This window comes from Staurois parvus, unplaced genomic scaffold, assembly GCF_062004578.1.
Source record: "Staurois parvus isolate SC_StPar_1 unplaced genomic scaffold, SC_StPar_1.0 ptg001397l, whole genome shotgun sequence".
Classification (NCBI taxonomy): domain Eukaryota; kingdom Metazoa; phylum Chordata; class Amphibia; order Anura; family Ranidae; genus Staurois; species Staurois parvus.
In genome coordinates this window covers 1-72,089 of record NW_028319193.1, presented here as the reverse complement: position 1 = coordinate 72,089, position 72,089 = coordinate 1, and the positions used below count along the sequence as shown (strand labels likewise).

At 45.3% G+C, this 72,089-nt stretch overlaps 1 protein-coding gene across 1 annotated transcript; it reads left to right on the top strand.

Annotated features, from left to right (window-relative positions):
* Positions 1–28,575: 28,575 nt before the first annotated feature.
* LOC149436220 (speckle-type POZ protein-like A) lies at positions 28,576–71,634 on the top strand (the record flags this gene model as incomplete). Its single annotated transcript, XM_089661848.1, has 6 exons — positions 28,576–28,875; positions 42,299–42,420; positions 42,522–42,673; positions 51,857–51,984; positions 71,314–71,491; positions 71,579–71,634. Coding segments are annotated over exons 1-6 (717 nt in total), but the record flags the coding sequence as incomplete, so codon positions are not given.
* Positions 71,635–72,089: the final 455 nt, after the last annotated feature.

Here is a 72,089-nt window from a genome sequence, read left to right as displayed (position 1 = left end):
CCCTGCCCTTGAGGAGCGTACAATCTAAGGTCCCTAACTCACATTTATACATACACATACTAGGGCCAATTTAAACAGGAGCCAATTAACCTACCAGCATCTCTGTGGAGTGTGGATGGAATCCCACTCAGGCACAGGGAGAACATACAAACTCTAGGCAGGTATTGCCATGGTTGGGATTTGAATGAGTGACCCTGGTGCTGCCAGGCGGAAGTGCTAACCACTTATCCACTGTGCTGCCCAGCAACACATATATAACTGTCAGGAATGGACTGGCCAGCAATATTGGGACTCACCTGCCTTATGAGCTGCAGTACCAGGGCTGGCCAGCGGGTGCTCCCAGCAATCAGAGACTCAACCTTGCAGCCAGTCAAACACCTGGAACTAATTATACTGGTGTATTTAAGGGACATTCAGACCTGCAGACTCTGCCTTGGTGTTGTGTTTCTCCTGGGCCCTGTTTCCTGTTCCTGGTCCTGTCTGATTCTCTGCTGACCCTGCTCTGATCCCTGGCTTGTCTGACCATTCTCCTGCTCCTGATCCCTGGCTTGTCTGACCATTCTCCTCTGCCTGACCCTCTGTACCACGCTGCCCGCTACCTGCTGAACCTGGCTTGTGACCCCGACCATTCTCCGCTTGCTCCCCCTGTACCTACCTGCCCGATTGATATTGACCCGGCCTGCCTGACGACGCTTGCATTGTATGTACTGTTATCTGTGGGTGGTTTGGTTTGTTTGCACTGTGTTATGTTTTAGTATTGCACTGCGTTTATGTTTGTATTGTTAGTGTTAATAAATTACATTGTTTATAACATATCTGAAGCCTGCTTTTCCCTGCGTCAGTCACACACCTCTGGTCACACCCGGGAGTCCTGACATTACACCAAGGCCAATACTGACCAGAAGTGGCTGCACAGGGAAGCCATCTTGGTTTGTTGATGGGAAGGATGGATCTGGATGAGGTTGCGTATTTATATCTGCTAGTGTTTGATGACAGAGAGTATGCTTATCAAACTCTGAAGGAGTATACCCGGGATGAACTGCTAGAATGTATACGGATCGCTCATGTTCTAGTAGATCATGGCACAGAGTTCTCTGAGGTGCAGCCATTGATTGAGGTTTGTGCTGAGTTGGTTTCATCTGGTTCCCCCGAATGCAGGGATGAATTTTTGCCACCATTTAGTGCAGACCAGGTAGAGTCCCTGGTGTGGTTATTAGAGGATGATGTGGGTTACTTTCTGGAGCGTTATTCCACATGTTCACCACAGGTACTAAGAGATTGTATAAACGCAGTGCAGTCTTTGGTCAGACAGGCTTTGTGTAAGCTCAGCTTTGTTCAACCCATACTGCAGACATGGACAGATTTGTTGCACCCAGCCTCAGTCAGCTTACAAAAACCCAGTCCTGCTTCTAATCTATTTCCTCAAAACTCTATTCCTGCATTCCCAACAGCTCCTCCTGCCCTGCTATCTACCGCATGTCAGTACCCTGTTCCCACTCGCTGCACCTATCCTGCCTTTAACCCTGTAAAAAAGCCCTCTGTAGCAACTGCTCCCTCTCCTGTTCCATCCTCCAGTTCTTCTCTGTCTCCAGCTGCTCCATTCGTTTGCAGACCTGCGTTTACTTGCAGTGCTCCAGTAATTAAAACCAGAAAAAAGCGAAAATTCTTTCCAACCAATACCATCCTGCCAGTATCCAAACCGGTGAACCTGCCTTCCGTGGTTCAGCCTGAATCCTCTACTCAGCCTGATGCCTGTACTCAGCCTGATGCCTGTACTCAGCCTGATGCCTCTCTTCTGCCTGAAGCCTCTACTCGGCCTGAAGCCTCTCTTCTGCCTGAAGCCTCTACTCGGCCTGAAGCCTCTACTCGGCCTGATGCCTCTACTCGGCCTGAAGCCTCTACTCGGCCTGATGCCTGTACTCGGCCTGATGCCTGTACTCGGCCTGATGCCTGTACGCGGCCTGATGCCTGTACGCGGCCTGATGCCTCTACTCGGCCTGATGCCTCTACTCGGCCTGATGCCTCTACTCGGCCTGAAGCCTCTACTCGGCCTGATGCCTCTACTCGGCCTGATGCCTCTACTCGGCCTGATGCCTCTACTCGGCCTGAAGCCTGCATTCAGCCTGATGCCTCTACCCAGCATGATGAACTGATCCAGCCTGACGATCCTATTAGGCCAGTTGACTCGATGCCCGCTGTTGATCCAGATGATCCGGTACCTGATCCGGTGCCCGCTGTCGTGCCAATTGACTCAGAGCCCGCTGTTGTACCTGGTGACTCGGTGCCCACTGCCTTGCCAGATGACGCGGTGCCCGCTGGCGAGCCAAATGACCTGATGCCTGGTGACCCAGTGCCCGCTGTCATACCTGGTGACCCGATGCCCGCTGTCGAGCCAGACAATCCAGTACCTGATGACCCGGTGCCCGCTGTCGTGCCAATTGAGTCAGAGCCCACTGTCGTGCCTGGTGATTCGGTGCCCGCAGTCTTGCCAGATGACTCGGTGCCCGCAGTCTTGCCAGACGACTCGGTGCCCGCAGTCTTGCCAGACGACTCGAAGCCCGCTGTTCCGCCAGTTGACTCGGTGCCCGCAGTCTTGCCAGACAACTCGGTGCCCGCAGTCTTGCCAGACGACTCGGTGCCCGCAGTCTTGCCAGACGACTTGGTGCCCGCTGTTCCGCCAGTTGACTCGATGCCCGCTGTTCCGCCAGGTGACTCGGTGCCCGCAGTCTTGCCAGACGACTCGGTGCCCGCAGTCTTGCCAGACGACTCGGTGCCCGCTGTCCCGCCAGTTGACTCGGTGCCCGCAGTCTTGCCAGTTGACTCGGAGCCCACTGTCGTGCCTGGTGACTCGGTGCCCACCGCTCCGCCTGGGGGCCCGAGACCTGTCACTCCGCCTGGGGGTCCGGCGCCCGCCGCTCCGCCTGGGGGTCCGGCGCCCGCCGCTCCGCCTGGGGGCCTGAGACCTGTCGCTCTGCCTGGGGGCCTGAGACCTGTCGCTCCGCCTGGGGGCCTGAGACCTGTCGCTCCGCCTGGGGGCCTGAGACCTGTCGCTCCGCCTGGGGGCCTGAGACCTGTCGCTCAGCCTGGGGGTCCGGCGCCCGCCGCTCCGCCTGGGGGCCCGAGACCTGTCGCTCCGCCTGGGGGTCCGGCGCCCGCCGCTCCGGCTGGGGGCCCGAGACCTGTCGCTCTGCCTGGGGGCCCGGCGCCCGCCGCTCCGCCTGGGGGCCCGATGCCTGTCGCCCCTCCTGGGGGCCCGATGCCTGTCGCCCCGCCTGGGGGCCCGATGCCTGTCGCCCCTCCTGGGGGCCCGGCGCCCGCCGCTCCGCTCCGCTTGGGGGCCCGATGCCTGTCGCCCCGCCGGGGGGCCCGATGCCTGTCGCCCCGCCGGGGGGCCCGATGCCTGTCGCCCCGCCTGGGGGCCCGATGCCTGTTGCCCCGCCTGGAGGCCCGATGCCTGTCGCCCCTCCTGGGGGCCCGGCGCCCGCCACTCCGCTTGGGGGCCCGATGCCTGTCGCCCCGCTTGGGGGCCCGATGCCTGTTGCCCCGCCTGGGGGCCCGATGCCTGTCGCCCCGCCTGGGGGCCCGATGCCTGTCGCCCCGCCTGGGCGCCCGATGCCTGTCGCCCCTCCTGGGGGCCCGGTGCCTGCTACTTCACCTGGTAATCTCCCGATGTGCCTCTGCCCGGAGTCCAGCCCGATGTGCCTCTGCCCGGAGTCCAGCCCGATGTGCCTCTGCCCGGAGTCCAGCCCGATGTGCCTCTGCCCGGAGTCCAGCCCGATGTGCCTCTGCCCGAAGTCCAGCCCGATGTGCCTCTGCCCAGTGTGCCTCTGCCCGTGTGCCCCTGCCCGGTGTGCCGCTGCCCGGAGTCCTGCCCGGTGTGCCAGTCTTTGATATCCCGCCAGTTACCAGACCCGGGCGGTGGAACATCTTGCCCAGCTAGGACTGTTTGGAGCGTCCTGAGGCCGCTCCTTGAGGGGGGGGTACTGTCAGGAATGGACTGGCCAGCAATATTGGGACTCACCTGCCTTATGAGCTGCAGTACCAGGGCTGGCCAGCGGGTGCTCCCAGCAATCAGAGACTCAACCTTGCAGCCAGTCAAACACCTGGAACTAATTATACTGGTGTATTTAAGGGACATTCAGACCTGCAGACTCTGCCTTGGTGTTGTGTTTCTCCTGGGCCCTGTTTCCTGTTCCTGTCTGATTCTCTGCTGACCCTGCTCTGATCCCTGGCTTGTCTGACCATTCTCCTGCTCCTGATCCCTGGCTTGTCTGACCATTCTCCTCTGCCTGACCCTCTGTACCACGCTGCCCGCTACCTGCTGAACCTGGCTTGTGACCCCGACCATTCTCCGCTTGCTCCCCCTGTACCTACCTGCCCGATTGATATTGACCCGGCCTGCCTGACGACGCTTGCATTGTATGTACTGTTATCTGTGGGTGGTTGGTTGGTTTGTTTGCACTGTGTTATGTTTTAGTATTGCACTGCGTTTATGTTTGTATTGTTAGTGTTAATAAATTACATTGTTTATAACATATCTGAAGTCTGCGTTTCCCTGAGTCAGTCACACACCTCTGGTCACACCCGGGAGCCCTGACAATAACATAAATGGTCTCTGACTTGCCTTCTGATAGATACCTGAGCTCTGTGATTTAAGGCTAAACTCCAGGCACAGAAATGTTTATTTAAATATTTTCCCCAATAGCCACAAATAATACTAATCCACTTTCTGTGCCCTAAATGCCTTTGTAAACCCATTTATTACATTTTAAAGCTACCAGTGACACCAACACTGCATTGTACAATGTCTTTCCTTTAACACCAGCCCTTCTACTTCTCTCCCATTTGAGCATTCAGTCAGCCCGTTTTTGAATTTAAAATGGTATTAAACCCACAAAGCAAATATTTTTTATATTGCAGCTTACCAATTCTTAGATGTGATGGCTGCATTTGTTTTTCTTTGTTATGCTTTCCTTTATTTTCACCTGTTGATCCAGTCAGTAAGTCTGTTGTTGTTAAACAAAATGAGCTCTCCTACTCATGCCCATGTTGGATAGAGATTCATTCCCCATCTGTATAGCAGACTGGAAGCCAGTCAGGTGTAAACAGACGGGCGGTCTGTTTACATCCGATCACCCTTTGAGGACAGCAGACTGCATTGGCAGAGCGGACATAGACCAGCCATCGTCTTGCTCAGCAGGGATCAAGCAGACACCTGGTGAAGTTCACCTTGTTTGGAAGGGGCCTAAGGGTAGATTTAGACATGCCTCTGAAGCCCAATCCACATTAGGTTCACATTAGGCAATGTGCTGCTTCCACGCTGCCTGGTTTAACCCCATGTTGTCCGACAAATGCAGTGCAACTACATGTATTGCAAGGTGGGACATTTGTGGAATGTGGAATGTTTGATGGCGCAAAGCGAAGTAACTTTGCCGTGGGCACAAAGTGAAGCATTTCAGCCACAGCATGTAAACCCCCCCCCCTTCTGCTGCCTATTTCACTTTAAGGGGAGATGGTTGGCGGGTGGCAGAAATACAGCTCAACAGCACATTTTTGCCACCCTCCAACCGCAAGTCTAAGTCCTAAGACCTTGTTCAGTATAGAGCATACTACAGTGAAGTCCTGTTTAGCTGAACAGGTATGCACAGGTGCTCTGTGCATCCCCCCACAGGCTGTCCCACCGATGTCAATTGGAACACAGCGGCTGCATGGGAATGCACAGGTGTTCTGTGCATGTAGTCACATTCATGTCCATTGGGATGCAACTGCTGCATAGACACAGCCACTGCTCAAAACTTGACATCCGTGTGGGTGCATGTCTCTGAACTCACACTGTCTGCATTTGGGGACATGCACCTATAACCCCAAGGATGTCAGATCTGTCCTTGCAGTCACTGCATTCCAATTGACATTAATGGGACTGCCTGCACAGGGATACACATAATACCTGTGCATTCCCGTGTGGGTAAACACAGTCCTCCCTACAGCCCTCCATGGGCATACGCTTTAGTACACCCCATGTGAATGAGGCCTTAGTAGGATGTTGTAAGTTATGTTGTGTTTATGTGTGGTAATAAGGATTTTAGTGGGCTTTTTTTAGTTAAAATAGTGGATTGATAAACATTTGTGTTGTGCAAATACTGTGGGGCCTGAAAATGTATGGTTTGAGGGGTCTTTTACAAACTCTGAAAGCTGTGAAAAAGGAAAACCTCCAGATTTTTAGAGAAATGTTGTTATTTACAGCTTTGTATATGTTTGAGTTTCATCAATTCGCAAACAGGCGCAATTTAAAATTTACAAATATTTGTTATTTATTAACTTAATACAGATTTAACTTTTATATTTAGTAGGAAGTTAGCGGGGATTTAGTAAAAATTGCTGTGTTTATATCTGCTTATAATGATTTTAGTGTATTTTTAGCAAAAATATTGATTTGATAAACATTTGCACAATTATCTCGGGGCCTTTAAAATCAGTAGCACCGTCTTTTTATTCTACTGGTCAGATAATATAAAGTTTGGGAGGTCTTTTACAAACTCTGAAAGCTGTGAAGGAAAAGCAAAAAAGTAATAGGAAAAATTGCAAAAATGGTCTGGCTACCTGAGTTTAAAAGCGGAGCGCAGGGCCTGGCAGTGAACAGGTTAACTACTTGCCCTCCAGAGGATTTACCCCCCCTTCCTGACCAGGCAATTTTTTGCGATACGGTGCGGCGTTACTTTAACTGACAATTAAGGGCTCATGCAACACTGCACCAAAATGAAATGTACATCCTTTTTTCCCACAAATAGAGCTTTCTTTCGGTGGTATTTGATCGCCTGTGCGTTTTTTATTTTTTATGCTATAAAAAAAACCCCTCCAATTTAAACAAAAAATGATATTTTTGACTTTTTGCTATTAAACATGTCCAGTAAAAAAATCAAATTTTGTCATAAATTTAGGCCAAAATGTATTCTGCGACATGTTTTTGCTAAAAACAAATCCTGATACGTGTAAATTAATTGGTTTAAATGGCGGCAATCAGCGACTTATAGCGGAACTGCGGCGGGCATTCTGACACTGGGGGGAACTGACTTGGTGTCACTGACATCCCAAGTAACACCAATACAGTGATCAGTGCTAATAAAAAGCACTGACACTGTACTAATGACACTGGGCAGGAAGGGGTTAACATGAGGGGTGATCAAAGGGTTAACTGTGTGCTGATTTACTATGGGGGCTGTGTGTGTGCTTCACTGTAAGCACAAAGCAGTGTGTAGGAGCTGACTGGGGAGAGATCTGTGTTTATATACAGGTCTCTCCCCGTCGCTAATTCTCCGGGTGCTGGCGAGTAATCTCCAGCTGGGACCCAGTGATTGACATCCGGAGCTGCGAATGGCCTACCCTACCTGGAAATGCAAAATCACGTATATATATATATATATATATATATATATATGATTTTGCGCACCCGTGCCACCCTATAGCAGTATTTCTGCTATAGGGCGGACAGGAAGCGGCTAAAAATTAATTCCAGGTATGGATCTTATATATATAGTTACATTGGTCCAACTTGGACCAATGTAACTATGTATATATTGTATCTGTAGGAACCTCCTGCAAGCTGGAAACACTGAGGTAGACTCCAGTACTCCATTGATCTCCACTTGCTACCAGTTCTCATGCTGAATTCTGAACACGGGAGGTCACCCACCAGGCACAGGTACCATTCTGAATGAATGCAAAGCATTCTCTGATTGGATGAGGTGGGGGGGCAGGGAGGTGACGTCACACGAGAATGCTTTGCATTCATGCAGAAAAAGGATAAGCATTCTCTGGATGGCGCCTGTGCTGAGTGGCCGACCTACTGTGCTCAGAATGCGTCAGGGTAGCCACTCAGCACAAGACCCGGAAGCTAGTGGAGATCACTGGAGTTTCAGTGATTTCCAGGTTCTATGGGGCATTGGCCAGGCATGGTATATGCATAGTTACAGTACATTGGTCCAAGCTGGACCAATGCAACTATGTATATATTATCCATTCCTGGATTTCTCCATTAAATATGTATATATACAGTATCCACTCGTTGACCAACGACTTACCTGCAGCTGCAGGCATCACCACGGTGCCATTTTTTAGAGATGGCAATCGGCTCTCTTGTACAAGCAATCTGAATAACTTGCCACTCAATTGCTTGTACAAGCTGCGGCAGGGGACATCTCACCCCAGCTGCCTTCTGTGTCTCTCTCTGGATCTCCTGTCCCACCGGAAGACCCAAGCTATTAGCCGGCACGTCTGCCAGCTGGTCGGACAGCCGAACAAAGCCAAGATGACTTTACATCACTTCCATCACTCTAAAAAGCTGAAAGCATTAAAAAACACTGATCTTGGTGTTTTGAATGCTTTTAAGTGCCGTGTAGAGATTTGGGGTCTTATAGACCTCAGACCCCTCCATAAAGAATACCCGTCAGGTGTCTATTGCTGACACAAGGGATGTTTACATTTCTTGTGACAGCAATAAAAATGATCAATAAAGCAATAGTTTAAAAAAAAATGTAATAAGACTCCAGCTCTGCAACATCTCCAAAATACGTCCGTTCCTAACCCCGGAAACTACTAAGCAACTCATTCACTCCCTTATCATATCACGCCTCGATTACTGTAACTCCCTCCTCACTGGCCTACCTCACCACAGGCTATCCCCGCTTCAGTTGACCCTGAATACTGCGGCCAGACTCATCCACCTTACCAACCGCCACGTTTCCCTCACCCCCCTCTGCCAATCCCTCCACTGGCTTCCGATTGCCCAACGGATCAAATTCAAAATGCTAACACTGACGTACAAAGCTGTCCATAACACTGCCCCAAACTACATCACCGACCTGATATCCAAATACCACCCAAAACATACTCTCCACTCCTCACAAGACCTCCTTCTCTCTAGTTCCCTGGTCACCTCCTCCCATGCCCGCCTCCAGGACTTCTCCAGGGCTTCACCCATCCTCTGGAACTCCCTACCCCAATCCATCAGACTATCACCTACTCTCCTCTCCTTTAGGTGCAGCCACTTCTTCAGGGAAGCCTACCCCGCCCTCTGCTAATCACCGATCTCCTCCACTCTTCCTACCACTCCATCCCCTACAGCTATTCCTCCCGTACCACCATCCCCTCCCTCCTAGATTGTAAGCTCCAAGGAGCAGGGCCCTTGAACCCCTTGTGTATCGCATTGTATTGTTATTGTACTGTCTCATGTATTGTCTCCCATTGTAATGTACAGCGCTGAGCGAACTGTTGGTGCTATATAAATACTGTATAATAATAATAAAAAAATGTAAAGTGCCCCGTCCCTTGTGCTCGCGCGCAAAGCAGAGCGCTCGTGGTGGCCACGCACGCACCTAAACACGATCATCCCACACATGTGAGATATTACAGAGAATGTCAGATCATGGGCTGTAATTCTTGCACTAGACCTCCTCTGTAAAGTGGTAACCTGTAGAGGCTTTTAAAGCGTTGCCTATGAGTAGTAAATTTTATGTTATATGTCACCGTTGCATGATGTGTTTGCTATCTATTTATTCATAAAATTAGATATAGGCTCACAAAAGCTTATAACTACGCGCTTGTGTGTTGGTGAATTTACACAAATTGAATTGAATCAAAAAGATTTCAATAAATTTCAATACAAAAAAAATCCACATCAAATTAAATTAGCACTCCATCAAATTGGACACTCAATAGATAATGGTGAATAACCAGCAGTATAAAATCTCCTCCTTATCTGTGTTATTACACTATGTGGTTTATTTCCACTTTTCACCTATGTATTGGATCTGGGTCTTGTGATTGAGTGATGGTTGTTGTGGAGCCCAGAAGGAGAATGGTTTACTGGCCATTCATTTAATTTGATGAGACACCATTGTCCAACAGATAAGGAGGAGATTTTATACTGCTGGTTATTCACCATTATCTGGTGAGTGTCCAATGTGATGGGGTGCTAATCACTGCAAGAGCACAGAGGTGTTGGAGTGGATCTTGTTGGAATTCAGTGATTGTCTTTAAGACTGATAAGGTGGACTGGACTGTGTGCAAACTCACTCTGATACACCCTGGTGGAAGCACTGTCTCCTCTCTACTCTCCATACATATTTTTTAGTAATATTCTTTTTATTATTTGTTCTATACAGATGAGCACTTTTTATGAGGAGGGTTAACTATACTCCTATATTTATTTATTTAATGTTATTTTTTTAATGGCTGCTTTTTTGAGTTCTAATTTAATGTGTATTTTTTTAATTTTAATTTATTGAAATCTTTTTGATTCAATTCAATTTATGTAAATTCACCAACACACAAGCGCGTAGTTATAAGCTCTTGTGAGCCTATATCTAATTTTATGAATAAATAGATAGCAAACACGTCATGCTGTAAAATTGCACACACGGCGACAAACAACAAGAAATTTACTATTCATAGGCAACACTTTATTTATCTATTTACTCAGCCTAACATCATCTTTTACACTTTACAAACAAATTGGTCTATGTATTGTGTTTATTTGTGCTAAACTTAAAAAAAATATTTTTTCCCCAGAAAATTGCGTTTGAAATACAGCTGCAAAAATACCTTATGGTATAAAAAAATGCAAAACCCATCAATTTATTGTCTATCGCCTCTGCTTTAAAAAATATACAATGTTTGGGGGTTCTAAGACATTTTCTAGCAAAAAAATAATGATTTTAACACGTAAACAAAAAGTAGCAGAAATGGCCTGGAGCTGAAGTAGAAGCTGAAGTAGATTTATTTGGAGTTCTCCTGGAACTAGTTCCTCCATATTGTCTGATGATGACTTGTGAGCTAAATTATTTCTGCACATGTAAAAAATGAAGTTTTAGCAATATTTTTTTTTTAAACTATTAACTAGCTATTGAACAGAAAAATGTTGATCATGATGATGAGGATAATGGAGTAATAATTAGATAACAAAATAAAGCGGGTTTCGGTTTATTAAACAATGCATCAGCACATGGCTGCCATTGGCTGCTCCCACTCATTATAATACATCACGTATGCACTTACACAAAACATTTCATTAGCCCTAATTGCTGTAAACAAGCCGCTCCTTACTTTTTCACCAGAAAATCAATAATGGAAAGGTCAATAACTTAATGGAATGTGTTTTAAACACAAGGAATGTAAACGATTGCTGTATTTTAAAGAAAAGTGAGTATAATTTATTCAGATTCAAAGAATTCATGGAGCTCTCGCTAATTAATATTAATGGAACACATTAAAAAGTGAGTGGAGAAAAGAAAAGTCTTACCATTACCTATAGCCATAACCACCAATCAGAGTCCTGTTCTTCTTTCGTTGCTTAAAGCCGAACTCCGGGCAGATAAATAAAATGATCCTTTGCAGTGGGGCTGTGCGTGCACTGCAAGGGTTAATTGCTTGTTTTGTTTTAGTGGACTGGAAAAACAATTATACTTGCCTGATCCTCCACTCCTCAGGCAGACGGCACTCCCCCACGATCCAACAGTGGACTGTCCCTTGGTGTCCTGACGTCCAGTGCAGGCTATGGACCACGCTCTGGTCTTGATGATGTCAGGACCCTAGACCAACAGAACACGGGAGTGCAAAAGCTTCAGGGTCCAGTCTAGCTGTGAGGTGGAATGGAGGATCCGGTAAATAAATCTCCTTTTGTCTCCCCTCTAGACATAAAGAAGCAAAAAAACCCTTGCAGTGCGAGCACAGCCCCATTGCAAGGGATAATGTTTTATAGTTCGGCTCTAGTCCCAGAATATTTTGGTACAGGGGCGGACTGACCATTCGAGCACTCGGGCACTGCCCGAGGGCCCGGGGTCAGTAGGGGGCCCCATGAGATGCCCCTGGTACCTTTTATTGGCTTTTTCATAGGTTTTTTTGGGTGTGGGCGAGGACACAGGGGCCCCATGATCCCTTATTGCCCAGGGGCCCCATGAGTTGTCAGTCCACCCCTGTTTTGGTAGTTACTTAACATGCTTTATTTTGCGATCTAATTAATACTCCATTAGAAACATGTGCATTTCTTTAAGCTTCTTTGTTTGAATGAAAATTTCATGTGGACATAGTGATGAATGTCAAAGAATCCGAAAAAAGTTAGAACAAAATTAAGAAATGCATATGTTTTATTCCGATGACAACATGTGATGCAATGCGGAATTTAATTTAATTTTCAAATTTGTTCAATAATTCCGATTCAGATAACGAAAGGGACTGAATTTGGTTCCATTCGTTAATGCAAATGCAAGACGCCAGCCGATATTGTCCAATTAGCCATCTCTCTTGGTGGGTTGGACTAAAGTCCAAAAATATTGAATCTTTCCAATTAAAATTTGCCCAATTTGATAATATATAGAATATATAGCAATCTTCGGGAAAAACTGCCAAATTTTTCGAATCCACCCAGACCAACGCATATACGAAAAAAATGTTGGAGGTACAAAAAGAGTTCTGAAAATGAAACGGTTCAACAAAATAAATGTAACGAAACAATATTCTTCAATAAAAGAATGCATCCGAAACAAAATGGGCATTTATGGCATGCACATGTCTACTCCAATATCCTCATCATCAAGATGAAGATTTTCTGTTTAATAGATTGTTAATGGCTTTAGAAAAAAACAGCAATGTATTGTTAAAACATCATTTTTATGTTTGCAGAAAAAAATTCACAACTGGCTCAAAACGAGTCATCAACAGGCAAAATGTAGAAATTAGTCCTAGGAGACCTCCGAATATATATACATATTTAAAGAAGGATTCCAGGTATGGAAATTTTATCCATAGTTACATTGGTTCAGCTTTCTCTCAGTCCTCCAAATTTGGAAGGGAGTCCAGAGGTTTAAAGGCATTCCTTTTTTTTTTGAGCCTGGAAAGCATTGCATCAGCAGATCGCTGGTGCCATGCAGGACTCCTGCACACTGTCAGTGTATCTGTGCTCCTGTACATCCCGTACGGGCAAGGAAATACAGTCTGACAAGAAGACTCAAGAACTACCCCAGCTCTTGACAGTGCCATGGTAGTTTATTGAGGACTACAAGCTGACAGCTGCAGCGGCTATTGGGACTTGTAGTTCAGTCATTCACAGAACTCTGTGAATGAATGACTTGGCCGTGTGGGAGCCCCATATTGCCACACTGTTTTCAAAAACTGACAGCTAGTACAGGGAACATCTCCCTGTACTGCTGTCGGGGGGGGGGGGGGGTTACAGGCAGTGCTTCCACTAGGCAAACTAGGCGGCTGTCTAGGGTGCACTGCCACCCAGGGGCACCTGGGCTAGCCCAGGCTGGCACTCTCTCCGTGTGGGATGCCGCCACGTCAGGAATGATCCTTCAGCTGAGGGAAGGGGCAGCAGAGGTGAGAAAGAAAGGACAGAGGAAGATGCCGGTTCTCTGGGGCCAGTGTAGCAGCTGAGCTGCCGCTCCTTCCAGTGTTCCTCTCAGACTCAGTTCCTTACTGCAAGCCGGGTGGCAGGTGCTGATCACTATGGAGTTTGAGCCCTTCTATTCCCATTCATCAGCGGAGGCGTAGCTGCTCCTGCAGAGGAAGGTAATGTCTGATTCTGATGTCTCCTGTCTGTGTGAGTGTGACCATCCATCACATGTGCAATGTGTCAGTGATTGATGATATCATCACGATCTCACAGCCTGCTCTTCTAGTGCCTGCTGGGCCTGCTGATCTGTGTCAGTGTTGGAGCTGGTGTGTTGTATCGGATCTGTTACTGTGTGGGATCACTCAGTTCAGCTGCATGCTGTCACAGTGTTTTTTCTCCCCCAGATCCAGCCTGGGATCTGTCAGAGTGTGGATCCATCATCCTCCACTTGCTGCAACTGTCACCCTGCCACTGCTAGCCACAGATACAGTCCATCCGTGACACTGATTTTGTCTTTAATATTGGTGCTGGTGGCATCTTATGGCACTTATTTTTGCAAATTAAAAGAAATTAAAAAGTTTTGTTGATTTAATATTTTCTACTTTTTTTTTTTAATTTTTCTGTTTCTTTTTTTTTGGGGGGGGGGGGTGTGCAAGTAGCTGGTCTTGTCTAGGGCGCAAAATAGTCTAGCACCAGCCCCGCCTTCCGGAAATGTCTTTTTCTGTATTTATCCTTGACTTTTGATAAGAATTTAGAGATCCCTGACTCTCCTTTTCATGACCAAGAGATGTTTTTGACAGACGTCAGTCAACTTTATGCCCCAGACTCCTATTTGTATTTATTTATTTCGTTCGCTCTTTTGTACATACTGGTAGCACGATTTGTTTTGTAAAGGTAAAATAAACTAGTGCACTACAATAAAACATCATATATGTAAAAGCATGTAATGATCCCATATTTGAAATCCATCTCATTCATTAAAGATCAATCAAACCAGGTCTATCATGAGAACATCAGCATGTCTGACAGTTTCATGTTTCAGGTATTGGTGAAAAAAAGAGAAGTTGCTTAGATTCCTTACAGACTTAAGCTGGCCATTGATGTATGTTATTTTTTTTTTTTGATCAGCTATCATAAAAATGAACCGATTCTCCCATCCACACATTTGTGATGGATGGGGGAATCCCCGGCTGTGGTATTGTATTCTGGTAGAGGGACTCCTCCGAAGCTAGAATACACTGATCAGCGCTGCAGCTGACTGGATGAAAACTCTAAATGAGTGAAAATATATCAACGGTTCTGTTCAGGTGGAATCAATCACTAGATCAACTCTTGAATGGGAATGGCTATAAATGGATTGAAATTCAGTCAGTTTCTGCTCAGCCTATCGAATTTCGATCCATGTATGGCCAGCTTTAGGCTCTGTTCTTGTAGGATGTTGGTTTGTGACTCCATGCAGAAAGAAATACAGAAAATGGATTGACCGTGTAACATTTGAGACACTGACTAATCCAAGCATTGACTGCACAGAAATAGAATAATAGAGAAAGGAGGTAGGCAGTGATCACTTAGAAGGCTCACGGGTCACATTGCCCTTTTCTGTGAAAGAAAATATTTTACATGTTATCTAGCAGTTCAACAGCCATGACATGGAAGGATAGATAAATGGTGCCTTCTGAAAGGTCCTCTCCTCTGCATTTGGCCAGTAGACCAGTTTCAGACGTAGAACTGTGACAAGGTCGATGAATGTTAGAAAGGATACGGTTGGAAGGAGAAGCAAGTTAAAGGTCTCCATGAAAGGTTGTCCTAAAAGCTTCTATGAAAGTTCCAGAATTCACAGTGAGATCATTTTTCCATGTATCTACTTCACCTAGAAAAGACTGTATAAATGTGGAACTCTCTATTGCTCAAAGCAAATGTCCATCAGCACTAACTATTCCCATATCAACATAGGTACATTTTTCTGTGTCTGGCTATTTCTAGTTCTAATATACTGAACATTTCAAAGCTTTTCTAGGCATACATAGCATTCTCAGAGTTCTCAGCATTGCTACTTAAAATATTCCATAGAGGTATAGGTTTTCATTTATCCAGGTTGTGATATAGCCAGGGCTGGTGGAAGGAACAGCTGCCCTGGGCACAATAGTTTACTGTATTATTATTACATGTACTTATATCAATTTACGCAGCACTTTCCATATATAGTGTACATTCACATCAGTGCCTAACCCTCAAGGGGTGTACATTCTAATGCCCCTAATGCACATTCATATACTAGGGCCAATTTAGACAGGAGCCAGTTAACCTACCAGCATATCTTTGGAGTGTGGGAGGAAACTGGAGTACCCGGAGGAAACCTACAAAGGCACAGTGAGAACATGCAAACTCCAGGCAGGTAGTGCCGTGGTTGGGATTTAAACTGATGACCCTAGTACTGCCAGGCGGAAGTGCTAACCATTTAGCCACTGTGCTGTCCTGTAGAGATGGGGGGGCATCTTCCTTCTCTTACAAGGCTGACAGGAGTAGTGACAGTGGCAGTGACGGGGAAGGGGGGGTGACTGCTGGGGATAGGATCCCCTAAGCTTGCACATCATGAACTGGGGAAGGTGGGGGGGGGGCGCAGTTTGGCATCTTTGCCCAGGGTGCTGGATAACCTTTTCCCGGCACTGGGTTTAGTAGTTAGCTAATAGTAATAAATCAAATGTAACTGGACTTTTTAGTTTTTCACCACTCATCCAAGAGGCTTCGGTTTGTCCCCAATTTTAAGTTCCTTGGTTCAAACTGACTTTTCACACCTCCGTCATGTTCTTGGACAATTACCATTTGTATCAGAAACATCATGTCAGCTACCAGAGAGATCATGCCAGCTGTAAGGTTGCATGTTTTCAGGCATAGGAGCCTAAGATTGCGAAAGCGCTCATGCAGAACGTCTTGCTAATGAAAGGATGGGGACATCCACCATACATGCTGGTCAATTTAAACCTGGGCCCTGCATGGGATTATTGCTAGATGGTTTTTCCAATTGTATCACTGTTATCCTTGGTCCTGAATCTACTTGACTCTGTTAGTAGGCAGGTGCCTACAAGAAATTGTATGTAGTGTCTAGTTAGCTGGTTCTTAGACTGGGGAAGGGGTTAACTTGTGGAACCTTTGTTCCCGGTCTTTTCTAGGGTCTGCCCTCTACACTGTGATACATACTGTATAAACAGGGGGAAGGTGTGGTCCAAGAGAGCTCGCTTGCTAGTTTGGAGCCTTGCATGTAGCCCCACAAGACACCGGTAAGTCTGGAGGAAACTACTAGCATTGGAGATTGTCATTTATAGACCCACACTTGTTAAAGGAATGCTTGGGCAGCCTTCTCTGTTAATTAACTTGGGGTATTTTTCCTATTATTTATTATGCCACAAAGAAGTACGGTAAAGTTTGGTAAACCGTTTCAAAGCCTGGTCTGAAGTTACTCTAAAGCTGTGCATGATGGTGTTGGTGTATGAAAGAACAGGGCCAGTAAAGCACATATGGGGTATGAAGCAAGTTCACTACAAAGGGTTAACTCTGCAGAATGTACAGAAAGTAGTTGCCACAGGTAACCAAGGACTGGTGGTAAGCAAATAGCAGCCTATCATGAGGGGTTGGTGCTTTGACTCCCTCCCCAGCAGCTGGTTCCCCAAAAGCTCAGGACTGAACCTGTGTTACAGAGACCCACGGCCTAGCTCGATGATACAGAAGCGCAGTAGGGGTTAATGAAGTGCACGCATGGGGGACCCCATTCTGTCATTGGGAGTGAGGTAAAAGAGGTTCGCTGAATGGATGGAAAGGGCATAGGCTCAGCTGTGTCCTTCCTAAATGCAACCACTCACAGACAAGGTATGTAGTGACATGGGACAGAATATTTCACAGAGAGACTCTGTACATTTAATAACTGTAGGGATACCACCATAATGTTGATTTTACATAACGTGACCCCGTCTGGTCCCAAGTATTGATGAGCGAGCACACAGGCTAAAGGTAACCCTATGTGCTCGGACGAGGTGGTACGCCCACATATTATAGACCCGGCTTCAATCTGACCTGCCTCTGGATTACCCCGCCTGTTTATATTTGCTGTCTATCTCTGTTACTGAGCTCGGCCTTGACTCTTGCCAAAGATTTTGCCTACCATTTCTGTACCTCGGTGCCAGCACGTTGCCAAGTTATGCTGGTCTCCAATCTTGATCCTTCTCATGATTTGGTACCTTCTTGCTTGGCTGTACTGCTTGTATCCCAGCCCTCCTTGCCCTCCTTACTACTGGTCTGGGTGCCCTCATCTTTGTGCTTCTGCATACGTGACACCAGCGCTCCCCAGTTCAAATCTTCAGTTCCAGCTTTCTGGAACCTGTCCCCTTCCATTGCCTGGAAGTCTCTGTCTCAACCTCCAGGGGTGCTCAGATGGCAATTGTGCAAGAGGCCGCCTTCATCATCTCAAGCTCCTCATACAGGTACATAACAATCTGCATTGACACAATTCATGTTCGTGGTACGTATGTATTCAAAGTGTTAACTAAAAAGTTAATCAGATGACAATGTCCATTTTAGTGATCATGGATAAAATCAGGGCTCACAAATACTTCCTGTTGTTTTGTAGACAAAAACTTTTGCTGCAATGAATTCTGTGATGGGGCAATGGGAACCTTCAAAGTATTTATGGTTGGAAACCTTGTATTGTGGATGAGTGTGCAGTTTTAACAGTTTAAGTGGCCAGTATTAGCCCAACTACATTCCTGCTATCTCCCCCACCACAGAAATTATTTAAGCTCAACCCACAAGATTACAGTAGTCAAGTAGTTAAAATCCTGAAAACACAAAAGGTTTGTTTTCTCCACATCAATCACAAACCCTGGAGCTCTTCACCATGTGTATGTATGAGAAACCCAGGTGAAAATCCTGTCAGCCATGTCCTCACACCACGATTACGAAGGTTCAAGGGGATAAATCCAAGAGGCGCTGGGACTTCAATAATTATTGATACAGAGTAATAAAGGGAAGGACAATAATTATTCAAAAAGCTCACTGGCACTAGTTAGAAAGCAACATCTAAATGTAGACACCTAAAGCAGAACTAAAGCTTCCTATCATTTTCAGCCAAGCAAGTCATCTTAGCCTCTGTTTGATTAGCAAATGCCTTGATGCTGCACATGTGATCCGTTACAACACCAACCATTTGATGGTTGGACAGTTTGGTTGATAGCACAAGCAACTGTGACAGTTAGCATTCCTGACATGCCAGGAAAGTAACTGTTTTTTAAAACCATTAACTTTAAAAGGTTACTTCACCTTTGTGACGGAGGAGTGGGTGGAACAGAACACACACGGAGAGCAGGAGTACACACAAGACTTTTAGTGAAAGGCAAGGAAAGCAGAGTTCTGGTAGGCAAAGGGCTAAATCTGTAACACAGGGCTGAACACACTAGAGGGATGGCAGGATTCCAGCAGACAAAGGGTTAAGTCCAGCACACTAGGCAAAGGGTTCCAGGCAGAGCAGGGTTAAGTCCAGCACACAGTGAAAAGGGTTCAACGCAGAGCAGGGTTAAGTCCAACACACTGGGCAAAGGGTTCTTTGCAGAGTAGGGTTAAGTCCAGCACACAGGGCAAAGGATTCCAGGCAGAGCAGAGTTAAGTCCAGCATACAGGGAAAAGGGTTCCAGGCAGAGCAGGGTTAAGTCCAACACACAGGGCAAAGGGTTCTTGGCAGAGAAGGGTTAAGTCCAGCATACAGGGCAAAGGATTCCAGGCAGCACAGGGTTAAGTCGAGCACACGGGGCAAAGGGTTCTGGGCAGAGCAGGGTTAAGTCCAACATACAGGGAAAAGGGTTCTGGGCAGTGTAGCTGTCAGGGATCGCGGCTCCAGGGTCAGGGATAGCGGCTTCTCCCCCTGCGCATGCGCACTGGCGGCATATCACGCCGGGACACAGGCACTAGGTCCCGGCGAGCCGCAGCTGACAGGACGCCGCGCATGCGCAGTAGGAGCCACGGGCGTGCCTCAGGCGTCCAATGACAGCCGGGGGCGCATCCTGGCCGGCCAATGACAGTGCAGGGCGCACTATTTAAAGATGCCCTGCACTGTCACAGATTGCCGCAAGGTCTATCTGTGATCCTGAGTTCCTGTATTCGTTCTAGTGACCCTGATTGCCCTGACTACGCTGCCTTCTCCTGTGATTTGACCTGGATTGCCCTGACTACGCTGCCTTCTCCTGTGATTGACCCGGATTGCCCTGACTACTCTGCCTTCTCCTATTCTGACCCCCGGCTTGTCTGACCATTCTACGGACTGACTTACCCTGCTGATCCTGCGTGTGACCTGACTACTCTTTGCCCGCCGATTCGGTACCCCGCTTACCCCCACGGGACTACGGTCCGTTACCACCCTGCTAGGGCCGCCATCCTCTTCACATCTGGCTCTCCCGGTACCTGCATACATCCCCGGAGGCTTCCTCAGCCACTGGTGGGCCTGCTCGGAGGTCGTGACCTGGCCCGGGTCTGTTACAAGTCCATCCCCACCATCAGGGGCCCTGGTGAAAGCACAGCCCGGGCTTAGACCCCACGCTCTGGGTAGGTCTGTCAGTTGGCAGCCTGAGGCCCCACCTGGCGGATCATAACAGTAGCAATTGTACGTACAGATATGGACACGGACATCCATTTTGCTAAAGATCCACCATCTTGTGTCATTCTCACTCCAAATCAGTCCCCCTCCCTTCTTGTTGAATGGCATGTGGTCTGTGTGTGTGCTGAGTTCAGGAGTGCACAGGGCACAGCTGGATACCCTTCATGGCTGTAAACCCAATTAGCTGGTTCCAGGGTTTCGGTCAGCCTTTTGCTCTTGCCAGATCATAAAGCTATAAACCCGTCAGTCACTGGACTTGAAAGCATTCCAAAATAGCAGTAAAACATACATCTCACTTGGAACCACTTTTTCATACAATTTCATAACTCCCGGCAAGAAAAAGGTACAATAGAACAAAGCGTATATTCAGATAGGTCAGTTTAATGCGAGTCACCTGGTACCTTACATCCCTAGATTACGTCTACCCGAGAGCAGAAAGTGATATCTCTTTAACCGTCACAGGCAGATATGTCATATCTGCTGTCTGGACGTTCAGCAGACGATTCTGCATATTATTCTACCAGTGGATAGGATGCTACACGTACCTATGGAAGGTTATTGACCATGGTATAAACTGGGAGGGATTTGGGTTACAGCCGGGGTCTCAGCTAAACCCTCTCCCCAAATGAGGCGATTGGCCCTTGGTTTCAGTAGACACCCCCTGCTGGGGGACTAGAAAATAGCCTGTCAGGCCTGGAGAAGTAAGATGAAGAGATTCTCCCTTTTTAACATGAGGAACCAACTTTGGGAGAAACAGTACCCTTTTGTTCAGGACACTTGAATCTGCTTAAACCAAGGACTCTGGCAAGTATTCTACCTCACTAAACTTCTTTCTGTTATCTCTCTGTTGTGTTATTGCTCTCTGTATTTATATATATATATTGGCTACATCTTTTTCTGTAAATATTTTTATTGCACCATTTTGACCTTTTTAGTAATAAATCCTATTTTCTGAAAAGTGTTGAACTGTTTCTAAAGCTCTTTAATGCAAACTAAGAATCCCTGTCTCTAAAGCAGTGTTTCTCAACTCCAGTCCTCATGGACCCCCAACAGGTCATGTTTTCAGGATTTCCCTCAGATGAAACAGCTGTGGTAATTACTAAGGCAGTAAAACTGATCAAATCACCTGTGCAAAATAATGGAAATCCTGAAAACATGACCTGTTGGGGGTCCATGAGGACTGGAGTTGAGAAACACTGCTCTAAAGAGTGCTACTGTGTGTTTTAAACTTCTGTATACATCTGCCTGCGGTGACAGTGTGTATACAGACGCCTATTCAAACATCATAGTGTTACTGCTAAGATTTGTGAGTTTCCTCCTTCTCTGTAACAAAAGGCGGTGGTGGCAGTGTTAAGGGTTAAGTGCGTAATTAACCTGACCCACTAACAATCGCTCTCAGGCTGCGGGCACATAGATTGTGGTCCAGTGAGCTGGAAAAGTGCAGGGTGCAGCTGAGTGTGGCATTGTTACGCAAGTGGCAGCGTGGTTTTAGATTGGCTAATCCTTTGGTTACAAGTCGGTGAGAAGGGCTGGGGGTCTGACGCCGCGCCCATCACAGGCACAGAAGGGTTAAGTCCAGCACACAGGGCAAAGGGTTCCAGGCAGAGTAGGGTTAAGTGCAGCACACAGGGCAAAGGGATCTGGGCAGAGCAGGGTTAAGTCCAGCACACAGGGCAAAAGGTTCTGGGCAGAATAGGGTTAAGTCCAGAGTCAAAAGCAACAATCCATCCAGGCCCAGTGAATTGCAGACCACAGACTGGTACAGCAAAGTCCAGGGGCACAGGGCAGTAATTCAGAGATTTCACCTACTCATCACGGGTCCTCGGGGGGCTGTGGTGTCCTCGCTGCAGCTTCAGGACCACACAGGTAACCGTTGCAGGCCGAGCAGAGAGGAGAGCAGTGTCCAGGAAGCCACATAGACAATATGAAACTACAAGTCCCAGCCATTCAGAAAGCGAAGCACAGCCCATACAAGAATCAGCAGTTCTACTTATCTTCTAACTTCCTTCTAGGAAGACATGCAGCCCTGAGCTCCTGTGTGTCTATCACAGGAGTAAACTCAGAAAAGGGTTTGAGACTTTCTGCCAGCATAGGGAAAATATATTGTCCCTTCAATTCAACCAAACCTTAGGCACCCAGTGCGCACACATCTGGCTTTTTTCCAGCTGCAGGACACTGTGCTGTCTGTGCCTCCTGCTGAGATCAACCTCATCTTCCACCCCCTGCAGGGCACAGGAACTCATAGATTTATTAAGCAGACAATCTGACTGTTTGATACACTTTTGAGTTCAATAAACAACACAAAAATAAAATATTTCTAATCTCCATCACAACCTTTAGGGCTCATTTACACTTCGACGTAACACACATTAAAGAGCCTACTGCTTCAACATGCTTTTTTTAATATGTTTTTGATGCTTCAGTGATGTTTTGATGATGCTTGGGTGATACTTTGATGATGCTTTTTTGAAAATGGCCTGTGTATCTTGATTTTCTTCCAGCAGAATGGAATCCCCAGCTCATTGGTACCATCGTTCATCAGATCATCTGCTCAGTAGTACCCCTAACTCTGCTGATGCCCCACTCAGTAGTATCCTTAGCTCTGCTGATCCCTTGCTCTGTAGTACCCAGCAGCTCTACTGATGCTCCGGTTTACTGATCCTCCTCTCTCTCCGGTCCCCACTCACCTCCCGCTATATTCTCCCACGGTGCGCACCATGTGTGACATTGCTCACTTCTCCAGCTCAGCTGATCTTCTGCTGCTCACTCCTCTCTCTCCGGTCCCTGCTCACCTTCCGCTATACTGTTCCTATGTTGCACACCATGTATGCTGTCTGCTAGTTACTCCAATCAGGACCCTGGTCACCTTCCTGCTGTTCCTCACTGCACACCAGATGTGACATCTGCAGAATATATACAGTTGTGACCAAAATTATTCAACCCCCACTGAAATTGAGTGTTTTGGCCAGTTTGACATTGCTTTTGATCATTCAGTCATCTTGCTTACATTTACATTAAAGAGGCACTTGTAGGTCAGACAAATATAACATAACAGTTATAATGAAATAACCACAAATGTCTTTTCTGTGCTCACAGCATTATCAGTTTTATTCAACCCCCAAGTGACATTCAATCTTAGTACTTAGTACAGCATCCTTTTACAGTTATAACAGCTTTTAAACGTGAAGCATAGCTTGACACAAGTGTCTTGCAGCGATCTACGGGTATCTTCGCCCATTCTTCATGGGCAAAGGCCTCCAGTTCAGTCACATTCTTAGGCTTGCGCACTGCAACTGCTTTCTTTAAGTCCCACCAGAGGTTCTCAATCGGATTTAAGTCTGGTGACTGCGATGGCCACTCCAAAATGTTCCAGCCTTTCCTCTGCAACCATGCTCTAGTGGACTTGGAGGTATGCTTGGGATCATTGTCCTGTTGAAAGGTCCAACGTCTCCCAAGCCTCAGGTGTGTGACGGACTGCATCACGTTTCCATCCAATATCTCCTGGTACTGAAGAGAATTCATGGTACCTTGCACACGCTGAAGCTTCCCTGTACCTGCAGAAGCAAAACAGCCCCAAAGCATGATTGACCCTCCACCATGCTTCACAGTAGGCAAGGTGTTCTTTTCATCATAGGCCTTGTTCTTCCTCCTCCAAACATAGCGTTGATCCATGGGCCCAAACAGTTCTAATTTTGTTTCATCAGTCCACAGAACACTATCCCACAACTTTTGTGGTTTGTCCACATGGCTTTTGGCATACTGCAGTCGACTCTTCTTATTCTTTGGAGACAGCAAGGGGGTACGCCTGGGAGTTCTGGCACGGAGGCCTTCATTACGCAGTGTGCGTCTTATTGTCTGGGCTGAAACTTCTGTACCCACATCTGACAAATCTTTTCTCAGTTCCTCAGCAGTCACACGGGGACTTCTCTCCACTCTACGCTTCAGGTAGCGCACAGCAGTCGAAGTCAGCATCTTCTTTCTGCCACGACCAGGTAGCGTTTCAACAGTGCCCTTTGCCTTGAATTTGCGAATGATGCTTCCTAAGGTGTCTCTTGGTATGTTTAACATCTTTGCAATCTTCTTATAGCCATTGCCCTTCCTGTGAAGAGAAATCACCTCTTCTCTTGTCTTCCTGGACCATTCTCTTGCCTTCACCATGTTTGTAACCACACCAGTAAATGTCTAGAAGGAGCTGAGTATCACAGTCATTTTAAAGCTGCCTAATTGGTGCTTATTATGCTTGATTGCTGCTCGGTGACATCCACAGGTGTTTTCAATACCTGATGGAAAGCACCTGTATGAACCTCTGTTCTTCAGAGTGGTAGTCTTTAAGGGGTTGAATAATTGTGGCAATGAAGAAACCACATAAGAACCATTTACTACTGTATTACATAAACAATTGATGTCATTTTAGTTGCATTTGGGTAGTTACAACGTCCTTGTAGGATTTGATTCTGAATACAATTCCAAATGTACACTATAGTCCCTAAACCCCTTTACAGCATTGGGGGTTGAATAATTTTGGTCACAACTGTACACATGGACTGGAAGTGACTGCTCATTACACCTTTCCAGTTCACTTGTTGGTCTCCCAGGGCATCCTGGGATATCTCATACCTGAAAAACAACTGCAGGTGCTGCTAGCAAACTTTGCCATGGACTTCTATGGAGGCTTCGGATATGCTTTGAAGCACCAAGAAAGCAACGCAAGGGGTAATTTTTGAAGTGAAGCAAAACAAACTCAACTTGTAAACAGGACTGTAAGCTAACCATTTTATTTAGTGACAGGAGCTTTAATTGGCATTCAGAGCACTTAAACATTTTTTGAAGCATGTGTAATCGAACCCTTACCCAAAAACTGCCTATGTTAAGGGGTGGCTGTAGATTAAAAAAAAAAACTGTGCAGTTTTGACCAAATGATGGGAGAGGGTGAATTGGGGTGGTGGTGAGCGGCGGCGGTGGCGGCAGAGGGTGGTGGCGATGGGGGAGGGTGGATTGGGGTGGCAGTGGAGGGTGGTGGTGATGGGAGAGGGTGGATTGGGGTGGTGGTGAGCGGCGGCAGAGGGTGGTGGCAATGGGGGAGGGTGGATTGGGGTGGCGGTGAAGGGTAGTGGTGATGGGAGAGGGTGGATTGGGGTGGTGGTGAGTGGCGGCGGTGGCGGCAGAGGGTGGTGGCGATGGGGGAGGGTGGATTGGGGTGGCGGTGATGGGAGAAGGTGGATTGGGGTGGTGGTGAGCGGCGGCGGCAGAGGGTGGTGGCGATGAGGGAGGGTGGATTGGGGTGGCAGTGGAGGGTGGTGGTGAACTAATTTCAGATTATGTATTCTGGGATTTCCTGTGCTTGTGTCACCAACCTGCTGTGTACCTTCCCCAGGATGCCAATCCTCTAATCATTAGCTTCTATTGTCAGTATCTTCTCCCCTACTCTGCACCCACTCTTTAAGGCACTGCCATCTGCTGGATATTACAGAGCAGTACATGCTTAAAGCATGCCCCTGCCATCACCAAGGGGTACAGTATATTCATACAGCAGCTAAAGGGACTTTCTCCAAACATTCATTGTGTTAGTCTAGGTTCACACCTATGCATTTTACGCTGCGTTTTGAAGAAACACACAGCAGTTCATTCAACATGATTTCCTATAGGACAGGTTCACATCTCTGCGTTTTCACCCGGTGCATTTTTTGGAAAGGGTCAGGGACTTTTTTAAACGCAAAACATTGTTTTTTAAGCGTTTTGTGTTTTATTTTGCCCAGCAACAAGTTGAAAAAAATGCATAAAAAATGTGGCAAAAACGCATCAAAAATGCATGTGCAAAAACGCACCGGAAAAAGCACTGCAGAAACGGATCAAGCACAAACTACATAGGTGTGAACCTAGCCTTAGTGTGGATTCACACATGTGCGGTGCGGATTGAAACTCAAGTTTCACAGCGAATTGACACAGTTGTTGTTCAGCGGTTCAGAACAGGTTTAGATCAGGTTCAGGATAGGATTTTATCTTGTTCACAACTGATGACATGTGCCGTTTAGAACGGTTCCCATAGAAGTCAATAGCCTGTCATCTGCACCTGAAGCGAACCGCACTGCTCAGAAATCAGACAGGACTCTTTTTCAATCTGCACTGCCAGTGCACCGGACATATGTGAACAGGCACCATAGGAAGCAATGGTATTTCACATGTCATGCAGATTGGATGCGGTTCAAACCGCATCCAATCGCATATATGTGAACCGGCACTTAAACATCACTGTGTATCTCCTTGGTGTGTGTGTGGTTTAAATTAAAGTGATCTGCAATGAATTTTTGGGGAATTTCACAATCACTGCTTTACAAATATGCCATCAAATTAATTTTCTGGTCCATTCATTAATGTTTACACTGAGTAGACAACTTTGGACCAAGCCTTACTGTGGGAGAACCATAGTGGCTGTTAATAAAAATCTGTTCCATGTGACCCACATTTTCCTACAAATGCAATCAGCCAGGAGGTGTCAAAAAAGGTTGTGCCTGCAATGGGGTGGCAACTGGGGGTGCTGGTGGGGGGGTCGCCCAATTCTTGTGTTGCCTAGGGCAGCACAAGAAGTGAGTACACCACTGGCTTCAGCCAATCACGGATCACTAGTATTCAGAGCTCTCATGAACCTAACCCATTCATGACACTTCAAAGCATTGCTTGAATAATGATCTTCATTCTACCAACAAAGAGTGAAAAAAGATGAAAAAAAAATCCCTGATCACTATGTGGTATGGTAACATTGAATTACTCTGATGAAAGTATTTAAAAAAAATAGTTTAAAAATGTAAAAAAATATTTAAAATATTGAATAAACAATATTTAAAAAATGTTTTTTTTATTTTTTTTTTAACATGCTGTCACCAGTCAGTGTCCCTGATCATTGACACACCTGTTAGATGATGATGCTGTACTGTGTTGGTGACACTATGTAAAAAAAAAAAAATTGTGAAAAAAATGTTTAGCTTCAAAAAACTTGCCATGCCTCTTACTAAATATCTCAGACTGTCTACTTTCCAAAAAAAAGGGTCATTTTCAGGATATTTGTACTGTCCAGGGGCGGACTGACCATTTGGAAACTCGGGCACTGCCCGAGGGCCCGGGGTCAGTAGAGGGCCCCATGAGATGCCCCTGGTACCTTTTTCATAGGCTTTTTTGAGTTTGGGCAAGGACACAGGGGCCCCATGATCCCCTATTGCCCGGGGGCCCCATGAGTTGTCAGTCTGCCCCTGGTACTGTCCTCACATTTTAAGGGTCTCAAGAAATGAGATCAGCCATCAGTACATCAGCATTGATCAATTTTGTGGATGCTATAACTTTCCTACAGACTGAACAATAGACACCTATTGGGATTTTTTCTTTTTTAACCAAGGAAATGTAGCAGAATACATTTTGGCCTAAATTTATGAAGAATTCAGATTTTTTTAAAATTTTTATTAGATTAAAAAAAAAACATTGGTGATAAAATACCAACAAAAGAAATCTATTTCTATGAAAAAAAAATATATACATTTTATTCTGTTACAGTGTTGCATGACCGTGCAATTTCCAGTTAAAGTAGCGCAGTGGTAAGTAACAAAAAATGACCTGGTTATGAAGGGGGTAAAATCTTCCGGAGCTGAAGTGGTTAATGATTTATTTCTGTTTTTTTAACGGTATTGACCTCACATTTCATAATTTACTATATTGAATTGACTCTTCATTATCTTGTGTGATATTTCCAAAAAACGAGTCATGAGACCTTCATATCACATGCGGTAACCTTGCGTGAATTGACCCCCCCGAGTTGTATGAAGTTGAGGTCATCCACAATGATGAGGATGTAGCAAGGGCGGACTCACAACTCATGGGGCCCCCGGGCAATAGGGGATCATGGGGCCCCTGTGCCCTTGCCCAAACTCAAAAAAGCTTATGAAAAAGGTACCAGGGGCATCTCATGGGGCCCCCTACTGACCCCGGGCCCTCGGGCAGTGCCCGAGTTTCCAAATGGTCAGTCCGCCCCTGGGATGTAGTCAGCTGCTTTGGATTTTTTGTAAAATATAATCTTTATTCGTAGTTTTCTAGACCTACGCTGATTATTAGGATGTATGATTATTATGAATGATGTTTATCCAACTGAAGATGAAGGATGCCTGTGGGAAGCAACACTCCTCTATGACCAAGGCCACCAACTGGCCATTACACACAATGCAGCACTCTACCTCAGTACCAACCTGCCTGAAGTTGCAAAAAAAAGCTTACATTTTTCAGTACAGGTGATTCTGAACACAAAAAAGAGCACATAAAATAGGCATGTCAGTTTTACATGTTGCACTTGACCAGCCCATACAACACAACCTGCTGCAGCCTTAGCATAGACAGCAGCTGCGAGGCATGCGCACAGTGTTCACTCTCTGACAGCGGCTTCAGCTCACTGCGCATGCTCCGTGTACCTGCCTGACTCTTCCCTCTGCACTTCTAGGGCGCTTGCGCTCTGACATCTCGCGTCATCAGGGAGACCCGGCGGACGAGAGTTGGTCGGCGCGTGCGCGGAGTGCACCGAGGAGCCTGTGAGGTGCCGGTACTTGGCTGTGTAGGAGTAGCGGAGGAGAAGCCGGAAAGTAGCCGGTGACCTCCCGGCTGCATTATGTGACCTTCCCGGGGCCCGCGTGTGCCGAGGGTCGCCCATGGCGCCATGCAGTGCCGGGACTGAGAGCCCCCCGGCACAGAGAGCCAGGACTGTGTGTGCTGAGCCTGATCTCCGATAGGAGGCGCCATGTCTGCCGGGTCCACAGCGCCCCCCTCCACTCAGATGGCGGCCGGAGGACCTGTGGCTGAAAGCTGGTGTTACACCCAGGTAACCTGGGGGGGGGGGGGGGGGAGCTCTCATAACACACCCCCATATAACACCCAGGTAATGGGAGACCCCCATATCATACTCCCCTACTACTACACCCAGGTATTGGGACCCCCATATTAAACTCCCCTACTACACCCAGGTATTGGGGGACCCCCATATATAGTACTACACCCAGGTATTGGACCCCCATATTATATACTTCTACACCCAGGTATTGGGGGACCCCCATATTATATACTTCTACACCCAGGTATTGGGGGACCCCCATATTATATACTTCTACACAAAGGTATTGGGGGACCCCCATATTATATACTTCTACACCCAGGTATTGGGGGGACCCCCCATATTATATACTACTACACCCAGGTATTGGGGGACCCCTATTTCATACCCCCTACTACACCCAGGTATTGGGGGACCCCTGTATCATACCCCCATGCTACTACAATACTCAGGTATTAGGGGGACCCCATATCATACTCCCATACTAATACTATACCCAGGTATTGGGGTCCCCCATATTATACTCTACTACACCCAGGTATTTGGGGACCCCTTATACCCTCATATCACTGCTGTACCCAGGTATTGGGGGGACCCCCATATACTCCCATACTACTACTACACCAAGGTATTGGGAGGACCTCCATATCATACTCCCATACTACTACACTCAGGTATTGGGGGATCCCCATATTATACACTACTACACCTAGGTATTGGGGTAACATCATATGCCGCCATATTGCTACTATACCCAAGTTTTGAGGGGAACCCCCATACTTCTACACCCAGGAATTGGGGGAACCCCCATATTATACTCCAGTGCTACTACACCCAGGTATTGAGGGACCCCCATAATATACTCTACTACTACACCCAGGTATGGGGGGGAGCCGTATCCTACCCCCTTACTACACCCAGGTATTTGGGGACCCCCGTATCATACCCCCATGCTACTATTATACACAGGTATTAGTGGGACCCCATATCATACTCCCATACTAATGCTATACCCAGGTATTAGGGGACCCCCATATTATACTCTACTACTACAGCCAGGTATTGGGGCATGCCCATATACCCCCATACTACTACTATACCCAGGTATTGGGGGGGGGCATATGCTCCCATACTACAGCACAAAGGTTTTGGGGGACCCCCATATAAAACCACTACTACTACACCCAGGTATTGGGGGACCCCCCTGTCATACTGCCATATTACTACTATACTCAGGATTTGGGGCACTCCCATACTACTACACGCAGGAATTGGGGGACCCCTATATTATACTCCACTACTACTACACCCAGGTATGGGGGGAAGCCATATCCTACCCCCTTACTACATCCAGGTATTTGGTGACCCCCGTATTATACCCCCATGCTACTACTACACCCAGGTATTTGGGGGGACCCCCATATACTGCCATACTACTACTACTACTACAACACCAACGTATTGGGGACCTCCATATCATACTTCATACTACTACACCCAGGTATTGGGGACCCTCATATCATACTGCCATATTACTACTATACCCAGGTATTGGGGGGGACTTCCATACGACTACTACACCCAGGAATTATACTCCCCATATTATACTCCACTACTACTACACCCAAGTATTGGGGGGGGGGGAGGGAGCCATATCATTCCTACTACTATACCCAGGTATTGGGGAGGCATATGCCCCCATACTTCTACTATACCCAGGTATTGGGGAGACCCCCCATATCACTACTATAACCAGGTATTGGGGGACCCCCATATTATACACTACTACTACTCAGATATAGGGGGACCCCCATATCATACCCCCGTACTACTACTATACCGAGGTATTGGAGGGACCCCATATTATACTCCAATACTACTATAGCCAGGTATTGAGTGACTTCCATATACCCTCATACTAATACCCAGGTATTAGGGGGACCCCCCATATCATACTCCCCTACTACTACACCCAGGTAATGGAGAGATCCTCATATCAAGCCTCCCATATTGTACTGCACTACTACTTCATGTATTGGGGAGAGGCATATACCCCCCTAATACTACTATACTAAGGCATTAGGGAGAACCCCCATATCATACTCCCTTACTACAACTACATCCAGGTATTGGGGGGGCCCCTGATTATACTCCACTACTACGTGCAAGCATTGGGGACCCCCATATATCCACATACTACTACTATACCCAGGTATTGGACCCCCCATATTATATTCCCATACTAATACTACACCCAGGAATTGGGACCCCCTTATTACACTCTACTACTACTATGCCCAGGTATTGGGGATGCCCACATTATACTCCAATACTTCTACACCCAGGTATGGGGGAGGGGGGGTGGAGCCGTATACCCCTTCCCCCACTACTTCACCCAGATATTGGGAGATCACCATATACTCCCCTTCTACACCCAGGTATTGGGGGACCCCCATATTATACTCTACTACTGCACCCAGGTATTTGGGCACCCCCATATTATCCTCCCCTACTACTCCTGCATCCAGGTTTTGGGGGGGGTGTCCCATATCAAAACCTCTTACTGCTGCTCCACCCAGGTATCAGGGGGAACGCATATCATACCCCCATGTATTCACTTATTACACCCAGGTATTGGGGGGGACCTTATATCACACCCCCAGCTCATATCCCCCATATTATATTCCCGCATTACACAGTAACTATAGGGAGGGACCCCCATAGGCACCCTCCCCCATCATGTCCCCCCACCACTATTACACCCAGGTATTGTGGGGACCCTATATCATACCCCCAATATATCATAACCACCCCTCCAATTTGACATCCATGTGGGTGCGTGTCCCTGAAAGCAGTGTGAGTTCGGGGACATGAACCTGCCCGGCTGTCAATTTGGGATCACTGGCTGTCTGTGCCCCAATACACATGAATAGGGCTGCTTGTATGGGGATGCATGGGACACCTGTGTATCCTCTGTAGATCCTTCCCATCGGGGTACACTTCAGTACGCCCGTGTGAATGAGGCCTGTAAAGTGCTGTGCAAGCTGTTGGCACTATACAATTCCTGTATAAAAATAATACCCCACTGCTTCTAATAGAACATTGCTTACTATTCGTATATACTAATCTAATAACTACAACTAACTACTACAAACATATCACACACACACACACACACACACACACACACACTTCAATCAAATTTTGTTGCTTTGCAGTTTGAAATGAAGACAGACACGGTTTTTGTTTTATCCAGCTGTATTTACTCAGTGCAGTTTATAACATCCAAGTGACCAGGGTGGATTTGATTTAAATCACTAGTCAGTAAGGCTTGATTTAAATCAGTTTTCTACATAAAGACTAATTCTTGCCGGTATAACTTTAATATGCAAGTAGATGAAGATTTTTACAATAACAACTTTTCATATTAGTTTTTTTATCCCCAGTTTAATAGGTTAATCATTCATATTTGGACAACTTTTCTGTTGTACTTAGGAAGGAGAAAAATAATCATTACCTTAATAATAACAATTTAAATAGATTTATTCAACTGAAACAATAACATTCCAGCATATGTGATTTGCTTAAACATCCATGTTTGGTAACTAATTTGGCTAAACAAAATATACAAATTTAAAAAACTTAGACTGTCAGCCCCTTCCTCCTCACACTTAGTTTCACTTTCTTCTTGTGCAGATCTATTCCACTCCAAACAATCAGAAAAATATTGTTTCTATTCTATTCACTGAACTTCTTGAAACTTAGCAGTGAAGGGGTTGATTCTGTATTCATAGGTTTGTAGAAGTTAGGATGAAGGTCTTTTTCTTAACTCTGTTCATGTTATAACATTTTTGCTGTGAAGAAGAGGCATGTGATCTCCGCTGAGTCAAATTCAGTTTTGAGAACTGCAAAAGTAAACCAACATCTGTGATAATATCTTGTAGGCAGAGAAACTGCCCAATAATCTTACAAAAACCTCTGGAAGAGCATGACATTGTGAATGGATTCATGGAATTTATTTACCAAAAAAATTAAACATATACAGCCTTATTCTACATAATTAAAAAACGAATCTTTATTTCATGATGGAATAACCTTTGGATGGTAATATATTTTCCTCAAAAAGCATTTTATTTAAAAAAATCCAATTTAAATCAAAAAAATCCAATTTTTTTTTTTTTTTTTTTTTTTTTTTTTTTTTTTAAATCATTGATTTTTATCCACCCTGCAAGTGACAGATATCACACCAACATGCCAGAAAAAAAATTCAAAAACAGAATCACTAAGTTGAAACAAGCATCACTCCCTTGTGTCATTATTTTGTGGAGCCTCCTTTTTCTTTCATTCCAGCCTTTAGCCTGTTGGGATTTGTCTCTACTATCTTGGCACCTCTAGACAATATTTGCCCGCTCTTCTTTGCAGAACTGCTCAAGTTCAGTTAAATTTGATGGTGACCATTTGTGGGCTGCAGTCTTCGAGTCGTTCCACAGATTTTCAATGGGGTTTAGGTCTGGGCTCTGACTAGGCCATGCAAGGACGTTCACTTTTTTTTTTTCCTTCAACCACGGTGTGTTCATTTACACTGTGTGCTTTGGGTCATTGTCATGTTGGAAAGTAAACCTTCATCCCATTGACATCTTTCTGGCAGATGGAAGCAGAGTTTCCTCAGGAATTTGACGGTAATTTGTCCCGTCCATTTTTCCTTCTATCCTGACAAGTGCTCCAGTCCTTGTTGCAGAGAAACCCCCCATAACAGGGTATTCCCACCTCCATGCTTTACTGTAGGAATGGTGGTATTTGAATGGTAAGTTGTGTTGGATTTCCGCCAGGCATTTCGTTTAGTGTTGAGGCCAAATTAGTCTCATCTGAAAACAAAACCTTTCTCCATGCGGCCTCAGAATCTTCAAGGTGTGTTTTGGCAAAGTTGAGTGGTGACTGCATGTGGCCTTTCCTGAGGAGTGTTTTTTTTCTTGCAGCCCTCCCATATAGGCCACATTTGTGGAGAATTTGGGATATTGTTGTCACATGCACACAATGCCTACTCTTTGTCAGGTGCTTCAGAGTTGCTGTAGGCCCCTTGGTAGCCTCTCTGACCAGTTTCTTCCTGGCTCTTTCATCCAGTTTGGAGCTACGTCCTGATCCAGGGAGGGTCTGTGTTGTACCAAATACCTTCCACTTCTTAAAGCGGAGTTCCACTCACCCTGTAAAAAAATAAGTCAGCAGCTACAAAAACTGTAGCTGCTGACTTTTAAAAAACAGCCACTCACCTGTCCCTCAGTCCCGTGGCGTGATCCCCGCAGCCTGTTTCACTGGCCGTCCTATATTCCAGGAGGCCGGCATCTTCAGTGTGGGCACCGGGCTGTGACTGCTTGCGGCTTCACAGCCGGGTACCCACTGCGCATGCGCGAGTAGCGCTGTGCTTCATGAATGGTCCTGTAGTCTTCTGGGACCTGTCACATGTCCCAAAAGACTAAAGGGAGGGAGGATACCTTTCGTTTCCGATCGCCTAGGCAATTGGACCGGAAGTGGGAGCGGATACCTGTCAAATTCGGGTACCCGCTCCCCCCGCCCCCCAAAGGTGCCAATCCTTAATGGGGAGCGGGGGAGCAGTCCTTAAAGCGGAACTTCCCCTTTTGGGTGGCGCTCCGCTTTAATAATAGCCTTCACTGTGCATTGATAAATCCTTTGAAATGTTTTTGGATCCATTTCTGCTTCAGTTGCACTACCAAGGACTGACATGCTCCAGGAAAGCTATTTTCATGCAGAGCTAATGAAAATGAACACAGCTGATCACAGTTGAATGTCAAATGGCTTTGTGTGCCATTGAGAAGGTAACTAGCTAGACCTGACTGAGTTTACAAGTCATTTTTAGGAGAGGGTGATCTTTTTTCCAACTCATTGATTCTATTTTTGAATTTTTTAAATTTATTTTCTAACATGTTGGTGTTCTATCTTTCACTCGGATGTTATAAGTTGCAATACAGCTAGATAAAACAAAAACGGTGTCTGTCTTCATTTCAGGCGGCAAAGCAACAAAATGTGATTGTTTTAAGGGGGGGGGGTGATTCTTTTCTATAGTGTGTCTGTCTGTCTGTCTGTCTGTCTGTCTGTCTGTCTGTCTGATGAGCAGGGTCCTCTCATTCCTACTGTATGGAATTGTATTGTTGTATTGTCTGCCCTCATGTTGTAAAGCAGACTGTTGGCACTATATATAAATCCTGTATTATAATAATAATACACCCAATTGTCTAAGAAAAAAAATTAATTTATGATTTGAAAGAATTCCTTAGAAAATGTTGGTGTGTTTTCAGTGGAATTGTAAAGTGTGTGGTGTTGTCACGTTTTGGTTGTATGTGCAGCTGATTCTGTATTGGTTGAATTAAAACAAAAAATTTGATGAAGCTACTTTTTTCCACTTTCTGATTTTTGTCCCCTGAAGCGCCCCTCAGACCTTTTTGTACTTCTCCATTTACCTATATACCTTTTTTTTAATTTTTATGTTTTTTTTTTTTTCCTCTGCAGTGGCAGTTGGTAAGCTGCCTTCTCAGTGTGGTGGTTGCATTAGTTTCCTTTTTTAGACTTTCTTTCTTCTACTTTGCATCTGGTGATCCAGCCAGCAACTCTGTGATTTTTTTTTTTTCCAGGAGTTGAAGCTCTCCAGCCGAATGTATCAGTTTACATGGATGAGACAGTCCACTTACAGGGCTGATTAAAATGATCAGCTTTTATTTATTCATCCCTTATCCCGAAAATAATTTTTTTTTCCTGTAACTGATGGTAAAATGTTAGCTGGAGTTTGGCTTCAATTTGTTAGTGTATTTAAATCTGCCACTACATTTTTACTCTCCCATCCCCCTCCCCAGATTGGCAATTCTGCTGTGTCCTGTGCTCATTCATCCAGAGTGTTGTTTCACTAATACAGGAGGTGTGTTACTGGCCAGATGACCAGGTGAGAACAGGGGAAAAAAGAAAACTAATGCAGCCACCACATCTAATGATTGGTATGTTGCAATATAATACATTTTTGGTTTTGAGGTTAAAGTGTTACTAAACCCACAACAGTAAAATCAGTCTGTATATGTAGTAAAGCATGCTTGTTATACTCACTGTGGAACCTAAGGGGTTAATCCTCTGCATTGTGTAAAAAGGCCGTTTGATTCTTTCTTCTCTGTTCCTCCCCTTTTCAAAGTGACCACCTCTTATCTCCTGATAAGACATACTGAACTGTAGGCATTTTGCACATGCTCAGTTTGGTGTGTATTGCTAGAGGTTTTTTTTTTTTTCTTGGGAGAGTGCATGTGATTAGCATTGGTCAGACACAGGTCAGGGGTTTTGCATCCTCCTAGAGCAGAACGAAAACTCCCCTAAACTTTAGCTAGTGCTTGGCTGAGCACTGATAGAAGCCACAAGACTGCTCTAACTTCTGATGAGAAAAAGTACTTAGCAGTTTATATTTACTAAAATAAATGCATTCCCATGTATTGCGTACTGTGGGAGACCAGATATAGTGAATGCAGGGTCCGGGGAGACCAGATATAGTGGATGCAGGGTCCGGGGAGACCAGATATAGTGGATGCAGGGTCCGGGGAGACCAGATATAGTGGATGCAGAGTCCGGGGAGACCAGATATAGTGGATGCAGGGTCCGGGGAGACCGGATATAGTGGATTCAGGGTCCGGGGAGACCGGATATAGTGGATTCAGGGTCCGGGGAGACCGGATATAGTGGATTCGGGGTCCGGGGAGAGCGGATATAGTGAATTCGGGGTCCGGGGAGAGCGGATATAGTAAATTCGGGGTCCGGGGAGAGCGGATATAGTGAATGCGGGGTATGGGGAGACCAAATATAGTGAATGCGGGGTCCGGGGAGACCAGATATAGTGGATGCGGGGTCCGGGGAGACCAGGTGTAGTGGATGCGGGGTCCGGGGAGACCAGGTGTAGTGGATGCGGGGTCCGGGGAGACCAGATATAGTGAATGCGGGGTATGGGGAGACCGGATGTAGTGGATGCGGGGTCCGGGGAGACCAGATGTAGTGGATGCGGGGTCCGGGGAGACCAGATGTAGTGGATGCGGGGTCCGGGGAGACCAGGTGTAGTGGATGCGGGGTCCGGGGAGACCAGGTGTAGTGGATGCGGGGTCCGGGGAGACCAGGTGTAGTGGATGCGGGGTCCGGGGAGACCAGGTGTAGTGGATGCGGGGTCCGGGGAGACCAGGTGTAGTGGATGCGGGGTCCGGGGAGACCAGGTGTAGTGGATGCGGGGTCCGGGGAGACCAGGTGTAGTGGATGCGGGGTCCGGGGAGACCAGGTGTAGTGGATGCGGGGTCCGGGGAGACCAGGTGTAGTGGATGCGGGGTCCGGGGAGACCAGGTGTAGTGGATGCGGGGTCCGGGGAGACCAGGTGTAGTGGATGCGGGGTCCGGGGAGACCAGGTGTAGTGGATGCGGGGTCCGGGGAGACCAGGTGTAGTGGATGCGGGGTCCGGGGAGACCAGGTGTAGTGGATGCGGGGTCCGGGGAGACCAGGTGTAGTGGATGCGGGGTCCGGGGAGACCAGGTGTAGTGGATGCGGGGTCCGGGGAGACCAGGTGTAGTGGATGCGGGGTCCGGGGAGACCAGGTGTAGTGGATGCGGGGTCCGGGGAGACCAGGTGTAGTGGATGCGGGGTCCGGGGAGACCAGGTGTAGTGGATGCGGGGTCCGGGGAGACCAGGTGTAGTGGATGCGGGGTCCGGGGAGACCAGGTGTAGTGGATGCGGGGTCCGGGGAGACCAGGTGTAGTGGATGCGGGGTCCGGGGAGACCAGGTGTAGTGGATGCGGGGTCCGGGGAGACCAGGTGTAGTGGTTGCGGGGTCCTGGGAGACCAGGTGTAGTGGATGCGGGGTCCTGGGAGACCAGGTGTAGTGGATGCGGGGTCCGGGGAGACCAGGTGTAGTGGATGCGGGGTCCTGGGAGACCAGGTGTAGTGGATGCGGGGTCCGGGGAGACCAGGTGTAGTGGATGCGGGGTCCGGGGAGACCAGGTGTAGTGGATGCGGGGTCCGGGGAGACCAGGTGTAGTGGATGCGGGGTCCGGGGAGACCAGGTGTAGTGGATGCGGGGTCCGGGAGACCAGGTGTAGTGGATGCGGGGTCCTGGGAGACCAGGTGTAGTGGATGCGGGGTCCGGGGAGACCAGGTGTAGTGGATGCGGGTTCCGGGGAGACCAGGTGTAGTGGATGCGGGGTCCGGGGAGACCAGGTGTAGTGGATGCGGGGTCCGGGGAGACCAGGTGTAGTGGATGCGGGGTCCGGGGAGACCAGGTGTAGTGGATGCGGGGTCCGGGGAGACCAGGTGTAGTGGATGCGGGGTCCGGGGAGACCAGGTGTAGTGGATGCGGGGTCCGGGGAGACCAGGTGTAGTGGATGCGGGGTCCGGGGAGACCAGGTGTAGTGGATGCGGGGTCCGGGGAGACCAGGTGTAGTGGATGCGGGGTCCGGGGAGACCAGGTGTAGTGGATGCGGGGTCCGGGGAGACCAGGTGTAGTGGATGCGGGGTCCGGGGAGACCAGGTGTAGTGGATGCGGGGTCCGGGGAGACCAGGTGTAGTGGATGCGGGGTCCGGGGAGACCAGGTGTAGTGGATGCGGGGTCCGGGGAGACCAGGTGTAGTGGATGCGGGGTCCGGGGAGACCAGGTGTAGTGGATGCGGGGTCCGGGGAGACCAGGTGTAGTGGATGCGGGGTCCGGGGAGACCAGGTGTAGTGGATGCGGGGTCCGGGGAGACCAGGTGTAGTGGATGCGGGGTCCTGGGAGACCAGGTGTAGTGGATGCGGGGTCCTGGGAGACCAGGTGTAGTGGATGCGGGGTCCGGGGAGACCAGGTGTAGTGGATGCGGGGTCCGGGGAGACCAGGTGTAGTGGATGCGGGGTCCGGGAGACCAGGTGTAGTGGATGCGGGGTCCTGGGAGACCAGGTGTAGTGGATGCGGGGTCCGGGGAGACCAGGTGTAGTGGATGCGGGGTCCTGGGAGACCAGGTGTAGTGGATGCGGGGTCCGGGGAGACCAGGTGTAGTGGATGCGGGGTCCGGGGAGACCAGGTGTAGTGGATGCGGGGTCCGGGGAGACCAGGTGTAGTGGATGCGGGGTCCGGGGAGACCAGGTGTAGTGGATGCGGGGTCCGGGGAGACCAGGTGTAGTGGATGCGGGGTCCGGGGAGACCAGGTGTAGTGGATGCGGGGTCCGGGGAGACCAGGTGTAGTGGATGCGGGGTCCGGGGAGACCAGGTGTAGTGGATGCGGGGTCCGGGGAGACCAGGTGTAGTGGATGCGGGGTCCGGGGAGACCAGGTGTAGTGGATGCGGGGTCCGGGGAGACCAGGTGTAGTGGATGCGGGGTCCGGGGAGACCAGGTGTAGTGGATGCGGGGTCCGGGGAGACCAGGTCTAGTGGATGCGGGGTCCGGGGAGACCAGGTGTAGTGGATGCGGGGTCCGGGGAGACCAGGTGTAGTGGAGGCTTAACACACGGGTTTTAGAGGCTGGAAAAAAAAGAAAAGCCAAGTGCCCTTTAGAGTGTCATTTTTTACACCCAGTGTGCATAAGGCTTTATAGTTGAGCTCTGGGAAAAGCATTCCACCTTTGCAATGAGGAGGGCAGCCCTACTAAAAGGGTAACTTAGTTTTCCCCAGAGTTCAGTTCTAAAGTAAACCTGACACAACCCTTGGCAGTTATAATACGACGAGAAAATGATCGATTGTGATTTAAAGGCAACAGGAAGGGTTTTCAAATCCCAAGTTTTAATTTAAAGTAAAGACAAAATTGTTTAGAGAGGTGCTCTGATCCATTCGGTTTTATTGCTGTCTTTGCTCCTGTTGGGGAGATTCACCCACTTTATGTCTCCTGTTTACTAGTATCGTTTGAAAGTGAAAGTAAAAGAAAATCTCAAATGTTTGGTTGTCCCCAGAAAAGCAATAGAAGGAAAATCTTAAAATGGGGACACTAGTTCTGGTGACTTGGGGGTCCCCAGGAGATTGAGATGAGTCACATTGTGTGTCAGTGGAAACACACTTCAAATGGGGACACTAGTTCTGGTGACTTGGGGGTCCCCAGGAGATTGAAATGAGTCACATTGTGTGTCAGTGGAAACACACAGTGAAGCTCGGGATCGAGTCTGTACGAGTTACCCCCATAGCAAGTGGCTTGTTCTGGGGGCAGTCGGCGGAGGGGAGGAGCCAGGAGGCAGAGAACCTCAGAAGAGGGTTCCAGGGCCAGACATTGTGTACAGCATGCAGTGTTCCCAGGTTTCCTCTGAAAAGTACCTACCTTTGGCCTGTACTTGTAGTGTAATGGCTTTTTCCATACTTTTAGTATCTGTGAAAGCATGTTGACTAAATAATACGTTCAGACCAAAAATATTATACCTATCCCTCAAGATCAATAGGGTTGGTGAAATAGCACACGTTAGTATTTTTCCGTAGTTGTATTTTGCTGTCATGTGACTGCAAAGCCTTCTGTAGGCGTGTCATCTTTCAACGCAAGCTCTCCCTGTTGTGTACACTGCGTTCCATAGGGGTCATAGCGCTCCAAAAGGTGCTTCAGGGAGTTGCTGTACTCAAGAAGGCAGAGCTGGTCAGAGAGCATGGACACTAATCTGAAAACGGGAGGTACAAGATGCTGTGCCATCGGCATGACATCCTGGATCTCAAAAAGAAATGGGTAAGCACAGTGATCTTGCCGGCATGCATCTGTTTCAATGCTTAGCTTGGTCAGAGGAGAATTAAGCTGGCCATAGATTACTACTTCTTCTTTTTTTTTTTTTTTTCCCGATCCCGTGGGCTGATGGAAAAAAATAATGAACGGATTCCTCCAGTCAGAGGAATGCTTCCCACTGAGACATTGTATTCTGACAGCGGGACTGTCTGTTGCAGCTGCTGACTGAGAAAAAATTTTCCAACATTCTCATCTGACAGAAATTGATCCCTAGCAGCCATGAATGGATTGACTTTCAGCTGGTCTGTGTTGAAATGGCTGAAGTTCCATCCAGCTTTACCACTACTTTCTGGTATGGAAGGATGTGCGTCATCCATGACAGTACTGGTGCTAGGCTGCTTAGGCACCTTACCCCCTTTCTTCCTCAGCAGTCCCCTTTAGGGTGGCATGACCCTGTCATCACTGACGTTTCCTCTAAGCATAGCCTGTCATTTCCTTGCCTACGTAGGAGGGGGCAGAATAACACAGACAGATTACACTTCACTATATGAGTGCCACTCAGTCCAGAAAGAATTCCTGCCGTTGTCAGAAAAAGCAGCAGTGATGTCACCAGACTGGCAAGAAGATTTGAGGGTGGGGGTTCAGGAGGTGTTGGGTGGGGGGGGGGGGGTGTGTATAACAGTTAAAAAGAAAAAAAAATACTGGAAGGGCACATGCTTGGAGTTCTACTTTAGGTTGTTGGACTACTTTTCTGTATAGCACAGCTCAACCTCCGAAACCTATTTCTTTGCATCAGCTCACAGATGGTGGTGTATTCAACTCTCTTGCTGAAAGGGGAAATCGGCTTTTATTTTATTTTTCTTATTCCATGTGTATTTCTACAGTTTTCTTTTCCTTACAGATCACTTTTTTCCTTAACTAGCTGCAGACTTCGGGCGTGCCACACATGCCCCAAAAAAAGGTCATCATTGTACACAGGGCAGGTGTAGCACATCCAGTCCTTCTGCCCTGCTGCCGGGACCCTGACCCAGTACACAGCAATTCAGCTCTGAATAATCAAAGCTGCATTGCTGAGAAAGTTGGGACAGCTGGAGCAGTCAAAAAAAAGCAGTCTCACAATCTTTACCATCAAAATTGTACAGGAAGATATAAAGTCACATATTCTTAGGCCCCTTTCAGACGAGGCGGACCTGTCAGCGGATCCCTGCTGAGCAGGTGGATGACAGGTCTCTGTCCGCTCTGCTGTAGCAGAGCAGACACAGACTTGTCTGTTGATTTCAGTAGGACAGTCAGATGGATCCGATCCGCTGGACAGATGGGGAACGGATCCCAAATCGTTTGTTTTTGGTGTACAGGATTGAATGCCAGCAGGTGTCGGGGGACTATTGTCCGCTGACATACGCCGGTTCATAGAAGTCTTTGGATGGACCGATCGAGTCTGCCTGAAAAACAGACAGGTGGACTCCATCGGTTCGCTCATGTGAAAGGGGCCTTACATTTGTATCTCTGTTCATTCATCTTCAGATCAAAGGGATGAACTTTCTCCTGCAGATGTCAGTTAAAGCAACCTGACATATGAAAAAAGTGTTGTGTGTGTTGTGCTTTTTTAACCCCTAGCTGATTCTGATCAGTCCTAATGAACTCCTTAGTCTCAGTCAATCAGTGCCGCATCAGTGTGAAAGCAGCTTTAATGTTAGATTGTTGGTGAGGTAAATGTCTTTTTGTTCCATCAGGTCAAGGTAGTGAAGTTTTCCTATATGTGGACCATAAATAACTTTAGTTTTTGCCGAGAAGAAATGGGAGAAGTTTTAAAAAGTTCCACTTTCTCTTCGGGGCCAAATGATAAAATGAAATGGTAAGACGCTTTCCTCTGCTCTATTATGGAAAGTCCATGTATTCATTCTCTTTGTGAAACATATGTACTCATGCATTTTCAAAACATATCTCCTCTCCTAGGTGTTTGCGCGTTAACCCCAAAGGGTTAGATGATGAGAGCAAGGATTATTTATCGTTATACTTGCTACTGGTTAGCTGTCCAAAAAGTGAAGTTCGAGCAAAGTTTAAATTTTCTCTATTAAATGCTAAAAGGGAAGAAACAAAAGCCATGGGTGAGTTGTTGACGTCGAAAAGATTGTATGATGTTGTACCATTGGGGCCTCATCATTTGCAAACAGAAGAATAGAATGGAGTTGCCATTTTTAGTATAGATTGTACATGTAAAATCCATTTTTTTTTTTTTTTTATAGATTTAAAAATATTTTTGGGAGATTTCCCTTTACTTCCAGTCCCGGAAACACAACAGGAAGTAAGAGAAGATCTTTACAAATTGAAATTAAAACCCCTGTGTAGAAGTTGTCACCAGAACAGACATTACAATTGATTTTCACTCGCTTTCTCTTCCTGTAACAACTCATGGATTTCAGATTTTGTTTCCATCATTTTGTGTACAGGGGACATAAGCAGATAGTAAGGGTGTCCCCACAGGGACACAGACAACAGTAACCATTTCACAGAGGTTTTAACTAGTGATGCATATATCTGCCACAAATAGGGTTATCAGCATTTTGCCAATTTAAAAAAAAAAAAAAAAAAAAGTGCCAATAATGTCATCAACTCCGATGCAAAAACGCTTCTATTTAAAGTGGTTCTAAAGGCTCAAGGTTTTTTACCTTCATGCATTCTAACTTAACTAACATACCTAGGTTCTGGAAATCGGTAAAACATCTTCCTTAAAGACCTGGTATACTTTGGCTGACTACTATAGATTATTGGAAGAGCTAGATCTATAGGACACCACACAAATTTTCCGAGACATGGGAGTGTTGAAATGAGTTAAACTCAAAATTGTGCCTTTTGAATTAAGTCATATCCATAATTATATATGCTGAATATAAACCAATAGCTGTTGAGGTATTCTGATGATACCTTAAGATATTTTTACCGCTCTTTACTTTGCTTACATACCCACTCGACATTGTATGGTTCTCCTGATTTGCCATCCCTTTCTTTTCCCACTTCCTTATCTGTTCTGTTCACCTCTTTTCCCAAATTTAGTTCTGTGTACATCTGGTGGATACTTGTAGAACGGCCCAGGTTGAGATCTTAACCACTTGTTGACCGCACTATAGCCAAATGATGGCTACAGCGCTGTCATCCAGTTCCGGGAGGGCGTCATATGACGTCCTCCCAGAATTGCACGCCCACAGTATGCTCTGTGATCGCTGTATCCTTTGGACACAGCTGATCACATAACACGGTAAAGGGCCAATCACAGCAGCCTTTTACCACATGATCGGCTGTGTCCAGTCACAGCTGATCACCATGTAAACACACTTGCTGGTTATCAGCAGTATTTCCTCACGCTGTGACAGTGTGAGAAAAGTACTGCAGATAACAGGTAAGTGTGAAAGGAGACCTCTACGCTGGTAATCAGGGCTCTGATTATCAGTGCATCCCCAAAAGTGCCCATCAGTGCTGCCAATCTGTGGCGCCTATCAGTGCAGGCTATCAGTGCCTTTCAGTACAGCCTCATCAATACCCAATCATCAGTAGTGCCCACCAGTGCTGCCTGTCCATGCCCATCAGTGCAGCCTCATCAATGCACATCAGTGAAGGGGAAAAATTACCTGTTTGCAAAATTTTATAATAGAAACCAAGAAAAAACATTTTTTTTGATGGGGTGTGTGTTTTTTTTTTTTTTTCCAAAATTTGTGGTTATTTTTTGTTTAGCAAAAAATAAAATACCCAGTGGTGACTAAATACCACCAAAATAAATTTCTATTTGTGTGATAAAAATTATAAAAATTTCATGTGTTGCATGACCACGCAACTGTCATTCAAAGTGTGGCAGCGCTGCAAGCAGAAAATTGGCTTGGGCAGGAAGGGGGTAAAAGTGCCCGGTAGGCAAGTGGTCAATAACCTGACTAATTCAGAGAACCTCTTTAGGGCCATTAAGGCTCTGAGGATGGGCAATATCTGACGTGTTTGAACATATGTAGTGATTAGCCATAACTTTATGACAACTTCAAGTCCGGACACTTTAACCCCCTTCTAGTCCAGTTACATTTTCAGCTTTCAGCACTGCTGCACTTTGACTATTGCGTGGTCATGTAATACCGTACCCATATGAAATTATTAGCATTTTTTTAAAACACAAAGCTTTTTTTTTTTTTGTGGTATTTATTCACCACTGGGATTTTTATTTTTTGCTATATAAATGAAAGACCAAAAATTTGGAAAAGTTTTTCTTATAACATTTTGCAAATAAAGAATCTTTCTTCATAAATCTTGGCCAAAATGTATTCAGCTATCTTTTTGGTAAAAAAAAAACCCAAATCGGTTAACAAAAAAAAAAAATAAATATAGAAAAACATATTTTTTTTTTTTGTAAACCATTTTATTTTAATATTTGGTTTTTTTTACATACTGTCACCCTAGCAGTACAGTGTCACCATACTGACACTGCACTACTTGTGGGGGGTGATGAAGATTTTTTTTTTTCCTTTGCACTGGTTGCTTTTACACTCATAAAGGCATTTCTCCTTCTCTCTGGCTGCATTTCTGCAGCCATTGAGAAATACTGTGAGAGCTGTAATTGGTTGTAGCTTGTCATATGGTACAAAGTTGTTGTGAATAGCCTTGTACCATGTGACCTCTGTGATCATTCACAGAATTCACAAGTAGTAAAGAATGATGTCAGGAAGTGACATCTTGTTTCTATTCATGTGATCACTGATTGGCTAATCACTGATCACATGAATTGGGACCTCACACAGCGTTCCGTACATTGATCTGTGTCTGGTGGACACAGCGGGTACAGATCGTGGCGCTGAGCACTTCCAGGGAGCAAGCACAGGCAATGGATGCAGGGGGACATTTAGAAACGTGGGATATATTAGGCAGCAAGTATATTTTATATGTTGATGTGCTGAAAGGAGAAAGTTTGTTGTGTATGTAGCTGTGCAGTCATGCACTGGTCAGGGTGCCCATGTCCACGGTCAAAAGTGCCTACAGTGGGCCTTCATGAGCATCAGAACTGGACCGTGGAGCAATGGAAGAAGGTGGCCTGGTATGATTAACATTTTCTTTTACATCATGTAGATGGCTGGGTGTGTGAGCGTCACTTATCTAGAAAAGGGATGGCACCAGGATGCACTATGGGAAGAAGGCAAGCAAGCGGAGGCAATGTGATGCTTTTGGGAAATGTTCATCTGGGAAACCTTGGGTCCTGTCATTCATGTAGATGTTACTTGACACCACCTACCTGAACATTGTTGCTGAACAAGTACTCCCCTTCATGGTGTCCGTATTAACTGATGGCAGTGGCCTCTTTCAGCAGGATAATGTGCCCTGCTACACTGCAAATTATTTGAGGATCACAATGAGTGAAGTATTGACTTGGCCTCCAAATTCTCCAGATCTCAATATAATCGAGAATCTGTGGGATGTGTTGGAAAAACAAGTCTGATCCATGGCGGCCTCATGTCATAACATACAGGATGTAAAGGATCTGCTACTGATGGCGTGGTGCAAGATACTACAGCATACCTTCAGACGTCTAGTGGAGTCCATGTCTGAATGAGTCAGGGCTGTTTTGGCACCAAATGTGGGATCTACTCAATATTAGATGGATGGTCATAAAGTTATGACTGATCAATGTACTCTGTGTCTTGCACATGCGTATCTGTACTTGATATGTTTGTTATATTCCTCAAACGTTATCCTGATTCCTGTTTAAAGACAAACAATAAATATTTAATATACAAAACAGCTGGTATATCCTGATGGTTGAATGGCTTCAGTCCCTTTTATAGTCACTGACCTCAAATAAGTATGCAGATCAGAAGTTCTTCACTTGCTGCATAATTGTTCCAGCAGGGATTTAAGAGGATCGGCATGACAGCCAGACAACTGGCACTTTCAGAAGAATGTCTAAAATTGCAGCACTTATGTTTTTTAGCTTATATAGTGGGAAGGGTTTAGAATCTGTCAGGATGGAATATGCCCAGAGCCTCTGCCTGTGAGCCTGTTGTTAAGCTGCCTGAATTCACAGTCAGGATCAACCTGCTGCAGAAGAAGAGGACCCGTGACATCACATAATGGCTGCAGGATTTATTATATGCTTTGGTGTGTATGCTTTGGGGGTCGGGAATAACAAAAGCTAGATTTGATCCCCTATGACAAGGGATAAGAGAACAGCCTAAGAAACAGTGAAGCAGTAGTGGCCTAGTCTTTCTCTTGCAATAAATTGCAACTTGTGCTAGGTAGCCTGTAAACAAAATGCTTTTTTCAGCAAGCTGTATATAGGTATACAAATATAAAAAGGTGCTGTTGGGATACGCTGTATCCCAGTCCCAACTGGCTAACTGTGGAGGAAGTTTACTTTTAAATGTTGTGTTTTTATTTTTTGTTCTTTTATGAGTGTGTTTGTTGTGTGGTGTTTTTTTTTTTTTTTTTGTAAAGGAAACATTTTGCAATAATCTATTTAGGGCTCATTCAGACAGCCGAATATTGCTATCCTCCATGCAGAGACGCTGACAGATGTTTATATTCACCTTGGTGCATGGTTCTGAAAGCAGAGACTCTGCATTGGGATGTGTGCATCCACTTCTATGGGTTGCCTGCATGCAGCTCAGAGGTGTATACACATGCATCTGCCAGTGGCTCTGCACTAATCAGCCATTTGAATTAGCCCTTGTGTCTAATCAATAATAAATGCCAAATTGTGCTGCGCTCCACTATTACCAATAGTGACAAATCATATATATATCCCATACGACCTTTCTCCTTTTCCTAACCTCTGGGGATATATCCCCGAACCCTGGTCCTCCACTACCTCTCCCACACACAAGACATCCTCTCTTCCATGAACTGCCACAACCCCCTCAATCGTATATCTGTCCCCGTGCTCCCCAAAACCACCCTCCCGTTCTCATGCGCACTCTGGAACGCCCGCTCGGTCTGCGACAAGCTCACCTCCATGCATGACCTCTTTGTCTCCCGCTCCCTTAACCTCCTAGCGATCACCAAAACCTGGATCCAAGCAACAGACTCTGCCTCCCCTGCAGCACTCTCCTATGGAGGTTTCATCTGGACCCATTCGCCCAGCTTCCATCTCACCGACAACAACCTTCTCGACCCTTTACAGTCCGGCTTCCGCCCCCTACACTCCACCGAAACTGCCCTGCTCAAACTCGCCAATGACCTACTAACCGCCAAAACCAATGGCGACTATATTATACTCCTACTACTTGATCTCTCTGCGGCTTTTGACACGGTTGACCACCCCCCCCCCTCCTCAAAAAACTGCACTTTCTTGGCCTCAGAGATTCCGCTCTCTCCTGGTTCTCCTATCTATCGCAGCGCTCCTTCATCGTTACCTATAACGCTGCCACCTCCCCTTCACTTCCTCTCTCTGTTGGGGTCCCTCAAGGTTCTGTCCTCGGACCCCTCCTCTTCTCCATCTACACCTCCTCCCTTGGCCAATTGATCAACTCCCACGGCTTCAACTACCATCTCTATGCCGACGACACACAAATCTATCTCTCTACCCCTCACCTCACCCACTCAGTCTCTAATTGCATCACCAGTATACTAAGTGACATATCGGACTGGATGTCACTCCACTTCCTGAAACTCAACCTTTCCAAAAATGAGCTCCTAGTATTCCACCCAGCCCATGCCCCCCCCCGACTTCTCCATCAAGATCAACAACACTATCATCAGTCCCACCCCTCATGCCCATTACTAGGCGTAATCCCAGACTCCAATCTGTCCTTTCAGCCCCAGGTCCAATCGCTGACAAACTCATGTAGACTTCACCTCCGCAACATCTCTAAGATATGACCGTTCCTAACCTTAGAAACCACTAAGCAACTCATTCACTCCTTGTTATATCTCGCCTTGACTACTGTAACTCCCTCCTCATTGGCCTATCTCATCGCAGGCTATCCCCACTCCAGTCCATCATGAATGCTGCTGCCAGACTCATTCACCTTACTAACCGCTCTGTATCTGCCATCCCTCTCTGCCAATCCCTCCACTATCTTCCAATTGCCCAACGGATAAAATTCAAACCGCTAACACTGACGTATAAAGCCCTTCATAACACTGCCCCTAATTACATCACCGATCTTGTCTCTAAATACCACCCAAACCATACTCTCTGCTCCTCGCAAGACCTCCTACTCTCTAGCTCCCTTGTCTCTTCCTCCCATGCTCGTCTCCAGGATTTCTCAAGGGCTTCACCCATCCTCTGGAACTCCCTACCCCAATCTATCAGGCTATCGCCTACTCTGCTCACTTTTAGGCGCACTCTGAAAACCCATCTCTTCAGGGAAGCCTACCCCGACCCCAGCTAATACTGGAATCTTCTACTCTTCCTACCACTCCATCCCCCCCACAGCTAATTACCTCTTGTACCACTATCCCCTCCCTCCTAGATTGTAAGCTCCAAGGAACAGGGCCCTCTAATCCCTCTTGTATTGTTACTGTACTGTCTCCCTCCACAATGTAAAGCGCTGAGCAAACTGTCGGCGCTATAGAAGTCCTGTCTAATAATAATTATTATATATATAAAATGCTCCAATAAACAATTAGTGCAGTAATTGAGTAAATCCACTATAAAAAAACAGTGTCCATATACATAGCAAACAGAAATGTCCATATGATTCTTCAAAAATTTGTCTTGAAATGTATAAATTCAGTGCTTCTTAATTCACCTCTTATGTGAAATAACTTTTAAATACGTGCCCCCCCCGTCAGTTGTGCTCTCACCTCAAATATATGACCAAACCGTTAAGTGAGGCCATATAGCGCTTGTGTCCCTTTAACTGGACCAAATGTGGATGGGATGGTATCCTACTGAATGGGATCCCCTTCACTTCATCAATTGGTTCTCCTCCCACGGTGGATTATATTAAAAGAATAACCAGATCATAGTGTTTATCCTTAGACAACATTTTATTAATATAAAGTAGTACACTCACATGATGTCTGTATAAAAAACGCTTTGTGCAAAATTTCCTCCTGAGTTTTGGCAGTGGTGAAAATCCTATGTGTACCAGCTGGTGTCAGTGTGGAACCATTGAGCATTGTGACATCAAAGCCCCTCCCCTACGCATTATGTCACCGGTAACGGGGCTTCATCAGGGGGAATAATCTCCCTTTCTCTCACTTTAACTCTCTCTCGTTAATCACAACCAGTGATGAGAGAGTGGGGGCGGGGCCAAGCTGCATTCTTTGACTTAATAGACACACAACGCTGGTGGGACTGAGCAGCTTGCTATGGGGGCACTCAGCGGTGAGGGGGCCGGCTGTGTACCCATGAAGTGGAGGATAGGGGTAAGTATGACATGCTTGTTATTTTTTAAAAGGAAAAAAAAAATTCCTATTACAATCACTTTAATCTTTACACTCTTCCTGTGAAGCCTGTGCCCTTTCTCATTATGGTAGTTACCTTAAAGAAAATACATTCTATACAAAACCACAACGTATGTCCTTTAAGACTGAACCAGGAAACAGTATTGTCGCTTGACTGGTTATGTGAAGTGTCAAAAACTTGTGAATCACAAGACAAGCTGTGCAGAATTTTTTTTTTTGACAGGTAAAACATGTATTTTAGCATTGTTAGAAGCAAGTTGTCATTTTTTTAATGTGAAATCAACTTCCCAAAGCAGTTTACTAGAAGTTCAACTTTTAATGGAAAAATATGTTCCTGTAGGGCAGGGGTCAGCAACCTTTTTGGTGTTGTGTGTCATGTTCACAAGCATTAGACAACCGCTTTGCCAGTATACAATAGTGCGTTGCAGTCTTCGTTTGTTTCCAATTTGTACACTTGTGTTTATTCAGCTAATGGCAAGTTAAGCTCGTTAATTACACTGTTCAACAGGTAAAAAGTTTTGGGCATAAAATTAGCTAATCTTACATAATTTTGGGGTGCTGAAAACGAAAATGACCCTAAAAAATGTTGATTGGCTTTAGTTTCCATGATATATTCACCCATCTAATGACGTAAGCCATTCAAAATTATGATGCAACTTCAGCTGCATATTGCGCAATTGATACTGGTGACCAATAGAAAAATGCATGTATACTGAGATGATGCAATATTAGCCTTTAATTGCATCACTTCACTGCATAAAAGCTGCAGTATCTGTAGCTGATTGTAGTTCGACAGCGTCTTTACATTTCGTTTTATGCTTATATAGGCTACTCAGTAATGCCTCGAACTTGTGTGAATAAAGCAGATAATTTCTGCTATATCTGCGGTGAAATAACTTTTATCTCACAAAAAAGGAGGATAACAGGAATGATTAAGAAAGCCTACAACTTGTATTTTGGCTGCAAGATAGGAGACCAGGACAAGAGCTGGGCACCACATATATGCTGCAATTCTTGTGGGACGGCACTGGAGCAATGGTTGAATGGAAAAAAAGGCATCTATGCCTTTCGCTGTGCCAATGATTTGGAGAGAGCCAACAGATCATGTTAGTAATTGTTACTTTTGTATGGTGCCTCCAATTGTAAAAGGGCTAAATAAGAAGAAAAAGTTATCTGTGCACTATCCAAATATTCCATCGGCAATACGTCCAGTTCCTCATGGAGAGGGGCTACCAATTCCTAAAGCACCAGAATCCTTCGTGGTTGAGTCAAGTGAGGAAGAACCTGAAGCGTGTAGTCACGTGCAGTTGTAAGAGATAGCCCTTTCCTCGAATACAAGAGAAAAGCCAAGAGAAGCAAAACCGACACAAACTGAAGACAAAACTAGTGAGAATCCTAAGTATTAAAATGATTCAACTTCGCTTATGGCTATAATTTTTCTTGGTAATCCTATGCAATATATTATGCCATTTAGGCTTTGTTATGTAGTCAATATCACTTGCTTTATATTTGTGGAAAGACATCTATCTATATAATTATTGTGCATTATGTAGTCATTACGCCTATAGTAGAAAACTTTCCGTTTACAGAAAAACTAGAGCCAATTGACAAATTTCATTGTTATATTTGAACTCAGAATGTGAAATTCATTAAGAAATGGATCCTTTTGTTTCCAAAACTGGCAAAAAGTAAAAATTTGTTGAACAGTGTTATTAGAAATGGAGTTGAACTTGCCATTGGCAGTACAACTATGAGAGCTAAAATGAACTGGTCTGCACACAAAACCCTTTCAGCAGACCATCCCAAAGACACCAGGTTATTTTTTAATTTTTCTTGATCTAATGCTTTTTTGCAGACCTTTCCACTTTCAAAAGCTTTAATATTCATCTTTATTTTGCTATTTTATTCAGAAAGTCAAAGAGCTTATCGGTTTGTTCAAGGCAAAGACTGGGGCTTTAAGAAATTTATTCGGCGAGATTTTTTACTTGACGAAGCCAATGGTCTCTTACCGGACGATAAACTTACCTTGTTCTGTGAGGTAGGTGGAATTCTTGCTTTCCCCAATGAATTTATTGCTTGCAGTTGTATTATATGAAATGGTTTTGTGGTTCATGGAATTCAGTAGATCTTATAGTAAAACGGTGGCCTGGCTCTAGAACCAGCCTTCCGACAGAAAGGAAGCATGTGGAACTGTAGAGTGAGGTACTCTATGCACTCTGAGAGCCGCCCTAAGCTAAAAATGTAAGGGGTGGGGCATTTTCCACTATTACTGGTTAAAGTTCCACTTTAACCTTAGCGACTGAAAGGCTGTCAAGTGGGAGGAGGAGCATGAATACCTGACATTATAGAACTTGAAAGTATTGTCTGCTATAAATATATGGATGAATTACTCCTCAGTAGCTGCAGCTACAGAGGTGAGATGGAGCTTGTAAAGTAAACCTTTTTTTTTTTTTCTCCCCCTTTCCACCAGAAAATCCTCTGTACGGATGTGATGACAGAATTGGACATCCCACCTTTTACACATTTTGCCACACACCACACAGATTCCCAAAGATGCCTGGTGTTGACAAAATGTGTAGAGGCAGGACTTCTGGTTCTGACATCACATCCATACAGTGGAATGCACACTGGTTTCTGGGAAGTAGCAGAGCAGTGACGCTTACTGAAAATACATTCGGTTGGCTGGTTTCTTCTGGTGGCCGACGGGCACAATATATTGTGAGTCCAATTCTTTCTTTTTATGGGCTATTTTTAATGAAGAGGAATGTGATTGTATTTCTGGTCTGTGTCCTCTACATCATTTGAGCATATGAGGTGACGAAGAGGGAATGCTTGTTTCCATACTCACACTATCCCAGGGGGCTGATGGTGGAAGAGAGCCAAGGATTCCATTCTGAATCTGAACACATTTTAAGCCTACTTATTTAATAAGAGGTTGATCAATTTTAGTTAGTGAGCACTTTGAAGGGGTACTCATGGAACATGGATATGTGATCTAGAAGATTTGGCATGCTTTTTATGATCACTCATAGTGAAGCACAGTGTGCCACATCAGTTTGGACACAATCTATATCTTTTATGTTTTGTGCATGGGACACTATTGACTTTTTCTTTGGCAATTGGATTGGACTTTAAAATTGAACACGTCAATTTTTATTATTGTATGTTTTGTAAAAACATTTTTTGTAAGTTTAGTGAAAGAGCACATTAGCCCTGTTCACGTTGTAGTTTAAAGTGATTGTAAACCCTTACATGTACCCAGTGAAGTGATTGGCCTCAGGTGATACACAGAGATGAAACAAATCCTCCTACATAAGTTGTATCCATCTATCTGCAGTCTTCTCTTCTCTACACCTGTACAAAATGCTGAATTTATAAAGCTTGCCTGGGAGTTCATAAAAAAGGGGGCAGAGAGCTGAAATGACACACTGCAGAGCTCAGTGAAGAGAGCTCTGTGAGCTGATTGGATGATTGGAAGGAAGAGACCCCCCCTCCATACAGCACACAGGAACAGAGCTGAGACTGTAAATCTGCTGGAGGTTTCTCCCCTGTCATCATTTTTCTCTTGATTTCAGGGAACTTGTCAGAAGTGATTCATGATGATAGCAGAGGAATGAAGCAGTAAACAGAAATGACACTTAGTGCTCTGGACTGGGAAAAATACTCACTATAGAGGGATATGCTTTGTTTACATTTCATGTCTGAGGCTTACAAACACTTCATAGTAGTGGGGAAGTTTCCTCTTCTCCTTCTACATGTGTGTGCATGTGTAAACTTATTTTATTCTTGCTGAGGTCCTTACATGGTGATGTGTATGTGTGTTTATGTATGTATATATGTCACTGGCTAGTGAATTATTATTTATTTATTATTTCAGGTACTTATATAGCGCTGTCAATTTACGCAGCGCTTTACATATATATATTATGCATTCACATCAGTCCCTAACCCTCAAGGGGCGTACAATCTAAGGTCCCTAACTCACATTCATACATACACATACTAGGGCCAATTTAGACAGGAGCCAATTAACCTACCAGCATGTCTTTGGGGTGTGGAAGGAAACTGGAATACCCGGAGGAAACCCACGCAGGCACAGGGAGAACATGCAAACTCCAGGCAGGTGGTGCCGTGGCTGGGATTCGAACAAACGACCCTAGTACTGCCAGGCTGAAGTGCCCCATAAGTAAACTTGTGTGAAAATACTGCGGTCCAGTTCCTTCCAGGGTTTTAGATGGCAGTGAAGTAGGGTTGAACTATGCTCACTCCATCTGAAATGGAGAAATCTATTTGACTTTTACTTTTTGATTCCTGTTGATTGTACAAACTTACCTACTTATTTTTAGGGGTTTGGCTTTCAAGCTGCCCAGAGATTCCTGTCCCATAGCATTGCTGTGACCTAATGTTTGTTGTCTTCATCTATTCTGCTAATGTTGTATTTTGTCTGCATTGTTTGTTGAAATTGGAAAGTGTATGTGCAGCATTGGTGGAGGTTTTTGTGCCATTCCTATGAATAAAGGATCTGTTGTAACACTCTCCAGCTGTAGAGTATATGTATGAATGCCAATACCTAGCGCATTAAAGCTACCGTAATGGTTAATCTGCTTATATTAAGCCTTTTTCTGGTTCCCCTGTTTACCCCCATCAGCAACATTCTAATGGCATTTTAAATAAAATCTCTGTTTTCATTACATACCTTTTTTAGACCCAGTAATGTCATCACTGGGGCTGTACACTTCTCTCATAGCTGGTGAGAGTGGCCATCAGGATGTGATACAAAGCTGCCCAAAAACATCATAGCACTCTGCCACAGTACGCCTCTCAAGAGCCCTCCGTCCTCAGGCAAGCAGTCAGCTGGCTCTTGGGAAGAGTGGAGATCAAAATGCCTTGACTAGTGACGTCATTCTGAAGTAGGGAGTTTTTCTAAGCAGGCTGCTTTTATATACTTACCATTTTGGGTAACACTCACATGTGATGCTGAGGTTCCTTGACTGAAAAAAAATGAAATCCAGTGAATGTAATAGAAGGGCTTGGGGCAGTCAGGCTGTGGAGGAAAGAGCTAGATGATGTGCACATCCTCAGCCAGGAAATGAGGTGGGCTTTGTCTGATTTGCAGCAGCTTCTAGTTCATATTGTGAGACGTTCAGTGTGCAGTGAGATCTGAGCACGCAGTTTCAGTTCAGGAGAGGAGCCCTGTACAACTGTGCAATTCCAGAGGTAAGGCTAGGGTCCATATTTAATATTAAAGCCAGGGTGGATTTGATTTAAATCAAACTGATTTAAATCACTAGTCAGTAAGGCTTGATTTAAATCCTAGTTTTCTACATAGACTAATTCTTGCTGGTATAACTTTAATATGCAAGTAGATGAAGATTTTTACAATAACAACTTTTCATATTAGTTTTTTTATCCCCAGTTTAATAGGTTAATCATTCATATTTGGACAACTTTTCTGTTGTACTTAGGAAGGAGAAAAATAATCATTACCTTAATAATAACAATGTAAATAGATTTATTCAACTGAAACAATAACATTCCAGCATATGTGATTTGCTTAAACATGCATGTTTAACTAATTTGGCTAAACAAAATATATATATTTTAAGAAACGTAGACTGTCAGCCCCTTCCTCCCCACACTTAGTTTCACTTTCTTCTTGTGCAGATCTATTCCACTCCAAACAATCAGAAAAATATTGTTTCTATTCTATTCACTGAACTTCTTGAAACTTAGCAGTGAAGGGGTTGATTCTGTATTCATAGGTTTGTAGAGGTTAGGATGAAGGTCTTTTTCTTAACTCTGTTCATGTTATAACATTTTTGCTGTGAAGAAGAGGCATGTGATCTCCGCTGAGTCAAATTCAGTTTTGAGAACTGCAAAAGTAAACCAACATCTGTGATAATATCTTGTAGGCAGAGAAACTGCCCAATAATCTTACAAAAACCTCTGGAAGAGCATGACATTGTGAATGGATTCATGGAATTTATTTACCAAACAAATTTAAACATATACAGCCTTATTCTACATAATTAAAAAAAACTAATCTTTATTTCATGATGGAATAACCTTTGGATGGTAATATATTTTCCTCAAAAAGCATTTTATTTAAAAAAATCTGATTTAAATAAAAAAAATCTGATTTGTTTTTTTTTTTACATTTTTTTAAAAAAAATCATAGATTTTTATCCACCCTGATTAGAGCTGAAAAATGGTGTTGTAGTTTTGGGATCTTTTTCTGGATGGTGACGTAATCTGCCACTCCTCTTCACCTTGTCAAATTATAGAACACTTTGGGGTGGATTTACTAAAGGCAAATAGGCTGCGCACTTTGCAACTGCAGTTGCACTAATTTTCTCCAGAGTTTAGTTAGTGTTACTGTACCCAGGACCCTCCATTCACTATATCTGGTCTCCCGGGACCCTCCATTCACTATATCTGGTCTCCCGGGACCCTCCATTCACTATATCTGGTCTCCCGGGACCCTCCATTCACTATATCTGGTCTCCCCGGACCCTGCATTCACTATATCTGGTCTCCCCGGACCCTGCATTCACTATATCTGGTCTCCCCGGACCCTGCATTCACTATATCTGGTCTCCCCGGACCCTGCATTCACTATATCTGGTCTCCCCGGACCCTGCATTCACTATATCTGGTCTCCCCGGACCCTGCATTCACTATATCTGGTCTCCCCGGACCCTGCATTCACTATATCTGGTCTCCCCGGACCCTGCATTCACTGTATCTGTTCTCCCCGGACCCTGCATTCACTATATCTGTTCTCCCCGGACCCTGCATTCACAATATCTGGTCTCACAGTACACAACATGGAAGTGCAATTATTTTAGTAAATATAAACTGCTAAATACCTTTTCTCATCAGCAGTTAGAGCAGTCTTGTGACTTCTATCAGTGTCCAGCCAAGCACTGGTTAAAGCTTGTAGGAGGAGTTTTCTCTAAGAGGATGTAGAACCCCTGAGCTCTGTCTGGACAGTGCTGATTGGCCCTGTGCTGATCACATGTACTCTCCCAAGAGAAAAAATAAAAAAAGCCTCTTTAGCAATACACACCAAATTGAGCATGTGCAGTGTCTCCACACGATGTCTTATCAGGAGATGAGAGGTAGACACTGGAAAAGGGAGGATCAGAGAAGTCAGGATCAAACAGCGTTTTACACAATGCAGAGCATTAACCCCTTAGGTTCTACAGTGAGTATAACAAGTATGCTTTACTGCATATACAGGCTGATTTTACTGTTGTGGGTTTTGTACACTTTAATATGGTTATGCTTTACAATTTAAAGAATACTCAATTGGGTGTAAAGGAATTAAAGAAACATCAATTTTGCGTTTACAGGATTGGATGCTGGAAAAAGCCAAGTTTTACCGCATTCACTAAGCTCTGGGAAAATGAGTGCAGCTGCACTTGCAAAGTTTCTTTAGTAAATCCAGCCCCTTGTATTCATTCAAATTCATTCATTAAAAAAACAAATAGCAAGTCTGAAATAATTTTCAGTGTCCACAGTGGCCCTCCAGATATCACATATGAATACTTACATCAAGCCAAGCTGGACCAATGTAACTGGAAATAGATCTCAAGTTCTGCTTTAACATAACTCACCGTAAAGTGGTGGTAAACCCTTACATATACCCAGTAAAGTGACTGGCCGCAGATGATACACAGAGATGAAACCAATCCCCCACATAGGTTGTACTTGTTTATCTGCCTTGATCTCTTCACTACAGCTTTCTAAAGCACACAATTTACACAGCATCTTTGAGCTCCAGAAGGCAGGGATCTGACATCCCACACAGCACAGCTCAGAAAGGATCGCTGAATGTAATCTGAGATCTGAGTGAAGAAATTAAACACCCTCCTCTAAACAGTCTTGTAGGGGAGCATGCACAGCTGAGGCTATCAGTCACAGGCTGTGTGCTAGAGGCCCCGACCCCCTCCTTCTATGTTCCCTTGAATGACTCCTGCAGATAGCAGAGGAGCAAGACCGCAAACAAAAATCACACTTTTGGATTGAAGCATGTACACCCTACAGAAGTGTAAATGCTTTGTTTTTCATGTCAGACATTTACAACCACTTTAAAATTTCGATCCTAATGTACTTCCTAAAAAAACATACCGAAGTTTCCCTATAACACTAGTTGATAGCTTTGACGTTACAGAGAATACAATGTATACAGGATAAGGTGGTTGTAATTGCCTTGTTGTGTGCGCTGTGTTCCGATAGGACAAGCTCAGCATTACTCCTCCATGGCCGTGGCTTGCAGAATGATTGGTAAGTTTTGTAGCTCCATCGTAGCTGGAAGGTCAGAATCTGAAGTCGGCTGCTAAAGACTTCTTCACACCCCCCCCCCCCATCTTCCAGCTCTGCTTGATTAGTAGCGTGGCTTGTGAATGCGTTAATGGTTAATACACTTCCTTGTGGTCTGCGTCTCATGAAAATGTGTAAAATTGGCAAGATTGCAACTTAATTATATGATATTATTTTGTGCAAGGGAATAATTGATATACAGCCCCTGAGACCACATGGTGCAAATATAGCACATCCGATTTCCATTTAGACAAGTGAAATGAGCTGTACAATGAATTTGTTATGAATACAATTAAGGGGCTGACAAAGAGGATGTAGCGTCTGTCTGTCTCGGAATGAGCACAATCTGAGCTGACTGCCGCTCTTTCCCCTTAATGGCCTAACCGTTTGGTAATTTTGGTAATCTTTAGGATGTCATTAGCAGATACAGAGGGAAATGGGCATTTGTGGATTTTATGTAGTCCATTGTTGCATGTTTCAAAATAGGAAGACAAACGTGACGTGTATGTTAATAGGTATGTTATATTGCCAGAAGTATTAGTAATTTTACCCACTTATATAGACGGGGATTGATGGCAGTGGAAAAGACACCAGGCATACCTGTACATTCATCTGCTGGCTTTAAAGTGTTACTAAACCCACGACAGTAAAATCAGTCTGTATATGTAGTAAGGCATGCTTGTTATACTCGCTGTGGAACCTAAGGGGTTAATCCTCTGCATTGTGTAAACATGCTGTTTGATCCTGTCTTCTCTGATCCACCCCTTCTTCCTGTGTCCCCTCTTATCACCTGATAAGACATATTGTGTGGAGTCACTCTGCACATGCTCAGTTTCCTGTGTATTGCTGGAGAGGTTTTTTTTTTTTCTTTGGAGAGTGCATGTGATCAGCACAGGGCCAATCAACACTGTCCATACAGAGCTCAGTGGTTCTACATCCTCCTAGAGAAAACTCCTCCTCCAAGCTTTAACCAGTGCTCTGCTGGACACTGATAGAAGTCACAAGACTGCTCTAACTGCTGATAAAAAAAGGTATTTAGCAGTTTAGATTTACTAAAATAATTGCACTTCCATGTTTTGTGTACTGTGGGAGAACAGATATCGTAAATGCAGGATCCTGGGTTTAGTAACACTTTAAGTAAAATATACAGTGTATTGGTAGCTATTGGCAGCTTTGACAATATTGTCACCTTGACTCTTGAGTCCATCTTTTAGTTCTTAAATCAATTACAACATGCCAAAACACAATCTATTAACCACTTGCCTACCAGGCACTTATACCCCCTTATTTACCAGGCCAGTTTTCAGCTTTCAGCGCTGCCGCACTTTGATTGACAATTGCGCGGTCATGCAACATTGTACCCGTATGAAATTTTGATCATTTTTTTCTCACAAATAGAGCTTTCTTTTGGTGGTATTTAATCGCCACTGGGCGCTTTACTTTTTTGCGCTATAAATAAAAAAAGTGCAAAAAATTTGAAAAAAAAAAAAAGTTTCTTTGTTTCTATTATAAAATTTTTCAAACAGGTATTTTTTCTCCTTCACTGATGTGCGTTGATGAGGCGGCACTGATGGGCACTGATAGGCAGTACTAATGAGGTGGCACGGATAGGCGGCACTGATAGACAGCACTAATGAGGTGTCACGGATAGGCGGCACTAATATGCAGCACTGATAGGCGGCACTGATAGGTGACACTGATGATGGGTACTGATAGACGGCACTGACTGGCATCACTGCTGGGCACTGACTGGCAGCACTGACTGGCACAACCCCTGGGCACTGACTGGTGGCACTGACTGGCAGCACTGCTGGGCTGCACTGGTGGGCAGCACTGGTGGGTGGGCACAGGTAAGTGGCACTGGTGGGCACAGGTGGGTGGCACTGCTGGGCACAGGTAGGTGGCACTTCTGGGCACAGGTGTGTGACACTGCAGAGTGGCACAGGTGTGTGACACTGCAGAGTGGCACAGGTGGGTGCACTGCTGGGCACAGGTGGGTGATCTGGGCACAGGTGGGCGGAGCTAGTGGGTGCACTGCTGGGCGGAACTTGCGGGTGGCACTGCTGGGCACCGATTATCAGGGCACTGATCATCAGTGCCCTGATGATCGGTGCCGATCCCCGCTCTGACAACTGCTGGTTCTCGGCAGTACTTTCCTCATGATCTGACAGCGTGAGGAAAGTGCAGCCGAGAATCGGCACTTGCATTTCCCTCTGATCAGTGTGTCATTGGACACCGCTGATCACGTGGTAAAAGGCCGCTGTGATTGGCCTTTTACCACATCACGTGATCAGCTGTGTCCGTAGGACACAGCGATCACGGAGATCGCCGGGTGCGCGCCCCCTGGGGCGCGCAGGAGAGCGCGTTCTGGGAGGACATCATATGACGTCCACTCAGAACTGGCCGGCCGCAGTGCAGCCGTCATTCGGCTATCTGCGGTCGGCAGGTAGTTAACTTACTAGTCATGCTGTTTTGTGGCAAAGCCCTGGGTGTATGCAGATCTATAGCCCCCATTTTGCTTCTCTACTCCCCAACCCACTCCCTAAACTGGGTGATTGGTCAGTTATTCTTAGGTGACACCCCTTTGATATCATAGCAAAGGACTGATAGGCCGGTGAAGAGAGCCCTAGTTTAACATCAATCAAGAAACCTCTTAACGGACTTGAGAGACGGGGCAATCATTTTTGCTCGGACAATTGGACTCTGCTAAAACCAGGACTTTGCAAGTATTCTGCCTTCTTAACGCCTTTCTTTTGTTTCTCTGTTGCATTATTGCTCTCTTTGTGTTTGTAACATTTTTTTCTGTAAATATTTTAATTGCACCATTTTGACCCTTTTTGTAATAAACCCTATTTTGAATAGTGTTGAAACTGTCTCTAAAACTTTTCATGCAAACAAAAGAATCCCTGTCTCTTGAAGAGTGCTACTGTATACAATAATCCTCAGAATATACCTGTCTGTGGTGACAGTATGTTGCAGACGCTTATGCTAATATAGTGTTATTGCTAGAATTTGTGAGTTTCCTCCTTCTCTGTAAAAAAAAAAAAAGTGGTAGTGGCAGTGGGAAGGGTTAATTGCGTAATTAACCTAACCCAGTGACAATCGCTCTCAGGCTGCTGGCACATAGATTGTGGTGCTGCAAGCTGGAAAATCTTTGTGCAGGGTGCAGCTGAGAGTGGCATTGTTACGCAAGTGACAGCGTGGTGTGAGATTGGCTGGTCCTTTGTCACGAGTTGATGAGAAGTGAGGGGGGTCAGGCACCACTTTCCGTCACATTAATAGCTGGTTTTGTCTAGGTAAAAGGAAAAGCAGTTTACTTGATCCTCCGCTCCCCTAGCAAATGGCACTCCCCCACAACCCAAAGTTGTACTGGCCATAGGCATCCTCAAATCCAGAACAGAGCTATGGATCCTGCTCTGGTCTTGATGACATTAGGATCTTGGATTGGTGGAGTGCAGGGTGCACATGTTGTGGGGACCAGCCTAGCTGTGAGGAGCAGTGGGTAAGTACATTCTTGTTGTTCCCCTAGACAAAAACAAGTACTTAATCCTTGCGGTGAATTCATAGCAACACTGCATGGGATAATTGATTTCCTGAAGTTGGGTTTTAACCCCCTTCCCAGTGATTGTCAGTCACTGTTCTGTGCTCTGCCCTTCCAGCGCTCACTGGAGCAACGGGCTGTGGAACAGAAGGAAGCGACTGGCTCAGGCTCTCAGTGTTGTGCTGAGAGACTGAGCCAGCTGCCAGTACAGGCTTCTGGGCAGGACCCGACATTATTGCAGGGATCCCTTCAGAGCCTGCACTGACTCTGTGAAATCATCCAGCAGCGGACTTTAGCCGACTGTTGGATGAATCTGGGTCACAGGAGAGCAGAACTAAGTTCTTTTCAGTGCCCATACCTTTCCTTTTCAAGATGTAGCAGAAGAAAGCAGGAATCTGCATAATAAAAAGCAGAAGTAGGGACGTTCTTGCACTGCAGGTCCTCGGGCACAACTTTTTTTTTTTTTTTCCTCTAGCGTTGGAGTCTTGCCGTGCGTCTTTAAAGTTCACGTTTTGAAAAAAGTAAATGCACGTATTTCATTTTTTTTTTTTTTTTTTTTTTTGCAGGTAAAAAAATATTGTATTTTCTAAGGCGCTTACAGAGCTTTGCACCTGCGATCAGCAGATCACAGGTGCAGTCTCAGGCTCCTGCAGACTCTCAGTTTAACTGTCTGCCCATATCTCATACAGGCAGGCAGTTACCTGAGAGCAGGAAGCTCAGTGGACTAAGAGAGACCTCACCAATGCCCTTGTAGTTGATTGAGAACTACAAGCTGTGAACCGTAATGACTGACAGTAATTTTAGACATTCATTCACAAGAAACTGTAAATGAATGATGCGTCCATGCAAATTGTGACAGCGGGCGTGGGGAGAAGATCCCCGCCCGCTGTCACAGGATGCTGGAATATGTACGTTTCACCCTAAAAACGGGTGGACTTACCCTTTAAGCTGGTGATATTCATGTGTATGCCTGAACAGTTTGGTGTGTAGATCTCCTTTTAAAGAACACTGACTGCTTAGCTTTTGGGAATGGTCTAGGCCTGACTGAGGGATGATTGACACAGTAATTTAGAATGCTGGAGCTAATAAATCAAGTTTTTTGATGTGCCAGGAAACATGTTCTATTACCAACAATGGTAAGCACCAGATGCCATTTATGGAAGGTTTGGCTGGTTGGTTTCTGTGATTTGTGCAGTCTGGCTTAGTAAAAATAGATTTGTTGATTTTCTTTCAGTATTAGCTGGTGCCAGGTGTCTGATTGGAGATGATTGTCATATATCAGGACTGGGTATACACTTTTGTGCTGTGGTGCATTGCTCTAATGCACACATTACTGCAAAAAAGTAATTCTAAAGGAAAGATTTGCAAAAACAAATAACAAACCCATTACACTTACCTGCTTTGTGCAGCGATTTTGCACAGAACAGCCACAATCCTCTTCTTTTTTGGGTCCCCTGCTGGTGGTCCTGGCCCCTTCCCCCTGTAGAGTACTCCCAATAGCGAGCCTCTTGCTATGGGGGGCACTTGAGCAGGCTCACTCCTGAGCCACGCTCTGTGTCCATTCATACACTGATTATGGCTCAGCCTCACTACCTGGATCCCTCTTCATTGGCTAATTGGCTGTGATTGACAGCAGCAGGAGCCAATGGCTTCTGCTGCTGTGTGAGCCAATGAGGAGGGACAGAGACCTCCGAGAACCGCTGCTGTCATGCACATTGCTGGATAGAGATGGGGCTCAAGTAAGTATAAAGGGGGCTGTAGGGGGGAGCTGCACCCAGAATTCATTAACCACTTCCCGTCTGGCCGTGTATATAAACAGCCGGACAGGAGCAGTGGAGGAGCGGGTTGCCTTTCATAAATGGTGCCCGCCATTTTAGCCTGTGCGTGCTCCCTGGGAGTGTGCAGCACCGCGATCCAGTGCCCGCTGTGTCCGGAGAACACAGCGGAACACCGATTGTGTGAGGTCCCGATCATGTGGTCACTGATTGGCCAATCAGTGATCACATGAATAGTAGTAAGCAAGATGTCACTTCTGACATTGTTTACTTCTAGTGAAATCTTTGAATCATCACAGAGTTCACATAGTACAGGGCTATTCACAACAGCCTTGTACCATGTGACAAACTCTGACCAATCACATCTCTCACAGTATTTCTCAATGGCTACAAGAATGCAGCCAGAGAGGAGGAAAAATGATTGCTTTTACAGCCTTTATGGGTGTAAAAGCAATCTGTGTAAAGGAAAAAAAAATCTTCATCACCCCCCATAAGTAGTACAGTGGCACTATGGTGACACTGTACTGCTAGGGTGGCACTTTTTTAATATAAAAATGTAAAAAAAGTTTGAAAAATTAATTTTTGGCTATAAACTAATTTGGGTTATTTTTTTTTTTTTTTACGAAAAAGATAACTGAGTACATTTTGGCCAAGATTTATGAACAAAGAATATTTATTTACAACATTTTTTAAAAAAAACACTTTTTTCAAAATTTTTGGACTTTCATTTATTTAGCAAAAAAAAAAAAATCCCAGCGGTGAATAAATACCACCAAAATAAAGTTTTATCTACAAAAAAAAAAAGTTAAAAAAATTCATATGGGTACAGTGTTGCATGACCGCGCAATTGTTATTCAAAGTGCGATAGCACTGAAAATTGGCCTGGACAGGAAAGGGGTGAAAGGATCTGGACTTGAAGTGGTTAAGGTAAAAAACCTTGAGGGTCAGTTCACACCACAAAAACACACTCCGGAACCATTTTTGCTTACGGTTCACACCACACCATTTTGGTGCAGTTTTGATGCAGTTTGCTATGTTCCTGTATGGTTCTGTGCAGAAAAAATGCAGCATGTTCTACTTTCTTTTTTTTTTTTTTTTGTGCACCGGAAACTGACTGCACTGGTGTGAAATAGGGTCATTGGAATACATGGAAAATACTGTTGCATGTGTGATGCAGAAATGAAGCGCACTGGACTGCATCTAATGTGAACTAGCCCAGAGGCTTTATGAGCAGTGCATTCTCCTGGTGTTTGAAGATGCTAGCTGTCTGGCGATGACACGGAGTCACTGGCTGCGATACTTACAGAAATACTCTTAGAACAAGTGTGTAGATCAGGATTTTAGGAGGAAAATTCCCTTTGTTCTGTGTTTTTCCTCTAGCGGAATTAGGATTGTTTGCAATGTGAAAATATCAGAGCCTTCTGATTTCTTTTATGCATCCAGATTGATTCTCTTCATCCCTATTTGAGGCAAGCCGTAGATCTGATCGCCATCATTGCCTTCAGAGGGATTTGTAAAGAGCCTCTTCCTGCGTTCTTATAAACATCCCTCACAGGGACACTGAAAAATTGATTTGAAATAACCAGGTAGTTTATGATTGCTGTTCATCATTATTTTTGTTGCGTGTGGTGCAGTTGTGCTGGGGTGTGCGGGCCTAGGAAAAAAGCCACGTTTATTGTTTAACCACATGCCGCCCAGCCACTGTAGAAATACGGCGGCAGGGCGGCATGGCTGGGCAAAAGCACGTTTTAAAACGTGTGTTTTGAAAACAGGTAGGAGGCGCGCCGCCGCCCTACCTGTCCCGCCGATCACAGCCGCAGATATCAGTCGCCGGGTCACAGCCGGTCGTTACTGGCTATGTCCCGGCGATCGGCGGCAATCGCTGACAGAGAGCACAGCTGCAGTAGCTGTGCTTTCTGTCAGTTCCCTGTCAGCTCCAGGACACGTTGATCGGGACAGAAGAGTTTCTCTCTCCCGATCAGCGGTGTTCCCTGCAGTACACACCCCCGACCCCTAGTAAAACACTCCCCTCACACAGTTAACCCTTTCCCTGAATTATAAACTTAACCCCTTCCTCCCCAGTGCCATTAGTACAGTGTCAGTGTTTTTTTTTTTTTTTGCACTGATCACTGTATTGGTGTCACTGGGGAGGTCAGTGACCCCAAGTCAGTACCCCCCAATGTCAGAATGTCCGCCGCAGTCCCGCCATAAGTCACTGATCGCCGCCATAAGTCGCTGATCGTCGCCATTATTAGTTTAAAAAAAAACTAAAAATCCCAGTATCTTTCCCGCCATTTGTAAACGCTATAACTTTCACGTAAACCAATTAATTTACACGTATTTTTTTTTTTTTTTTAGCAAAGACATGTAGCAGAATGCATTTTGGCAGAAATTTATGACTAAATTTCTGATTTTTAAATTTTTTTTTTTACTGGACATGTTTTATAGCAAAAAGTCCAAAATATTGTTTTTTTTTTTACCTCAAAATTATCAGCATTTTTTTTTTTTATAGCGCAAAAAATAAAAACCGCACAGGCGATCAAATACCACCGAAAGAAAGCTCAATTTGTGGGGAAAAAAAGGATGTAAATGTCATTTATGTACCGTATTGCCTGACCGCGCAATTGTCCGTTAAACTAGCGCAGCGCTGTATAGCAAAAAAATGGCGTAAATTGCAGTATTTATACCATAGTTTGTAGACGCTATAACTTTCACACAAAGCAATCAATATACACTTATTGGGATTTTTTTTACCAAAAACATGGAGCAGAATACATTTTGGCTTAAATTTATAACCAACTTTGAGTTTACGATATATTTTTTATGGCTGAAAGTAAAAAATATCGTTTTTCTTCAAATTTTTTGGCCTTTTTTTGTTTATAGCGTGAAAAATAAAATTGCACAGGTGATCAAATACCACCGAAAGAAAGCTCTATTTGTGTGAAAAAAAGGACGTAAATTTCGTTTGGGTGCAGCATTGCATGACCGCGCAATTATCAGTTGAATTAGTGCAGCGCCGAGTAGCAAAAAGAGGCCTGGTCATTAAGGAGGGTAAATCCTCAGGAGCTCAAGTGGTTAATAGGAAAACTGCAGGCAAACTAGCATGCTTTGTTTATGTTGATCCTGTTTCTATGTTGAAAGCTTTAAGCAGGCATCAGCCGTGAACGATCAGCTGGCAGGCAGTTAGAGATTCCAGCAAAGCGTTCAGGGCTCTTTCATACAGGCAGTAATGCTTTTCAGAGGGCGGTCACATCATCAATAAATACAAGAGAACCAGTTCCATTGGCAGCCATACATGCCCACGCCATGACACTACCACCACCATGCTTCACTGATGAGGTGGTATGCTTAGGATCATCTCCTTCTCCATACTCTTCTCTTTCCATCAGTCTGGTACAAGTTGATCTTGGTCTCATCTGTCCATAGGATGTTGTTCCAGAACTGTGAAGGATTTTTTGATGTCGTTTGGCTCTAATCTGGCCTTCCTGTTTTTGAGGCTCACCAATGGTTTCCATCTTGTGGTGAACCCTCTGTATTCACTCTGGTGAAGTCTTCTCTTGATTGTTGACTTTGACACACATACACCTACCTCCTGGAGAGTGTTCTTGATCTGGCCAACTGTTGTGAAGGGTGTTTTCTTCAGCAGGGAAAGAATTCTTCGGTCATCCACCACAGTTGTTTTCCGTGGTCTTCCGGGTCTTTTGGTGTTGTTGAGCTCACCGGTGCGTTCCTTCTTTTTAAGAATGTTCCAAACAGTTGTTTTTGCTATCTCCCGGACGGGTTTGTTTTGTTTTTTCAGCCTAATGATGGCTTGCTTCACTGATCGTGACAGCTCTTTGGATCTCATCTTGAGAGTTGACAGCAACAGATTCCAAATGCAAATAGCACACTTGAAATGAACTCTGGACCTTTTATCTGCTCATTGTAATTGGGATAATGAGGGAATAACACACACCTGGCAATGGAACAGCTGAGAAGCCAATTGTCCCATTACTTTTGGTCCCTTAACAAGTGGGAGGCACATATGCAAACTGTTGTAATTCCTACACCGTTCACCTGATTTGGATGTAAATACCCTCAAATTAAAGCGGACAGTCTGCAGTGAAAGCACATCTTGTTTGTTTCATTTCAAATCCATTGTGGTGGTGTATAGAGCCAAAAATGTTAGAATTGTGTCGATGTCCCAATATTTATGGACCTGACTGTAGCAGCACACCGCATCTCTTATATTGCAGGGCAATTTTTGATTGCAGCCTGTCGTTTCTTTACATTCAGCTTTCATAATTTCGCTCCTCCTCATTTCCACCTAGAGGGTTGCTACGCTGTCATAATTTATTGTTACTTGCTGAGATAATGGTACAATAATCTATACAATAGAAAAGCATCACTAGGAGGAGCCTGGAAAGTGTTAAACATGACGCAAATGTGTCAAAACTTCACAATGATGTATCTTACCGCGATGGGCAGGATAATGGGTGGTCATGGTAACTAAAATTTCAAAGTACTTCTAAATGAGCCCTTATCTGCATGCTCCCATCCTGGGACTACATTCTAACTGGTGAGCTTGGCAGAGGCAGACTCCAGGCCTGAACTCTAAGCCACTCCCATTCCCCTCCTCCAAGTTGTGTATGCTAAAAGTACAGCACTGTCTTGACAGCCACTGTCGAAGTAAACACTATATTCCTTTTTTTTTTTTTTTTCAACTTTATTCTACAAGGCAGCATCATCTTACAAACCTGGCAAATATATTTGTTTTGGGCATTTCATAACTGTGGAGGATGGAATTGTGTGGGGACATGTGCCTATGAAAACTTTTACCTAAAATGCAGGGGACTCCAAACTATGGCCGGCATCAAGATTTTATCTAGCATGCAGCTAGGGTCATTGGCATCACCTCAATGTGCACAGATTGAGGATTAAAGGATACATTCACCTTTTTTTTGTTCATGTTTCTTTCTAAATTCTAGTTCCCCTATGTACCAATTCAGCATTAATCTACTTCCTTTGCAGAAATGCAAAATCTTTCCATTTTTTTTCTACCCACCTTTATCTCAGAGTCCAGATGGCTGTCCAAAATCTGTCACTGATTGATTGCATTTCATTTAATAGTCATGCACCTGAAAGTGGGTGGAAGGTAGGAGGGTAAATGATTCAGGGTGTGTACTAATGAGGTCAGCTGGTCAACTCCTTCCTGTGTCATGACCTAAAGTCTCTGCCAGAAGTAAGACCAAAGTAATAGAGAAACGTTTTGGACAGCCATCTGGACACTGAGATAAAGGTAGGAATGGAAAGCTTTTGCATTTCTGCAAAAGTAGATTAATGCTATATTGGTACATAGGGGAACTAGAATTTAGAGACAAAAAAAAAAAGGTGAACTCCTCCTTTAAGCTCAGAAGAAGCTGTCTAAGGTCTCTACTTCAGTACCTCCACAACCTACACCTGGACTCTTTAAGGGGGGGGATTTTGATATTGCCGCTGTTGGGGACCATGATATAATGGGGGACTATAATGGAAACTCTGATAGAAGGGGGAATTATGATGGGGACCCTTATGTAAGAAGGGGGTGTAACCAACGTACACACAGTGAAGGACGCAGACTCCATTTTGTTAAGAGTATCCATGTTTCTCCCCTCACTCCCTCCGCCTCCCTCTATCTGAGAGGAGACATTTGGCCAGCGTGTGTGTGTGTGCTGGTTGTGGGTCACTGGCAGGCCAAGGCATCTCTGAGCTAGGTACCTAGCTGTCTCAGAAAGCTGTACCATTTCACACCTCGGAAGAGATAAGGCAAGCTTTCTCCAGAGTTGAAAAGAGATTCCGACCTCATAAACCTAACTCTGCGTAGGTGACAGAATCAGATAACCTTTGTTAAGATCCCTGTTTCCCCTATGTCTCATATCTTGGAATATGAGAGACTTACATAAAAACCAGACATATCGTCAGATGGCCAATGAGCAGGCGAACAGTTTGATGGGTCACTTGCCTTGTCTCGAACACACAGGAAAACAGAAAAATAGATCTCGCGAACTGTACAGTGTACACTTTCATAATTCATATCTAATCAATCCTCAGACTTGGCTGCATAATAATCTACCTGCGGGTGGACTGTCCCTTGTGCAGATGGACAGTTATGGGCCAAAATATGAGTTATGGACAATTTTTGCTCTAGTTGAGGCATCCGCCCATAACTACACGCCCTAAACGGGTTATTGGGCCTTGACTTAAGAGACACCCTCTGCTGGGGACTACAAAATAGGCTCACAGACCTATGAGTACAAGGAGTTGAAGACGTCTCCCATTTTTTAACATCAATACCACCTGGGAAGACTCGTGCCCTTTTGCTCTGAAACTTGGATCTGCTAACTCAGGACTTTGGCAAGTACCTTAACCCCTTCACCTCTCTCTGATATCTCTTTGCTGTGCTATAGTTCTTTGTATATGTGTGTGTATATATTAATTACATCTTTTTTCTGTAAATATTTTTATTGCACCCGTTTGACCTTTTAATATTAAATCTTTCTTTCTGAAAGCGTTGAACTGTTTCTATAGCTTTGTATTGCAATTTACAAATCCCTGCCTCTAAAGAGAATGCTACTGTTTGTTTTAACCCTCTGTATAACAGGCCTGTGTTATGACCGTGTTATGCAGTTGATTATTTCATTCATTATAGTGTTATAGCTGATAACATCAAGTTTCCTCTTTCTCTGTACAAAAAGGAGGTGGTGGCAGTGTGAAGGGTTAATTACGTGATTAACCTGACCCAGTAACAATCGCCCAGGCTGCCGGTACATCGAGTGTGGTCCGTTAGCTGGAAAATCGTTGTGCAGGGTGCAGTTGGGTGTGGCATTGTTACGCACATCACATCTCGGTTTTAGATCGGTTAGTCCTTCGGTCACGAGTTTGGGTGAGAAGGTCAGGGGTCTGACGCCACGATCGTGACATATTGGATGTCGCGAACGTGGGATTGTCGCATGTTGGTGGTCTTGCGATCATGACAGGGGCTATTATTGGGACCCTGATGTAAGAAGGGGGGGTACTATGATCTATGATGGGGACTCTGATGTGAAAAGGGGGGACTAGAATGGGGACTCTGATGCAAGAAGGGAGACTATGAGGGGGCCCTGTTATAATGGGGGACTAGAATGGGGACTGTGATGTAAGAATGGAGAATATGAGGGAAGCCCTGATATAATGGGGACTGTGATGTAAGAAGTGGAGACTATGAAGGGACCCTGATGTAAGGGGGGGGGGACGGGACTGTGATGGGGAATCAGATGTATTGAGGGACCATAATGATGGGGACCCTGATGTAAGAGGGGGGAATATGAGTGGGACCCTGATGTAAGGGGAGTGACTGTGATGGGGACCCTGATGTAAGGGGAGTGACTGTGATGGGGACCCTGATGTAAGGTGAGGGACTGTGATGGGGACCCTGATGTAAGGTGAGGGACTGTGATGGGGACCCTGATGTAAGGGGAGGGACTGTGATGGGGACCCTGATGTAATAGGGGACTATAATGGAGACCCTGATAGAGGGGTACACTGACTTGAACTTTTAATAAGGGCCCTGATGTAAAAGAGAATCTAATCTGTACCCTGATGTAAGAGGGGTAGCAAAGACTTTGATGACTTTAGCATAAAATAACAATGCACCTCTCATACTAGAAGGTTTGGAGACTTGTACTAAAAAGGAATGTATGGTATTTACCTTTTTTTTCCCATTTCTCAGGTGAGTGTGGTTCAAGATTCTGTGAACATGTCAGGCCAGTTCAATAACAACAACTTGAAGGTGCCAGAATGTCGCCTAGCAGAAGATTTGGGGTGTCTCTGGGAGACAACCCGATTCACAGATTGCAGCCTCTATGTAGGAGGTCAGGAATTTAAAGCTCATAAATCTATCCTAGCAGGTAATTGCTCAGTAATCATTCCCATATCTTCTCTTTTTTTTTCCTGAAACATCAACACCATCCTAACTGTTCTCTGGTTTGTTCCAGCTCGCTCCCCTGTATTCAGTGCAGCGTTTGAACACGAGATGGAGGAAAATAAAAAGGTATTCATGTTTTACTGTTTCCTAGCAGGGTGATAAATCTGTCTTTTTATCTCCTATAGTTCTGTTTTGGTTTTGTTTCCTAATATTTCACTGGAAAACCTTTTTACAATCAGTACCCTGTGTTATTTACAGCTGTACTTCCACTTTCATTGTTATTGTACCTTCTCTATCACTTCTCCTGTTACATCTTGTCAGACATGTTTTCATTGGTTCTGTGAAATATCTTCTGGTTTTTGGATCCTTGCAGTGATATATTTATAGGCTTTTGGTGTCTACCAAAGTCTGTATGAGTTTAAAGGAGTTAACTCCTTTGAGCTGAAAATTAGCAACAGTAATATCTGTCTCTCTCTCTCCCCCTCCCCGCCTCTCTCCCCCTCCCCGCTCTCTCTCCCCCTCCCTGCTCTCTCTCCCCCTCCCCGCTCTCTCTCCCCCTCCCCGCTCTCCACCCCCCCCGC